The sequence below is a fragment of the Corythoichthys intestinalis genome, chromosome 18 (genome assembly GCF_030265065.1).
Source record: "Corythoichthys intestinalis isolate RoL2023-P3 chromosome 18, ASM3026506v1, whole genome shotgun sequence".
Taxonomy (NCBI): domain Eukaryota; kingdom Metazoa; phylum Chordata; class Actinopteri; order Syngnathiformes; family Syngnathidae; genus Corythoichthys; species Corythoichthys intestinalis.
In genome coordinates, this window is record NC_080412.1 from 47,735,467 (window position 1) to 47,796,414 (window position 60,948).

A 60,948-nucleotide genomic window follows, 5' to 3' on the forward strand; every position below is an offset into this window, starting at 1 on the left:
CAACTAGACACACACACACACACACACACAAAATGAGCGGCGTATTTACGCGGATGCAAATAGCTCCCTGGAGGCAGGAGACCTCACGCAAAGCCGCTCCTCGCGCTTATTGATACACAAGCTTCCCGTAATTGGCTATTGATTATGACGCGCTCGTCATGGCAAATGCCTTTCCGAAACGCGATGGATTTCTGACAGAGTCCCTCGTCGATCTCGAGTCGGTGTTTGTCACGATGAAGCGGTGACGGGCCGTGCCCGGTGGCTTCGAGGCGGCGCCGGCCACTCGGCTCCGTCTGGCATTTCCAGTTATGACCTAAAGATCTTGCTCTAGCGTCGGACAATTGATCACCTGACCTGCGTTCACTTTCGAGATTTAAAATGGACCTCTTCTTGTGACCTTTAAAAATTGTCGTGTCGTTCGGTTCGTTTTCTACAGTTTGGCCTATCGTCCGCACACAAAAAAAACAGCTTCACGTCAGAAACGACAATTGTTTTAAGAACATCTGACCATATGCGGATTTTAAAACTTTTACAAAAATGAATGAAATGAACAAAAAATATATATTTTTTATAATGGGTCAAAATTGTTTTTCGAACAGATCATGTGACTAGCACGTTAGACGGTCATTTGCTTTGCATATAATAAAAAAAAAATATATATATATATATATATATATACAGTATATATATATTAGAGGAGGGCAATTTTATTTTTCAAATGAATTTTTTTCTTTGATTGAAAATATTTGATTGAAGCACCTTTTTTGGGGATTGAATGATTTAGACACCAATGTCGTACCCATAATATGAAAAATTACTAGTAAGCAAATTTTTAAATATGAAATATTTTTTTGCAGTCAAAAACTTTTTCATTGATTGTAATTCTTCTTTTCTTTGATTGAAGTGATTTTTCTTTTTGAAAATATATTTTTTTATAAAGCAACTTCTTTTTTGATTGAATAAAATATACAAAAATGTCCTAGTCAAAATGTGGCCCAAACACAAATCAACATTACTGCAATCAAAAAAGAAAAGAAAAAAATCAATCAATCAAAGCAAAATAGCTTTCACATGCTTTTTTTTTTTTTTTTGGAGTTTCAAATACATTTTTTTTTTTTAGATTGAAGCGACTTTTTTTTTTTTTTTTTTTTTTTGGTTGGAAATATATATTTTGATTGAAGCAACTTTTTTTGATTGAATACTTAAGACAGAAATCTACCTCCATATGCCTCCGCCCAGGGGATACAATTTTTGCCAGGGGTAACTACATTGGCACGACACCGGCGGGCGCACCTTATTCAATGGATGACGATCTTGGCGAAAAGAATTGCCTAAGCAGCCTGATTTAGAATTCCCTTCAAGAATGATGAGAAACAAAAAACGCTCATTGTCAACTTATTACTCTAAATATTCTTGTAAGTTAATTTCACAGCTGACACTGCGTTTCGGGGTCATCAACACGTTGTGCCCCTCCTGCCCCATAAGTCAAACTCCGCCTATGCATCCGACCAAAGTGAAAATGTTGAATGCTTCTGAATGTGTGCGTCACACACAGGGTTTTGCCTTTAGAAATGTGCTAACTGCGGGGGGAGAAAAAGGTTAACATCTCCTGCCTGTGTGTTTTTCTGCAAATGAACGGAGAACACTAATTATCTTCTACTTAACCCTGAAAAGACAGAAGTCCTTATAATAGGCCCAAAAAGTGTGAGAGACTCTAACTGCCCAGTCAGTCAGTCTGGACAATGTAAATGTAGCCTCCAGCACCACAGTTAAAAACCTAGGAGTTCTATTTGACCCAGACTTATCATTTAAAGCTCATATTAAACAAACCTGCAGAACGTCCTTTTTTCACCTGCGCAACATAGCCCAAATTAGAAACGATGCAGAAAAATTCACACGTTCATTACATCTGGATTGGATTACTGTAACTCCCTACTTGCAGCTTGTCCTAAAAGTTCTCTGATAGGTCTTCAGCTAGTCCAGAACGCAGCAGCAAGACTTTTAACAGGAACTAATAGAAGAGAGCACATCACCTCTGTGCTCCAGGCCCTTCACTGGCTTCCAGTCGAGTTTAGTATTAAATTTTAAATCCTACTTCTTACATTTAAGACCATTAACAGGTTGGGGCCATCTTATCTCACCAATGTTCTGGTTCCATACCACCCCAACAGAACACTCCGTTCTCAGAATGCAGGTCTACTGGTAGTTCCCAGGGTTTCCAAAAGTACAGTCGGAGCTACAGCCTTTAGCCACCAAGCTCCTGTTTTATGGAATCAGCTTCCAGCTAGTATTAAAGAAGCCGAGACAGTCTGTACACTTAAGATTAGACTAAAAACGTTCCTATTTGACACAGCTTATGGTCAGGCTAGTTGAAATCTGACTAGACTCACAGTTCAGTCTAAGCTGCACTAGAAGCTATAATGCTGGGGGAAGTACAGCCACTGAGTCCTATCTCCTTTTTCTTACTCTACCTACCTCTTGTCTTACTTTATTTCTATTTTCTAATTTTAATATCTAGTTGACTAGTCACCGGGTGTCCCCTCTCTAGGGAGGGGCTATTTTTCAGCTGCAGCCTTCCTGACTATCCAGACCACTGGCTGGATGGACGTCCTCGTTGCCACCCCCGTCTCATCTGGCTAGATGGACCTCTTCTTGTTCCCTTACTCTATTGCAACTTTACAGACTGTAACTTGGCCTGCTAATTCCCATTAGCAGTCCTGGTGCATCCAGTCTATCCGTCCTGGGAGTGGATCTCTCCTGACTGTGGTACTCCCCAAGGTTTCTCATTTCTCCCAAAGAGTTTTGGAGTTTTTCCTTGCCGACAAAGGATGCGGGATGCCCAGGACTTGACCTTTATTCATTTCATCTCTATTTATTTCATCTGCTGTATCACATTGCCTCTGCAAAGCCCTTTGAGATAACCTTGTTGTGATATCGGGCTGAACAAATAAAAGTGAATTGAATTGAATAGAATGTCAGCTTTTACAAAGATTCTGCGGAGTGCCGCAGGGCTCAGTGTTCACCCTTTTATCATTGTGCACCCACACTGAACTATAAGGCAATGCAACTCAGCCAAATCTCTGCTTTGATCTGGCACTGTTCATCAAGAATAGATGTTCCTAACCTACATTCCTCCTCCCACACAAACTCTCTCATGCTTGCTGGGGTCTGGCTCGCAGACTGTAAACACAGCAGGCGCAGCGCCCCCCCCCCCCCCCCCCCAAAAAAAAAAAAAAAAAAACCACCGACGACCAATAACTTGGACAGGGAGGGAAGGGACCGATTGGAAGACTGGACGTCTGCGGCCAACGAATGAATGCATATTGAATCTCCTGTTTCTTTTGGTCATCGTCTTCCTCCTTCCAACAGGTGGCTGCGAGCAGGCGCGTGTGTACACGAACGACAGGCGCACTTTGAGGGGGTGACGAGGGGACTGCGTCTCTCTCTCTCGCTCCGTCTCTTTCTCTCTCAGTCTCTGCGTCTCTCCCGCACTCCCTAACCAAAGTCCTCGGCGAGAGAGTCGTGATCGAGCGCGGCGGTCCGGTGGCGCTTGCGGACGTGCGAATCGCAAGTGTCGGGGGCATGATGATGATGATGAGGAAGAGGAGACGGAGGTGCGCGTCCTCTTACGGATATAATTGACAAAAAAAAAAATTCCAGAGTGTTCCGGCTGAACGAAGTTCCCATGTGCAACATCAACGAGGTGGGTGCTTTTCCCTCCCCACTACTCAGCTTTCTTCATGTGCTAGTGATCTGCTTTAATGGACTCTTACGATGACACGTGCCATCAAAAATGCGCATAAACAGTAGCGCACGCACACACAACTTTCACAAATCAAGCTGGACATTTTCTTTTTATATGTTGCTTTTTTTCACTGCCACTGCAGCAGCTGCGTGTGTGTGTGTGTGTGTGTGTGTGTGTGTGTGTGTGTGTGTGTGTGTGTGTGTGTGTGTGTGTCTTGGCATAAGCTCACAATGAGCCCAGAAAAGTGTCATGATTATAAGTCGCCCTCTTACACCAGAGGGACGGATGCAGGATCAAACAATGCGGAGACTGCAGTCATATGTCGCTTGATCACACTCAATGGGCTGTTAAAATGATTACGCAAGGTGGTCTCGTGTGTTCAACGGTACACGTGGCATTTACATTGGCCGTTATCGAATGAATCCAGATCTGATCCGGATCAAATGTGTCGCGATAAGAAGGTAAGATTCACGCCTCGTGAACTCACTGGCTGCCATTGACTGATGACATTTATTCCATTGCTGCCAACCCTTTCAGTTCAAATATATTGGATTTCCATCATTGGCAGCCCTCCAAGTTCAAATGGATTATACTTATTAATGCAGTTATTGTCAGTTTCTGGAACTGAAACGTTCTAACCAGTCTATTGGAGGCATCGAACATTTAGCCCTTGACATTTGTAAATCCTCAAAAGAATAGAAAATGTTTCCAGGCGACAACCCCTAGCAAAAAGTATGCTATCACCAGTCTCGGACAAGCACTCACTCAGACATTTTATCATGTATGACAAACTTAGAATAAAAAGCTTTAAATAAACTCTTTAGCATTCAGATATGAATAAAAAACATGGTGGTGGTCAGTAAGTGTTACTTTTATACAGAAAGTGCAGGGAAATATATATGGAATCACTCCATTCTCAGGAAAAAAATATGGAATCATGAGAAACAAACAAAGAAATAACAATCAAAACACAACTCTAGTATTTAGTAGCACCACCTCTGGCTTTTATGACAGATTGCAGTCTCTGAGGAATGGACTTGATGAGTATTCTTCATCAATTTGGTGCCAACTCTCTTTGCTCGCAGTTGCCAGATCATCCTTGCAGGTCGGAGCCTCGCTGTGGACCTTTTTTTTTTCCACCGCAGGTTTTCAATAGGGTTGAGATCTGGGCTATTTGCAGGTCACGACATCAACTGGATGAATCTTTCTCCAAGGAATGCTTTAGCAGTTTTAGCTCTGTGGCATGATGCATTGTCATCTTGGAAAATGACATTTTCAATTGAAAGGATAAGAAAGCTGTCTAAAATTTCAATGTAAACTTTTGCATTTATTGAAGATTGAACCACGGTGCCTTTGCCTGACATGCAGCCCCATATCATCAAGGGAAGTTTGAGGTTTTCTTCAGGCAACCATCTTTGTAAATCTCACTGGAACAGCAACAAACAAAGGTTCCAGCATCATCACCTTGTCCAATGCAGATTCTTGACAAGGTGATGAAGCTGGAACTTTTGAATTACAGCAGCAATTTTCATGAGGTTACTTTTAATACAATTAATTTGGCCCACTTAAAATGAAAAAGACCAAAATCTCCTTGTTCTTCAGATGTGTACTGTGTTATAGGTGAGTGTCCTGCTTAAACCATCGGAAGAGTCCTGCTTTAGCCTGGTTAATGTCCAGTTGTGGCATGAGTGAGTTAATAAACGAACAACCACAATGGGAGTACATTATATCAAAATCTCAGATTAAAACTGTTCACTCAAGAGTCCTATTCTCCGTGTCCGAGCAGCTGTACTGCAAAAACACACCTCCTAAAAACTAGTTAAATTCCCTTCTTCTTAGCGTAATTAAATAACAATAAATAACAGTAGCGCTTCAGTAAATCAGCACGGGAGTCAAACTCATTTTTCTCCACCAATGGGAGCGTTGCGTTGCCATATCGAACGCACAAATTGGAGCGTGGCACTGACACATCACTGCGGTGCTGACAGACAGTAGTCATAGACTGCAAAAAATGTCACTTCTAAAACGAATTTAAAAAATGTGTCTTCTTCCTAAAACAAGACATCCATTCAGGATGGATATCTTACTGTAAAAATTCTTACCAAGACAAAAAAATGCTTGTTCCATTGGCAAAATCTTCTTGTTATAAGCAAATCTTATCTCATTCAAGTACATTTCTACTCATTTTGGAAGTAGCATTTTTTTCCAGATATGCTACGTTTCTGTTGAATTTTATTTTGTGCGCCGCATAGATTTTCTTGTGCGTCATTAAGTATGTGCAGGCAATGCGCAATTGCGCGCAGCTTAGATGGAACATTTTTCAGACCTAGAACACGTTGTCCTTCCTGAAAACGGACCCGTCACATGGAGGCGCAAAACTCAAACCCGAGAAGAATCGTGACGGCGGCAGCAAGAAAATATTTTGTCGCTGAGGGAAGCTGATTAGTAAACAATTAGTGATGAGACAAAACAGAAAGAAGAAAAATAGACACGAGCCAGGATCAAACAAACAAATCTAATAGAACAGGGTCCAAAAGTCACATAGAGAAAGTCAAATCTTTGCGTGGAAACAACAACAAAAACATTTGTTAAATTTTTGGTTAGGTTTTGTTCCTGGATGTGAGATGTACAGTAGTATCTCGCTCATCGGTTTACATTGGGAAAAAAAGATCCTAACTTTTATGCCGCCTTTTAAGGCACTGTCTTGTTTTCTCCACTGTGTTGGTCACTTGACTTTATGGCTCACTTTATGAGACATTTCCTTGTGAGGGAGGGCACTTTGCCATCGGGGAGGGAGGGTCAAAGAAAAAAGAAAAGCGCTGGAAGCATCAGCGTTTTTTTTGCAGCAGTCGCCAGGCAACCGCAGCCGCTGTCAATCAATTAGCGCGCTTAACGGGGTTTTACGTCTGGACCGCGTCGGGCCCGCCTGTCGATCCAGAAGCCGCCAGCTAAAGCTAATTTCATTACCGGTGCCGCTAATTGCTATTAGCTTAGCGCGGCCATCGTTAACATTTACAGACAGAAAGAAAGAGCAATGGATTTCTTATTTTTGGTATTTTACTTCTTCTGCTCACCTTTCATTGTTCAAGATTTCAAGTACCAAAAACCTTTGTCCGATGCTTAGATTTAGTTGCAGAAACCTTTGTCTGTGCAGTTTGTCCACTCGCTCATTGGAATTGCCAGGTCAAAAAGCAGTGAAATGGCCAACAGTGAGTGGATAAGTGGCTGTTGTTTTAAGCGTGATTGCTCTAAGGCAGGGGACAGAGCTTGTTTTCCATGCCTTTACCGCACCTGAATCAAATGATCAGCTCATCAGCAAGAGCCTGATAAGGATCCTGATGGTTTGATTCAGGTGTGTTGGAGGGAGACATGGAAAACAAGCTCTCGAGGACCGCTAAGGTAAGAGCTAGTTGCATTTTCTATCTAAATACCCGGTAACTTCAGGAGCACTGGATATTTGTAGTTCTGGAAATAACCTGGGTCCTCGGAACCAAATATATATTTAAAGGTCAAATAACGGCTCTCCGCAGCATCGATCGGCAGCGGTCGGCGGGCGTTAGCAGAGGTCGACGCCGGGGCGGGGCCATGTCCCAGTTGTACTACCGGCGCTCGGACAGCTCGTCGTACCGCGACCGCATCCCGCTGAGGATCGTGCGGGCCGAGTCGGAGCTGTCCACGCTGGAGAAGGCTTACCTGGGCGCCGTGGAGAAGGGCGACTACGCCAGCGTCAAGCAGGCCTTGCAGGTGGGAGGGACTCCGACCGCCGATTCCCTCGAGCCTCTCCGTCCAGCGCCCTTTGGATTTCCCGGCAGGAGGCGGAGATCTACTTCAAGATCAACATCAACTGCATCGACCCGCTGGGCCGCACGGCGTTGCTCATCGCCATCGAGAACGAGAACCTGGAGATCATCGAGCTGCTGCTGAGCTTCGGCGTCTACGTGGGCGACGCCCTGCTGCACGCCATCTGCAAAGAGGTGGTGGGCGCCGTCGAGCTTTTGCTCAACCACAAGAAGCCGAGCGGCGGCGTGCAGGTGAGCGCCTTGCTTTGATGGGACCGACGATTGGCCGGCAAAATCAAATCCGACCGCTAAAATGACTGATTGTACAGATCACGCGTACTCAGCCTTTTAATCCCGCCGCCGGTACATTTCGACTCAAAATTTTCTTTTTGAAGCATTGCGGAGAGGAATGAAAAGACCAAAAAAAAGGTTGAATAGGAACACAGAGACAAAAGAGCGTGACACGCTTTCAGGCGTTTGCCGTGTGATCTCCCGGCCAAAATGTTTCCTCTGGACGTGAGACACGCGTGTGCGCCGGCCGCCGCTAAAATAGTTCAATGAGACTCTGGCACACCTCAATGACGGAAGCAGACGTCTGTCTCTTTGCTTTATTAGAATGAGTCAGAGCCCTTTCAATGCAATACGTAAAAAGCAACAGAGTTCAATTCTTGCTACAAGTGGCTAGTAACGTGTTACATTTACTTTTGGAGAAAAATGTAGGTAGTCATTTTTACTTGAGTAGATTTGTGAAGAACAAAGACCACACCTTTGGCCTGCACTATAGTCGTTACATTTGTATTTTACATATTAGATTTGACTTGATTCTCTCCAGCACAGCAGTTTCACCAATGAGACGTCGCAACAACAATAATCACGACTCCATGATGCCAATCAGACGTAACGATACGGTCGCGTGACCTTGCCATCGCAAGTACTACGATTACGCCGGCATGTTTAATCATGAAAGTGCCGTAAAAACGGAACTATTTGACATAGAGTCAGTTCAACTATTTCTCCCGGTTTGTATTTGCCATGAAAAGATCACGGAGATATTTTAATTTCATGGTAGGAAATATATTTCTCCACTAGAAGGCACTCTTGCTCTTTGGACAATTTATGTTTCATTTTGCTAGTTGGAAGTTTTTTGTGTATTTTTTGGCCTAGTATAGTCATGTAATAGGTGATAGTACAGTATAATGACAACAGTTCAAATAAATGGAAAAAAAAATGTCCTTCGTTTTAAAAAATCTGACATTATAAGCAGTTACTCACAATGTTACCCATGACTTGAGTACTCTTTTCACTGAATACTTTTTGACTTGTACTTCAGTACATTTTTTAGATGACTACGCTACTTACCTGAGACCAATTTTTGGCTACTCTACCCACCTCTGGTTGTTGCTCTACGAAAAGTTTTCATCAATGATGAAAACAACCAAATACAACAAATACTGGAATAAATAAAGGTTAATCTATAAAGAAGCATTTCCGCAACAACAAAAAAACTCACTCTCTGAAGTCAAATCAAATTTGAAAAAATAATATGAAAACATTATCTTTGGGGTAGAAAAAAAAAAACTAAAATTACATCAAAAAATTCCCCCCAAAAAGTAGAAACCCACTTAATACAGGGTTTATAAAAAAAAAAAAAAAAAAAGGGAAAACTCTAAAGCTAAAAAGTGCAGCGATGAGTTTTTGAGGAAGATACCAATCAACGCTTTCCGCTGATTCTGCAGATCCAAAACAATTTGATAAAAAAAAAAAAAAAACGTGTTTGTTTGTTTGTTGAGTTCGGATTTAATAGCGCTGCACTTTTCCTGCTGAGCGGTCAGTTGGTTTCGGAGTCATTTTTCCATTAGAAAAGTGCCGCCAGCGGTCATAAATCCAGAGCGAGGGAAACATTGCCACACTGAATTGGGTCAGAAGGGGGGAGAAAAAATGGGGGAAAAAGTTATTTTCTTTCAACAATGTGATGTTTGCGCTTTACGAGTATTTTTCAAAATTCATTTACTAGTCACTACTTGGAAAAAGGGAGTATTTTGTAATATATGATCATTTTGCTCATAAATGTGTCAATTCTTATATATATATACTGTATACATATAGTGCTGGCCAAAAGTATTGGCACCCCTGCAATTCTGTCAGATAATGCTCAATTTCTCCCAGAAAATGAGTGCAATTACCAATGCTTTGGTAGTAATTTTACACAAAACTCAAAAAGTGGGCCAGACAAAAGTATTGGCACCCTCAGCCTAATACTTGCTAGGACAACCTTTAGACAAAATAATTGGGAACAACCACTTCCGGTATCCGTCAATGAGATTTTTACAATGCTCTGCTGGAAATTTAGACCATTCTTCTGTGGCCAACTGCTCCAGGTCTGAGATTTGAAGGGTCCCATTTTCAGATCTCTCCACAGATGTTCTATGGGATTCAGGTCTGGCCAATTTAGAAGTCTCCAGTGCTTTCTCTCAAACCATTTTCTAGTGCTTTTGGGTCATTGTCCTGCTGGAAGACCTCTGAGGCAGACCCAGCTTTCTCACACTGGGCCCTACATTATGCTGCAAAATTTGTTGGTAGTCTTCAGACTTCATAATGCCATGCACACGATTAAGCAGTCCAGTGCCAGAGGAAGCAAAGCAACCCCAAAATAACAGGGCACCTCTACCGTGTTTGACCATGTTCTTTTCTTTGAAGGCCTCGTTTTTTTCCCGTAAACTCTATGTTGATGCCTTTTATCAAAAACCTCATGTTTTGTCTCGTCTGACCAGAGAGCATTCTTCCAACGTGTTTTTGGCTGTCTCAGGTAAGTTTTGGCCAACTCAAGCCAGGCTTTTTTATGTCTCTGGGTCAGAAGTGGGGTCTTCCTGGGAAAGTTCTTTTTCATTCAGACGCCGACGGATAGTACAGGTTGACACTGTCGTACCCTCGGACTGCGGGACAGTGAACTTGTTTGGATGTTAGTCAAGGTTCTTTATCCACTATCCACACAATCTTTCATTGAAATCTCTCATCAATTGTTCCTTTCCATCCACATCTCGGGAGGTTAGTCACCGTGCCACTTATTGATGACACTGCACACGGTAGACACAGGAACATCCGGGTCTTTAGAGATGGACTTGTAGTGTTGAGATTGCCCAGGCTTCCTCACAATTTTGCTTCTCAAGTCCTCAGACACTTCTTTGGTCTTCTTTCTTTTCTCCATGCTCAATGTGATACACACAAGGACAAAGGTTGAGTCAACGTTAATCCATTTTAACGGGCTGTACGTGTGATTTAGTGATTGCCACCACCTGTTATGTGCCACAGGTAAGTAACAGGTGCGGTTAATTACACAAATTAGAGAAGCATTACATGATTTTTCAAAGGGTGCCAATAGCTTTTTCCGGCCCATTTTTGGGGTCTTGTGTAAAATGATAATGATTTCATTTCCCCCCCCCCATTCTCTTTTGTGTTTTTTCATTGCAAGCAAAATAAATGAAGATATTACTACCAAAGAATTTGTAATTGCAATCATGGGAGAAATTCAGCATTATCTGACAGAATTGCAGGGGTGCTAATACTTTTGGCCAGCACTGTATAAACTCTTCATTTTATTTCTATATCCTTCATTTCATATATATTAGAATTTTCTTTTTTAATTGGTAGGGGGAAAACACATTTTTATTTCCTCAACAACCAAAAAAGGGAAATATGATCATTTAACATGTAATATATTTAGCAACAACACTTAGCCACTTCCACCAATAATAAGACATTTCTGTATTTTTCATCAGAGAAGGTAAATAGGTGTCTAAAATATAATACGAAATAGGATTGCGCATTTTAAAAAAGTGCATTTGGCTTGTACTAATGTCTTTTTGTCTGATGTCAAATCGGTGTCGGCGTGGACTTATTGGCGCCTTTCAAAGTTCCACAAAAGCTCGGCTCGGCGGTCCTTGCGCAGACTCACCGTGTCAACCCGCGCTCTTATCTGCCGCATACATTAAGCTTATCTACTCTCTCTTTACGCTCCATCTGATAAAAAGCCTCAGCTTCGTGCCGTATTAAGTGCTTCTGCGTCGAGAGAGTGCTCCTGGCGGACGTCTGGGGAAAGACCGCTTTATTGACCGTGCCGCTGAGGTGCCAAAAGTGCAAAAAAGTCACTCCGTAACTTTTCGCGCCTAAAAGCACTTATCATTCCATCATGACAGACATTAAAGTCGCTGGTGGGCCTCAGGGTTCGTTGAATTTTTTTCCCCTAAAAACGTCCTCAAACAATTTTAAAATGTTGATGCACGCCACTGTCAAGCTTCACTTTTCACCTCTGAAATATTTGGAATTTTTAAAGTGTTCTGCCACAAGTGTCGTCTCACTCGGGCACGGACATGGGTGGAGTGATGCTTCACAGGCATGAAAACCCGGGAAAAAAATATTACGATGCCGCGCTTAATTGTTTGAGTGTGGATTCAAGCAAAATGGCACCGGGTACTCCAATATTTGCACCAATAAAATCAAATCCAATAAAAACGGTGGCAAGAAGGACCACACATGTAACAAATGAGCTCCGATCTCTCTATACTAAAAACGTTGCATTGACAAAGACAGAAATGAAGATTTTGCAACTGGATTTTTCACATGAGGACTGAAAGTTATTGTGGACGTGCACTTTCTGTATTTTGTCATTAGCATTCATGCATTATTCATGGAGAAAAAGAAAAGTGCTGTTTAGGAATGAAAATTCTCTGTGATGCCACCGTGCAATTTGGAAGGGAACTTTTTGCAAGATTAAAGCCCAATTGCTGATAGCGACGCCGCTTTCCTGTCCCCGGAAGGTTCCGCCCATCCTGCTGGACAAGCAGTTCTCGGACTTCACGCCGGACATCACGCCCGTCATCCTGGCGGCGCACACCAACAACTACGAGATCATCAAGCTTCTGGTGCAGAAAGGCGTGTCCATGCCGCAGCCGCACGAGGTAGGCCCAAGTCGAGTCGAGACGGCGCTTTGGCTCGCCTATCTCGATGAATGGGTGGACACCGCTTGAAGTGATTTCCTTCAAATCAGATCAAACGGATGAAAACGCTGCTGACTTAGTAAAGTTCAACACAAGCTAAGGAAAGGAATAATCACGACAGTATAGTCATAAACATATCTGCTAGGTTTCAGAGTTTCTCACTCTGCCAAATCAAGCCATAATCTAGGCAGAACTTTTGGTCATTCCCCCCCCCCATCTTGAAAAGAAGATTTCGGACGAATCATTCCAGCTCATTCCGCTACACCGGTACTGTATTCCAGTACATATTTCCAGAGCCTCCAGCACTTCGGAAGTCCGGCGTTCCGACACGCAATTATTCGTACGGGGATTTGCATTTTTGTACGTAGGTACGCTGCAACTGCGTGGAGTGTGTGTCGAGCTCGGACGTGGACAGCCTGCGACACTCGCGCTCGCGCCTCAACATCTACAAGGCGCTGTCCAGTCCCTCGCTCATCGCCCTCTCCAGCGAGGACCCCTTCCTCACCGCCTTCAGGCTCAGCTGGGAGCTGCAAGAACTCAGCAAGGTACCATCGTGGCGGTCTTCGTAAGAAAGCCCATAAACTAGATTGCGCGTGTCCCAAGTTCCAAGCACAGTGGCTGACTTTTTCTGGGTCTATTCACGATACGTGTTTGGCATGCCTACTAAATGTGTAAATCAAGTGACCTCTCTAGCAAGATGCTACGCAGCGGTCCCAGGTTTTAACGTAGGCTCCTGGGTTTCAGGTAGAAAACGAGTTCAAGTCCGAGTACGAGGAGTTGTCTCAGCAGTGTAAAGAGTTTGCCAAAGACCTTCTGGACCAGACCAGAAGCTCCAGAGAGCTCGAGATGATCCTCAACTACAGAGACGATGTCAACCTACTGGAGGAGGAAGGCAACGGAGACCTGGCCAGACTCAAGTTGGCCATCAAATACCACCAAAAAGAGGTACGAACCGTCGGCTCCTCCCGCCTCGCATCAACTGCTAACCGTCACGGCTCAGAAGAAAAGTCGTTGGTCGTGTGATAAAAACTGGTTTAAATGAGAATTTCTCCCAGAAAACGTCAGAGCCTCGAGGATAAAAGTGTGCGGCGGGCGCAATACTTTGGACTCGCGCCTAGATTTTCTCTGAGGAAAGTGAACTCGGACACCGCGAGAAAAAAAAAAAAAAAAAAGGCTCCTTTCTCAGTTGTGATGCTCGCCGCTTCGCGTCTATGCTGAGAGCTCTCATAAACACGCTCTACGGTTTATGCAACACTCAAGCCTGACTATAATAGAAATGCCAAAGTGACTCACGAGGAGAGGGTTGATGACCTTCTGGGAAGCACTCAAATGTCGGACAAGCACGATGAATTGATTACTCGTGATATAAAATATCACCAGGATGTTGATCTCGGCCGCCTGAACGGGCTGTCGTACAAAACGAAACCAAAACGGGAAGCGGCCGGCGTGTTGCTCTAAAAATACTTCAAATTGTGAATAATAGTATGTTTCGTGTGCCTTCTGGACAAAAAGTCGTGTCAAACAGGACGAGAAACGGAAAGTCAATAGAAAATGGGACAGTCGAAATTAGACGACGACCGAGACTCGCCCGAAATGAGGAATCGTTGTGGTCGAGATCAAGACTTTTGGGACAGAGACTGAATCTTTTGCTAATCGACCAGACTGAGACTTGAAATTTGACCCCATCACGGACTCGTCTGTACGGCAGGACAAATTTTGTTCATCTGAGACTGAGTCCGCAATGACTACGTGTCGAACAACTGGAACGGAAGTGAAAGTATTGCTCCTTAAAAGACGAAAAAGGTCCCATACTCATGCCGCTCACATCTGCACTTGATCAAGAGCAAGTGAAAGTAATCCCACCGAGGTGGTGAGGCGGCCGGGAGATAATCTGCGGTTTTAATGCCGATCTGATCTTTGTGTTCTGACGCTTCCGTCACAGCCGGCGAGCGCGCCTCCACGTAGACGGAGAAGCGGGTTCGGCTTATCTTTTTCTTCTTCCGTTCTGCTGCTAATTTTTACCGCAGCCTATTTAGGCAGCGTAGCCTGGGGGACACATCACTTCATTAACTTTCAAGTACTGTTTGAGCTATATTTATAGAACAGAAAGAAAAGCGGTACTTGAATGTATCCGGTTCAACAACAAAGCCTGGGGAACCATTTGAACCACTGTGGTTTTTGTCAACGATAATGAAAATATTTTGTCGACGAACAATTTTTTTCACCACCATAATGAACTAAAAACGTGTCTTGGGAGACGAAAACAACGAGAGGAAATTAGAATATTGTGTATTCTAATTTCCTGAGACAGTCCTGTATATATACACAGGACTGTCTCAAAAAATTAGAATATTGTGTATTCTAATTTCCTGAGACAGTCCAGTATATATATACATATATATATATATATACTGTATTTGGCGGAAAAGACTCAAGGGGCCTTGAGTTCCGCTCTGAGACCCCCAATTTAGCCCACTTTCAAAATTGTCCGATATGCATGTGTGATACATCATTGGAAAGCTTCAAATCTCCATTTTTGGGGGGGAAGAAAAATTTTGAACAGGAGGGCATTGTTTTTTGTTTTTAAAACAGCAAAATCCTATCTGGAGGTGAGAGCACGCGAGAACAGAATTACAGACGCCGTGACTTTAACGAGATTATCACGTACTTACCTCGTTTCGATCCAAAAACTCCATGTAACGGGTATCACTGAGTGTGAAGACACAGCTGTGAATGGCCACAGCTGGATTTATTGGGGATTTTACGGGTGAAACATGGTCATATAACAAGGGTCGCGATGCAGAAATCGCAGACATCAAGGAGTGGTCGAGATTTTCAAATATTTACCCTTTTAAACAATATTTTTTTCAATTTTTCTTTGTTTGGATTGATTATTTTTCTAACATAACGGAGAATATGCGACTAACAAAAAAATACAACTAAGGGATAGTTATGAGGTAAATATCCGTGACTTTTTTTACAGACGCCATTTTTTTCCATTGTGATATAATTTGTTGAAAAATATGTGAGTGAATAATTTTTTTATTTTTTTTTAACGAAATATGAGACATCAATTAATGATTCTGAGCTAAAAACGACATTTTGAATAATAAATATAATTACTTACCTTCGTTTTATGGCTGGGTTGAAACAAAAGCGGTTGCCCGACGTCTGTAAACGGGGGTTTTCAGGGTAAAACAGGCAAATTAAAAATAGTTTGGGGGCTTCATGCGCCATGAATCTGCTATAGCAGCATATAGACATATTGTTCTATCAAACACAACAGTTGTTTTAGCTTAAAATACAGCAGTTTCTTTTAAAGAGGAGTGCAAGAGCAGAAACTGCTTTTTCAGTCTTGTCTGTTTTCCGCCATATACTATATTTCAAACAGAGTGCTATCAGCGGATACTGCACAGCCAGGTATCGGTATAGGTATCGGGGCCAAATTATGGTATCAGTGCAACACTATCAATCAATCAATCAATCAATCAAATTTATTTATATAGCCCTTTACAAAAACCCGAAAGGCCCTCAAAGTGCTTTACAACAAAACATGGCTCAAGATAAATAAAAGGCAGGAAAATATTATACAATGACATTTAAAAAATAAAGTAAAACAAAGAGCGCATCACAATAAAAGTCCAGCAAGTAAAACAAGATGATAAACAACTCAAGTATTTGTTGACGAAAACTAGACTAAAACCGCTTGAGTATTTATCGCCGTAACTGAATGAAAACTGCTTGAGTATTTGTCGACGAAGACTAAGCCATTTTGAAATGGCTAAAATGTGACGAATAAGTATTTATATCGTAAAGATGAAAAGGGCTGCCAAAAACAACCCTGGTTTTAACCTCCTAAACTCACACACTTAGACCCTCAAAATAGCAACAGGACTTCATGTATGATGTCAATGTTCCATAAAGTGAATTAACTCATGTAACATCACCTCAACTCCTCGGAATGTCATACCATCCCATCGTGATGGGAGTCTCCTCTGGCATGCCGGTGGGCGTTTGTCAAGCCTTTTCAGTGGCGCTTCTGACACACGTCGGCTTTGCTTTTCACTTTTCTTCTCGACTTTTGTGTTCCTTTGACATTTTTTACGTCTCCTAATGTGAGTCACTTCAGTCGCGATCGTGCGCCCGCACACACACGGACGAACGAGGAGCCCCAGTTGCCATGGTAACCGGGCTGCAGAGTTGGCACCCGACGATGCGGGTCGACGCATCTCGTGGCTCGACTTCACATTGTGTGTTTTCGTGTGCATTTATCTGAACTCTCTAATGTGCCTCGATCAGGAACAGACCTCTGCCGAGGCCAAAACAATCATAACGCGCCCCCTTTGAGTGTAGAGTTCCACTCCAGTCCTGTAGGGGGCAGTAAATAGGAGGGGGGAAAAAACTTGTCTGTATGCTGTGACAGCCAGATCTTTTTTGTCAGTTTGTGGCGCAGCCAAACTGCCAGCAGCTGCTGGCGTCGCGTTGGTACGACGAGTTCCCGGGTTGGAGGCGACGCCACTGGGCCGGCAAGTTCCTGACGTGCGTCTTCATCGGGCTGCTGTACCCGGCGTTCGCCGTGTGCTACCTCACGGCCCCCAAGAGTCGCTACGGCCTGTTCATTCGCAAGCCCTTCATCAAGTTCATCTGCCACACGGCGTCCTACCTGACCTTCCTGTTCTTGCTCCTGCTCGCCTCGCAGCACATCGTCACCACCGAGCAAGACCGTCAGGGCCCGGCGCCCACCACTGTGGAGTGGATGATCCTGCCCTGGGTGCTGGGTGAGGAACAGTTCCCTAAACTCCAGTGCGCCACATCTTGACCGTGTGGTGTCGTTAACCTGTTTTGTAACCTCTTAACGTGTTCTCAGTACCAGTGTGGGATTTCTTATTTTTACAACATGGACTTTATGAACTCAAACACAGTGTTGTACACAAACCGCAATCATGAGCAGAAATCCCATAGACCCGGGTCAAAATCAAAGGCTCCTGGGTGTCCCAAGACCGGGAATGAAACAAGGCCACGACTATCTCAGAGACCAAGATTGAAAACCCCACAATATAACCCCGTGGCCACATTATATCATAATCATTTCATAAACGGGTCACAACCTCACGCGTGTGTTTGTAGGCTTCATCTGGGCCGAGATCAAACAAATGTGGGACGGAGGTTTCCAGGACTACGTTCACGACTGGTGGAACCTCATGGACTTTGTCATGAACTCTCTTTACCTGGCCACCATCTCCCTCAAGATCGTAGCCTATACCAAGGTACCCGCCTGCCGATTGCTACCGTGGAAATTCTTGACTATGGCCGACTTCTTCTTGCAGTACAGCGGCAATAAACCCAGGAACCAGTGGGAGATGTGGCACCCGACGCTGGTCGCCGAGGCCGTTTTCGCCATCGCCAACATTTTCAGCTCCCTGCGTCTCATCTCGCTCTTCACGGCCAACTCCCACCTGGGACCCCTGCAGATCTCCCTGGGGCGGATGCTGCTGGATATCCTCAAGTTTCTCTTCATCTACTGCCTGGTAAACCCGCCCGCCGGCGGAGTAGTAGACGATAACGAGGCCTTCAAATCTGTCTCCGGCGCAGGTCCTGCTGGCCTTTGCCAACGGCTTGAACCAGCTGTACTTCTACTACGAAACCAAAGCCTCGGACGAGAAGGGCAGATGTAAGGGCATCAGATGCGTGGAGCAGAATAACGCCTTCTCCACGTGAGTTTGAATAATCTCCCCGCCCAACACGGCGCTCTAGAAATTCAGGATGACGATTTCAAACAGGCTGTTCGAGACCCTGCAGTCTCTATTCTGGTCCATCTTCGGCCTGATCAGCTTGTACGTGACCAACGTGGACGCCGACCACCAGTTCACCGAGTTTGTGGGCGCCACCATGTTTGGCACGTACAACATCATCTCCCTGGTAGTGCTGCTCAACATGCTCATTGCCATGATGAACAACTCCTACCAGCACATCGCGGTCAGCGGCGGGCGGAAGGGCTACAAAGTCATCTGCGTTATGAGTTGAAATAATACTGAAAACCAAATGCAGGACCACGCCGACATCGAGTGGAAGTTCGCCAGGACCAAGCTTTGGATGAGCTACTTTGAGGAGGGGGCCACCCTGCCGCCGCCCTTCAACATCGTCCCCAGTCCCAAGTCCTTCTGGTACCTGGTTTGCTGGGTCAAAATGCGAGCGTGCCGTGGAAACGGCGCCACCCGGCACGACACCATCGGCACGCTGGGGGTAGGGAATGATTTGGCTGAAAAACCTATTCTCCTGAACAGAGGTGGGTGGTGTTACATGTACTTCGGTAACTTTTGGAGATAATCAGATTTTTAAGACGCCATACTTGAGTAGATTGACGAGAAAGAAAAGCTACTCTTAATACACTACTGTGGGTGAAACTCAGTCGTTAAATCTTCATACTACATATTAAATTCGACCTTAATTTTGCCAGACAGTGCCTCTACCACTTTCACCAATGAGACGTCGCCAAAATAATCACATGACTTCATGAAATCAATACATTCACATGAGCACAAACAAGCCTACGATTACGCCGGCCTGTCAACGTTACTCAATTTCGCACTTTTTATTTTACACCGAAAGACAACGGAGAAATGAAGGTACGATCGTTTTTTTGTTCTCCACTAGAGGGCACTCATGCTCCTTGGACAGGTAAATTCAATGATTTTTGTGGCCTAATACAGCCATGTAATAGGTTACAGTACAGTATGATAATAACAGTTGCTGAGAAAAAATATATATACCGTTGTTTCCCACAAAATCAGACAATGAAAGCAGTTACTCACAATGTTAGTCACGACTTGATTATTCTTCCTTCCAAACATTTTTTTTTTTTTTAACTTGTACTTGATTCCCGTTTTTGGGATGTCTACTCTTACTTTAGTAATATTAGTTTGAAGTAACGCTACTCTTACTCATTTTTGGCTACTCCACCCACCTCTGCTCCTGAACTTCTAAACTTGCCACAGTCGTATAAAGTGAGTTCATCTCTCTCCTTTGCAGAGGCGGGCTGCAGAGAACCTGAGAATAAACCATCAGTACCAGGTAGGCCCCACCCCTTGCCTGTATATCTATATTTGCGCCTTTCCATCTGCTGCTGGAAGACATCAGTGATGAGTCACATCACCAATCAGTGGGGTCTATTTGTGCGCCTCCACGGGGAGCTTGGGGGGATGGTCTTTTTCTTCTTTTCTTCCTCCGCTCGCCATTTCTCTGCCGCCTAACGGGCCGTGACGTTTCCACGGAGACGAGCGGCACCGAGTTGAAAAGGTGCAGATGACCTCTTTGATGGATGGATGCGTATGCGCAGGAGGTGCTGAGGAACCTGGTGAAGCGCTATGTGGCCGCTATGATCCGAGACGCCAAGACGGAGGAGGGCCTGACCGAAGATAACTTTAAGGTGAGCTCCTCCACGTCTACTGTGAATAGGGTTGCCAACAGTCCCAGATTGGGCAGAGGGAAGTTCTGACTGTCAGAACTTCAGAACTTCCGGGTTGTCCCGCCCAATCCAGGACTGTCGGTCGCCCTAACTGAACGGGCACTTGGCACAGAATCACATTTGAAAACACTGATCGAGGGTCGTCCGACAGGAGCTGAAACAGGACATCTCCAGCTTCCGTTACGAGGTGATGGGCATGATGAAGACGGGCCGACCGGTACCGCAAGTGGGCCGAGACGGCGGGCCCATCGCCGCCGGCCCCCTCGCCGCCAGCCCCGGCAGCTTGTCAGAGTCAGTCCCGGCTCACCCCGACGTCTCTCTGGAGATAGCGGCCCGCGCGCCAGTCAAAAGCGAGCGTTTCAAAGCGGCCGCCTCCCTCCTCCGACGGGTGGCCTCCGCCGCCCGGAACCCAGGAGCCCTTAACGGGCTCCCTAACGGCGCCGCCCCCTCGCCGAGCGACACTCGGAGCTCCGTCGACGATTGCGGCGACTTCGCTCTCTTCCGCAAACGGCATCAACGCGGGGCCTGCCGCCGCCGGGGGGGAGACGTCCGTCGGGCCGGGCCAGCGGAACTCAGCCGGAAAATGTACTCTCTATCGGAGGAGGCGGAAGAGGAAGAACGGTGCGGAACCGTTCCGGACGTCGGCGGAGCTAGCTCGACGCGCCGGGAAGACGAGAGCGTAGCCTGAACTTTGAGCGGTCCGCGTCCAACGTAAGCCACGAGGACGCCTCTGCGCTCGTCCGCGGGTTTCTTCCTTTGGCAAAAATCTGCTGTTGTCAGTTGTCTTCTTTCTGATTGGAACTGGACCGCTATTGCGCACCTGTTTTTTTCACCCCAACCTTTATTGAACCTGGCCACATATTACACATGGAAAACCCTGGCACCTGGCTTACAAAAATGTCTCAAAACATTTCGGTCAGCAGGTCAATTTGGTTCCTTCTTCCATCGTTTTAAAAAAAAAAAGTTCTAAAAAAGTGAGATTGGATATTTTCCGCAGCCTGAGGTGGGTAGTGATGCGTTACATTTACTTGAGTTCCTTTTTGAAGAATATGTTCTCTCCCAGTATCAATAGACCGTGGAAAACCAGCGATATAATTGTTTTCATTTCAATTAGTAGGACATATTTTCGTCCACTAGAGGGCACTCAAGCTCTGTTTAGGTTTTCTAGACTGAATTGGGTGATTTTTAAGTGGGGGGTTTGTTGCCGAATATGGTCGTGTTATAGGCTATAGTGACACTATATATAGATGACATTGTGCTGAGTAAAAAATTGTTTAAAAAAAATCAGCTTGAAAGCAGTTACTCACAATGTTACTCTTGAGTATTCTTTTCACCCAATACTTTTTGACTCGTACGTGAGTACAATTTTTGCACAACTACTCTTGACTTGAGTCAAATTATTTTGAAGTAACGCTACTCATACAGTTTGGCTACTCTACCCACCTCTGCCCGCGACACACTGGCGCGCTGACCAATCCAACAGCGTCCAGCTCTGCCCTTTTTAGCTAGGCAGGGCAAAGAGCGGCAAAACCAAAAGTCCGTCCGCTCTTCTCCGCTCCGAGACTCAGGGAGGCGCTGAAGTCTTTTCAATGGGACGTGTGTGGCCTGTTGATCCGTGCGGCGCGTGAGGACTTTCTGCCTTACTTCAGAGATTTTGTGCACTTTACTGCTTTCTCCCTTACTGTTGTCGTGGTTTCTATGCAACCAAAACATCCAAGGCGGCGCTTTCAATGCTGACCGCGGGAGGCGCTATTTCCCGAGCCGGAAGCGAAAGAGAATCATTTGTTCATTGGGACTCCTCACTTGTTTCATGTTTTCAACTAGTGAAAAGTCATTCAATAAACGTGGAAAATAAACTAAGTGAGGAAAATAAATAAGTCAAAAAGAAAGTCGTTTTTGGTATTTTTTTGCAGTTGAGCATTTCTGAGAAAGATGGAAAGTTATTACATTATTTTACAGGGAAAGTGAATTATTACTATTGAAAAAAGTGGACAATTACAAATCTACTATTTTGTAGGAAAAGCGTACATTTGAGGGGAGGTCAATTTATAAGAAACAAAATGAGGAAGAATTGACTTTTTTATGATAAGCATCTGTGGTCCATAAAAAATACTCGTGCGTATTGGGGCGTGGGGGGAGTCACATGTTCTTAAAAAACATATTGATGAAGAAGGAAAAAATGCAATGTAATTTCAGGGGAACTTCATTACTTTCTCTAAAATATGCAACTTTCTTCCACCAAAATTCAATGATCCCTACTGTGACTGTACCAACAAACTTTGACCGCTAGAGGGAGACACCGCAGCGCGATGGCTGAGCAAAGGCAAGTCAAAAGCTGCAACTCATTGATTTCATTGACTTGACCTTCGAATCTCTAACCATGATTTGACTTCCACATACAGTAAATCCTCGTTTTGATCGGATCGGATGTGCTACAAAATTTCCTTCCTCTCTTTTATTATGCTTGGAGGAGTTTTCTGGTTGTAGAGCAATAAAGAAGTGATGAATTCCTCTCATAAAGGATTCTCTTCAAGCCATAAAAGTCAAACATAAAGCCATAAAAGTTCAAGTAATGAGCAGATCTCCCCAAAAGCAAAAACTAATAAAGGAACTAAAGCAACACACGTTTAGTTTTTCTTACTCCCTCCTAATTCACACATTTTTGCGCATCAATTTATATTTATTGATGGGGTTACCTTAACTACTAAATTTCTCCTTTGTTAAATGTTTACATTTTACTATTTAGATACACAAGTACATCATTTTACATAAGTGGATATTTTGAGGGGGAAACTGAAATAATAGTCATCAATAGTTTTAGGGAAAAAAAACTCTTGGGGGAAAAATGTGTTGTCCTTTTTTCCTAACCAATTTTAAAGGATTTTTTGACAATGAATTTTTGAAAAAAAAAATTAAATTGCAGTTTAAAAAAATTTTAAAAAGGTGATACCAGTTTGAGGAAAATTTTCTGAAGAAATGTGAAATTTTGAGGGGGAAAAAACAGCATTTAGAACATTTTGTGTGGACTTTTTTTTTTTTTTTTTTTTTTTTTAGAAAAAATGACAGATGAATGACATCTATGCGCACACAATGATTTTAAAATCAAGTCTGAATTCAACAAAAAAATGCCGACGGGGCACTGCCCCACCTGCCCCGCGTGGTAACGTCACGACTAGTCACCTATGAGATGTGGAGGAAATAACAGCCAATAACATATCTGGAAACAATGTTTTTTCTGGCGCCACGGCGTTCCGGGTGCTCCGGGATGTGATGGAGGTGTCGACCGCGAAGGGAGGGGCGACGACCCAACGTGGACGAGCTGAGTCACTAATCTCGGGTGGGGTGGAATGGGGGAGAGGGGCAAGGCCTCGTATGAGCGTCTTATAAAAGAGGCGGCCGGCCCACTGGCGCGCACACATTGAGTTGCAAGATCGCGCGCGCGTCATGACGACTCCCGGGACGCACGGGGCGATGGCGGCCGCCTTCCTGTTGGCGGCGCTATGCTGGCGAGCCGCCGTCGACGCGTCGGCCTACGATAAGATCGTTAGCCACAGCCGCATCAGGGCCCGTAACGAAGGGTAAGAACAATAGTTTGCTACCTTTTAATAATTTATTGTTGAAAACACATTTTCCTCGGGGCGATCCCATCAATATTTGAGTAAATCTATTTTAGAGTTTATCCTAAATTTTGCCCGCTTACTAATTAAAAAAATGATAACTTTGGTGGGAAAATTGATTTTCAGAATGAAAAGTGATGCAATTATATACAATTTTCTAAAAATGACATGGTAAACATTAAAATATTCATCACACCAAATAAAAAACTGCATGTTTTAATTTAGCTTCATGGATGGGAAAAATAGTTAATTTTTTTTAAAAACCAAATATAGCACTCAATTTTTCATTTGGACGTGACAAAAAAGTTTCTGAAGTTAAAGTTGATGATCAAAAAGTTTGTTTTTTATTGAAGAGATGGATTTTCAAGTGGCCTCGTAATTGTGAAATGGGAAATCAAATGCAAAGTGGCCAAAACAACTGTTTCAAATGTGTTTTAATGTAAAAAAAAAAAATTGTAAACTAACTCATTGATAAAAAAAGAGGGATTTCTTTTTCCATGTTAAAATTTTATCTGATGAATTTAAATCGGCAAAATGGTATTCAAAAGTGTGTGCATGTTCCTGACATAAAATTAAAAGTGAATGCACAACTGCGCGCTTCCTTTGTTAACATCATTTGTCAGCATTCCTGGTCGTCCCGTCTTTCAACAGCTTTTCTTTCCTTCCCGTCTCTCCTTTAATCCTATTCATTCAGGCCCAACGTGTGCGCCCTGCAACAGGTTCTGGGAACCAAGAAGAAATACTTCAGCACATGTCGCAACTGGTACAAAGGCGCCATCTGTGGCAAGAAGGCGTAAGTGTCACATCATCCTCTTTTGGCTTTTTATCAGATCCAAATGGTAGGTGACTCTTTATGAGCGTGGCCACCTGGGACTTCTTATTTTTGCACATTTCATTGTCATCAACCAACTTTCCTGTTGATAAGTCCAAGCCGTTTTGAGGGCTGCTGAAGTGAAACTCAAGTGAAATTTGCCTGTCATGGCGACGGGACAGCTCTCCCGAGTCTTTCTTTTTATGAGCGGACTCACAACAGACATAGCCACCGGGTAAAAGGGTTTGAATTTTCCGTTGAGAGCCAAGCAACCAATTTTTACTGGTTCAGCCCAAAAGCCAAACGTAAATTTGAGGTGCTTCTAAAATAAATGAAGGCAATAAAATCCCTACGGCGAACGGTCATTAAAAGAGGAGCGGAAAATGAACTTTATCGGTTGTTCTTTCAAAAAAACGTCCGAGGTTTGCACGGAAACAAATTACGACCGAGAAAAATGCCTCGGAGAGAAACACGTGTGTTTGTTTGCAGACAAACTAACAAGATGACAAAAACGCTCAAGAAACAGAGACTTGAGTGTTAGCTTGGCGCGTAAACGCAGGAAGGAAAAGGCCGTTGCTGCTTGATGAGGCCGCAGGGGAGCTCGTTGATGACTTGACTTTAAAAAAAAAAAAAACTTAACTGATTCCAGACACTGTGCATGTGTACAATATGTTGACTTGTAATGCCGTCAAAATATTAGAAACAGCTTTCACTATGATGCGGCTGCATCAATCCAAAATGGCTGACTCCTGTTGCTTTTAATGACTCAAATGATGACAGAAATGTCCACTCAATTTCATCTTTGTGAGTGGCTTTGCGCTCTGATTTGGTTGTTTTTTAATCCAACCATTTATCATGAAATTCCTACTGGAGTCGGCAGCTAAATTCTGGTCCTAATTAGGAGCGAGCACGGTCATGACAGACATATTCAAAGCATTTTTAGCAGATTAGTGGAACTGATTTTATTTCACAGCCGGTCACTTTTCGATCATTGATGCTGTGGAATTTGTTCCTGGGTTTTTTTTTTTGGACAAGGGTCCTTGAGACTTTTTCAAGCCTCTTGTTTACTGTTTTCTTATTTGGTGTGCATTTGTCAAACCGGCTTCATGGGCGTGATTCATGGCAAATTTTCACAATAATCATGCGAATGGAAAGACCATTTTGCACATCAATATCACCACGTGTGTTTCATCGACGCACATGTGGAGCGCATCTGTTATCCCGTCAGAGGGTGATGACATCATGGCTTCCTGATGTCCAGCTGTTAGTGCAGCTATTTGCACATTTTACATGGTGTGAATCCCACACAAACAACACCTGAATGACTATTATCCGTGATCTCAGCATGTAGATGATTGCTCATTGCTGTATTTTGTGAGCGCACCTCAGCTTATCGGGAGGCTGCTGGCATCGCCTTTGTGTTGAAATGCTGGGAGACAACTCCACATCATTATTATTATTATTATTAGAAGAGCTAAGAGTCAAAAACATCATTCTATCCTCCCCCCTTGCAGCATGGTGGTTTACGAGTGCTGTCCCGGTTACATGAGCCTAGAAGGCATGAAAGGATGTCCTGCAGGTCAGTGCCAAAGAATTTCACCCCAAATTTGACCACTCCTTCACATTGTGGACATGTTTTCTCCCCTCGATGACAAAAGTGGCTCCAATCGACCACGTGTACGGCACGCTGGGTCTAGTGAAGGCGCTGGACACGCAGCGATACGCCGACCTCTCCAAACTGAGGGAAGAGATTGAGGGCAAAGGATCCTTCACCGTCTTCGCGCCCAGCGACGAGGCCTGGAACCAGCTGGACTCTGTGAGTAAACATCCGTCTCTCCCAAGGGAATTGAGCGATTATATTTAGCAGTGTTGGCCAAATAAAGCTTCTTGAAGCAATGAAGCTTTGCAGCCAGTTGAGTCAAAGCTTCATTTGGTCTTGGAGCACAAGAGGTGAACACAGTGGAGAATTCTATGAAGAGCTGAAACCAATACTCAAGCAACTCGAGTTTAAAAACTGATCCGAGTAATTTTATTCACTTCGAGGAATCGTTTCATTTTGCCAGCTCTAAGCATCACGTTTTTTTCCCGGACTACTTTTAATGCGGGACAACGTGCTGACATCACGAGAGGAAGAAGCAATTTTACAAAAATACCTTACTGCAGCCAACAGCCGCTACAAAGTACGCCCGCATGATGCTACGGTGGTAGCAGGTAGCGGCTGTTGCGTCTCATAGATATCATTTATATAGAACTAGATGCGACATGACTACTGGTGCACGATAATTATTGGTCCGATAATAAGAATTATGACGTCATCCCGATAATTCCAATAACATTTATAATAGGACCGATAATATGTACTGTTCTGGCTTTACAGTTTACACACTAGTAAGGGAAATCAGTTGACCATTTGGGGGGCACTGCTCCCACCTGCTGGTCAGAATAATTCACTGCATCTATTTTTTGTTACAGTAGTTTGGTTCAATCACTTACACATTGCAGTGTCTAGCGGTAGCATTGAGTCGTGAATGCTTTGTGTTACGTTTCCGCCTCGGAAATATATGTATGCATTTTATGTTTACTATAACATATGGATCTGCAATATATGTTTACTTCTGTGGTGAAGGGTCATATGTACAAAACTTCATAAGTTGTGTTATAGAAGCCAGCCAATGCTTTAGTAGCTCAAGCTAGTGTGGTATGCTATACATATAATAGTTGTGTATTTTGCAGTTTGTTGTATATTGAGTATTGAATATGTGTATTTTTCTGTTGTACTTTCACAATATTAAGACGAGTGTCTTCCCATAAATGCAAGAAAAGACCAAGCCTTGTGGTTTGTGGAAGTGCATTTATTTTTAGCTGGCTGTCGGGCAGTGCAGAAGTGAAACGCACTATTTTGTTCATGTCATTATGAAAAATCTGATGAGATCAAAGGCAAATCTATGTTGAATCCACCACTATTATTTTTTAACCCACCAGGTGTTCAAAAACTCAGGTTATACATTTAAAAAACTATATATTTATTATCAGTTATCGATATCAGTATCGGCTTTGAGGAGCAGGAAGTTATCGATATCGGTTTCAAAAAATGGATATCGTGCACCCCTAGAAATGACAGACTCGGCGGCATTAGTAAACAGCCGCCATCTTAAAGCAGTAGACTTCTCAGTGCTAATAAAGAAGATTAGCATTACTGTCCCTTGCTCACGTAACGTTAGCCCTGCGGAGGGCTAGGTTTCTATTATGACTACTGTCAATGCGTGGCTAACGTGTCTTACATACAGGCTTTATTTAACCTGTAAAAACAGTGCTGTAGAGTCATGAGGGCGTAAGATAAAAACATCATAAAGCTAACTGTCAATTTTAGCTCAGTAATCATTGCTGGATAAAACATCAAGTAGCACTGTTGCCTAAAGTGCTTCAATACCGGCATGCATCATACATTTATTTTGAACACTGCAAAAACTCCAAATCCTATCAGGACTTACAATTTAGACTACAGTGGTACCTCTACATACGATCGCTTCGACACACGAACTTTTCGACATCCGATGTAAAATTTGACTAGCCATTTGTTTCTACATCCGACGACATGCTCGAAATACGACGACAATGGCAGCACCGCAAACGAATGCACGGCGGATTTTCTTGTGTGACAAATCAACACATGTTTCAGAAAAGGTTGGTACAGGTGGTGAAACAAGGAAAAAGTTGAAGCTTACCTTCTAAATGAAGATGCAAATGACAGAAAAATATGAGCGTAGGGTGGGCATCCGTGAAATGGCTCAACAATACATCTCCACTTTCCTCCTCCGACCATCGTTCGCCAGTCTTTATAAGTTAAGCTGACAATTCTTATTGTGGTAACATCTCCAGAGAAATCGCCAGCTTCGCCACGTTTTCATCATTTCTTTCACAACTTATTCAACACAAAACGCCTGCTGTCTGCCACAATTGACGATGTTCTCAAGAAAGCATTGAAAGCGAAAGTAAACTTTCACCCGCTCCCCTCCCTCTTTGTCACGTCAGCGCCGCGGTGCCTTCAGGTACAGAAAAAAACGTCCGCCTTATTAGAACCCGTTTCGTTACACTATTACAGGAATTATTATTATTATTATTATATTATTAATCCGATTTTTAGTTATTATTTTTTTGTTTTGCTATATGTAATTGCCATTTGTAATAGTACCAGCAGTATTTTTTAAGGATTTAGTGCAGGTTTTTGGGCTGTGGAACGAATTAATGGAATTATAATGTATTCCTATGGGAAAATCCTGCTCGACATACGACCATTTCGACTTACAAACAAGCTCCTGGAACGGATTAACTTCGTATGTAGAGGTACCACTGTAATTTAAAACTTAACTAGAATTTGAAGATAGCTTGACACAAATGGAAATTCAATTGAAACGCGTGGGAAAAACACCTAACTTTTAAGTCATGTGTTTAAGCGTGATGACATTTTTAGGTAAGAAATAAGATTTTTTTTTTTTTTTAATAAGCTCTAGAAGGTTTTTGAGTGATGTTTTTTTCTAGTCACATCTGCGATGAACCTGTTTGCTGTTTTCAACAATGTACATTGAAAATAAAGACATTGATCCCCTGAAAATGGCTCAATATTAGGTGAAATGTCTTCTTTTCTCATGTATATTTATAATTGCTCTTCACTTAAAAAAAAATATGTTTTATCTGATTACTCAATTAACCAATAGAATTTTCAGTCGAATACTCAATTACTAAAATATTTGATAGCTGCAGCCCTAATTCTATGTTTAAGAAAATGATTTGTGTGGCAAAAGTGTCATTTGCCATTCGTTTAAATTTAGAAATAATAGCTTTTCCACAATGTTTCGGCTTCAAATTGTACAAGCTGTAAGTTGCGAAAATGGAATGTTTACAAAATATAAAGTGCCATTTTGGGGCAGGAGGGGAGGGGGATGAGGACCTAGCTATACGTTTGCCTAGTCACCCAGGGCCGGCCCTGCAAAAACCAGAGCAGGAGCTATGGGGTCGCCACAAAGTTCACCCAAACTACCATTAAGTGTCCCAATAGAACCCATAACCCTTATAAGGTCCCCCCTGAAGTGCAGCCAGAGTCCATAATACCGCCAAGCGCACCCGAGCCCTCGAGAAGAAGCAAACTAATGTTTTTGTCACAGAGCGTCCGCTCGGCACTGGTGAGCAACGTGAACAAGGAGCTGTACAATGCTTTACGCTTGCACATGGTCAACTCGCGGCTGCTGACCAAAGACATGAAGGACGGCTTGCGCGTCAAGTCCATGTACGACGACATGGGCCTGCACATCAACCACTACTCTAACGGGGTGAGTCGGCCTTTCGAGCTGCAACATTTTCAGCCCGGAAAAAAAGGTAGTAACCTTTTTGTCGCCGACGCAAAGGTGGTGACGGTGAACTGCGCCAGGATCATCCACGCCAACCAGGTCGCCACCAACGGCGTGGTGCACGTCATCGACCGTGTCATCGGCGCCGTCACTAACACCATCAAAGGCGTCCTGGACGTGGAAGACGAGCTGTCTTCTTTGAGTGTAATGGCTCTAGTCTTCCCAGTCCAATGCGCAACCTCGAATCGAGAGTCAACGGGTTCTGCACTCACTTACAGGCGGCCGCGTTGACCTCCGGCGTGATGGACAAGCTGGACCGGCCGGGACACTACACACTGTTTGCCCCCACAAACGCCGCCTTTGAACGCTTGGGGCCAGGCTACCTAGAGCGCCTCATGGGGGACAAGGACATTAGTGCAGGTATGACATCACAGGAAATCCGTGTGGGCCAATCAGTCACTGAATGGCCGCTGACTTAGTGGACACAACACCCAGCCAAAGGTGATCGAGTTTCATGGTTTTCAGCGTCATACTGGGATAAGCCCCACGCACGTATAACAACAAGGCAGATTTACAACTTCCGCGGTGGCGGACGCCCAACAAATTAGTCACAGTCGTCGGTCAGCCAAGAAGCCGGAGCAGAGCACGTTAGATTTCGACGTGACTCACGCCCTCTGTGGACCTTTGGGTCACATTTGGTCCAAAAAAAGTCAACTTGGAAGGGGATGCCAACAGCTCTGTCATGACAGAACTTTAATGTCTGCTTACAACAATTACTGATCATAGGTATACATCATGCTCCAGCACCCCCCCTTATAGAAACAGCGTTTTCTTCATTGAATGACAAACAGAGGGAGGCATCTTGTACAACAAAATACCCGAGCCCTGGTCATGTGCGGTATCAGGCAGGATTAAAGTGTACCAAATGCATGCTTTGGGGAGCTACCCAGTGTTGGCTTGGATGACGCATTGCCATTTAAGTCACTGGGTAGCTGAGCAGGGTGCTTTGGGGCAGCACTTGTTGGTGGTGGTACAGGAAAAGCAGTGTTTACTGATGCTAAAGTAGTTACGTTAGCTGCGTCTCTGATGTACAAAGCATCTTTGCCACTACCGTTGGTACAGGACTACACCTTTTAACAGCTCTGAAAAATGGCACAGCATTACATTTCTCTTTGTGAGCTGCAGTAAGCAGAAGTGGAAAATAAGTAAGATAGCTTTGTAAAAACTGTTGTGATTTAACAAAACATAGCAGTGCAGAACTACAGTCTGGGGTACAGTCTGTCAAACCCCGGTCATTTGTCTTCAGTCTTTCACATGAAGTGGACATGGACTTTTTTCTGTGCTTGTTTTGACTGAGAAAACACAGCTGCTTTTTCTAAGTCTTCCCGCTCCGTGGCCGTGCTGAAACCTGACACCAGGTTGTCCGGTGACGTCAAGGCTTATTTACATACTAACAGTGATTGTACGTCTACTGGGGGCTGTGCACGCTTTACTGCTCACACACGCGCCGACCATGTGAATACACACACAGTGGAGGGAAAGCAAGATGAGTGAGAACTGATTCTATATGTAGCCCTCTAACTTAATTCAATGGTTAGCGTAAAGATGTAACTTACCATTACACTCAAGCAACCTTTATGCAGAAGGGGTGAATTAGTGATTGCTACAAAAAAAAAAAAAACAACAACAACAACAACAGCGTACCACACGTAACACGTCACCTTTGCTCATTAATATTCATGACGTTAGCAATTGTTGCTAGGCGGGTCAACCTCCCTTTTGTCCCCAATAGCAAATGAATGGAAATCGTGTACGAACGAGATGTTTACTGAGCTAAACTTACCAATTCTGTCTGAAAATGATGTCCCTGGTGCCAAATTCACTGGTAAAGATGTGGAAGAACATATAAATGTTCAGTTGAAGAGATAGCTTGAGTGTTGAGGGCTGAAAAAGACGGGAAAATGAGCAGACCTGATTCAGGGGTAGTATTTTTTTCGACACTTTTTTTTTGTGTGCATTGCCTCACGCCACTGGCGATGACATTCTCCTGTTTCAACAAGCTATCCTTTACCACCATATGCCCTGTCTTTCTTATATATTATATCCCTGGTTGTCTTAGTACATATCTGACCGTTCTTGGGGGTCAATTTATACTGTGTTGCTATTTTGGTCTAGCAATCCCAAATGCTACTGAGTGACAGCCAACGAAGACTTAGTTTTTTCATTAATAACAAATCTTAACTGTATTCATTTATTTACACTTCCCCCATACTAAGGTTGTTTCTTTACAACAGAAAAGGTAAAGCTGTTCAATCTAGAGCCTACCCGTAGGCATGAACAGGCTTACTACTAAACGACCAAGGCCAAACATGGCTAGTTTATTTAAATATCCGTATTTTAGAATAACAGGCCTTCATGACAGTTGAGATATATAAATGAAATGTAAATTTTTTACAGGTCATTCACTGTCAGACAGTAGCAGCATGACAAAACGCCACGCTGAACAATAAGTAAAAATATAAAAATGGCTTACCTCTTCTGGGCAGGCTATGGATCAAAAGTGTCATCCGTAGGACCATGGCCTCCAACAAAATGTTTACTACATATGAAGGTGAATGGCTTCACTTTGCTGGCATTCAACTGGTCTTTTGGATGTCTTCACAAGTTGATCTATTGTTCAATTTTTTTCCTCCTTTGGGTTTTTGGCTTTGGGAAACTTATGGGGGGGGGGGAATCCTTCATATGTGGACGGTCGTAATGTCTAGAGTTGTTTCTACAAGTTCCATAGCAGCAGTGTTTACTCTGCATGTTCTTTTTTGAAAGATTGCCGACAGAAAAAAAAGCAGTACTAGCATGGGTTGTACGCGAGCGCGCTTCTATGTTGACCCCCTTCCGGTTTATGATGGTGATGTCACGCAGCCTCGCGGTCTAAAAATAGCATTCGTGCAGTAAGCTATTGGAACGTTCGGGAACTTCATGTAAATATATGATGTTGCCTTGGATGCAGAGAGGCCAGATTAGATACTGTTTGTAGGAGTAACATTCCCTGCATAAATGTCAAATAACAAGTAGTCACAAAGAATTACTAAAACACCTTTCTTAAAGAACTACTCATTCACAATATTTTCAATGAAGAAAAAAATATACATACAGTATATCAAATCTCTCCTAGCACACTGGATTTTGACCGTTCTAAATGTGGTACCACTCGTTGACGTGCTTGTTGGAGCTCAGTTGTAAAGCCACAGGAAATCATTTTGAGTACTCACAGTTCAGAAGTATTAAAAATCCTGAATGACAAATATTTTCCAACTCCTTTGGAGCCTTTAGCTTTCCCAACTCGCGTGGTTCCTTCAGGAAGTAGGCCTTTCGCTTGAACACCGTACTTGCTGCAAACGGCCGGCCGGCACCAATATCCGAAGCACACGAACAATAAATACAGAAATTAAACTCGAGTCTTTTCTAATGTCGAACCACTCACATTTTGAGGCTTTTGTACTCACTCAGAAACTTGGTAGAATCCCTCTTCCTCTCACACGCACGCCAGCTTTGCCTCTCGTCGGGAGAACAACACTCACGGCTATTAGCAGGCCAATTTATATTATAACGCAGCATACACTCACAAAACTTCACAACGGTTTTACTTACTTGTAAAAAGCTGTACGAGGGTCTTAACTTAGAGTCAATGGCAGCGATTTAGTTGTCTTGTAGGGCCAACTAAATCGATTGAGGCTCCTTCTGACCAAATCCTCGAACGCCCTTTTATCTCCTTCCCGCTCTCGCGCTACGTCTCCTTCAGTTTAGTTTTTCCATGTGAATTTCAACCGTACAAAATTGCTTATCCGATCTGGTTGGCTAGCAGGGAATTGTAGACCTCTACTTCCCCAATAAAAACATTCAACACGTAAACGATGTGTTCAAAGTCCCGAAAAAAATAGGAAACTAGATAAGCAAACGTTTATACAGCATTCCAAAGTCAATAAAAATGTGAATCACAAACAAGTGCGCATATACGTCTTCGTGTCCCCTTTACTTTACCTTCAGCTGATTTTTTTCCCACTACTGCAGATTCATCTGTCCATTTGTAATTGTAATATGGTGAGGGTGTAGCCCTGAATTCGCCCCCACTATGGTTCACATAATTCACAAGAAAGGACTGGTGTAGTAAAAAATAACAATTTATTGAACAAAATAAAATTAAACAAGCGGCATTAAAGTAATGGCTTCCTCAAAAGTCGTCCTGGACCCCCAATAATAGCCCATTCTAGGGTTCAACTTGTCTTTCACAATGTAGGCACAGATCACTTTACATCAATTAAAACACCTCACTTCAATAAAGTAATTCACTGCACTCCAATAAAACGATTCACGGCACAGCAAACTCAAAACAATGATGTAACCGAAATGATCCGCCACGGAGCCCCCTTTCTTTGTAGGCTCTATTGGACACAGACGGTAGGGGCGACTATCGTTTTACCAATACCGTAATTCCCGCTGTCGTACCTATTATAAAACAATATATATAACCCACAAACGACTTTATAAACTGCTAATGTGGCTTGGAGGTGTGTAATGGAAAAGCAGGAGGAAAAAACGGCACATACACTCGAGAAAACAGCTCTGAAATACACCACAACAATTCATTATAACACAAAATAAAACATTCTTTTCAAACTTCCTCCAAATTATTGTCAATCATGAAGTGTCAGGTGTGTGTAATTGTAGTGAGTAGCTGATACCTTGCGCTGTCTATTTTTGGTCGTCGTGCTTTTGATTGTTTTCACAACAGATCGCCGTCACCAACGTGGGGCTCTGTATCATAAAGGTAGTTCAACATGAATCACACATAACTGATAATTTGTCCCACCTGCCGACCCGTTTAAATATGTGCTTACCATTGATTAAAGTTGTAATCACACACGCGATGAGTCATCGGCATCCGCAGCTCTCAAAATTCACGCACTGCCGTTACTGCCGAGATCACCGTCTTTAATGTCCCCGCACGGCCGTGCGCACAACTTCTTCAAAGCACGCGTCCATTTAAACTAGTGGCATGCTCTTTTATGCACTTCCCTTTCTCACCACTCCCACACGCTTCCACGGGGGTACTAAATTCAGCCTAAATGGGCTTGTAGCGCCTCCTGTTGGCCGGAGTCAACATTCAGCCTGCATGCCGGTTCACGTGCTACACCCCATTACATAATGTATTAATTTTGTGACTATATTAAAAAAATGTGCTTTCTCAACTGCTAATATTTTGGTATGAGGGGGCAAGACATTCATTTGAGGGAGCATTGCCCCTGCGTGATTAGTACAGTATTAGTAGTTTCCAATAATTGAAAAGTACTGTTGAAACAAGACTGCTGAAAATCTGAAGCTGAATCAGAATCTCGGGGTATTCAATGAAATGAGTTGAAATGTCAAATGGAAATTGCGAGTTCCTTATTCTGTCGTCTCGCAGCCCTGGTGAACTACCACCTGCTGAAGAGCGTCCAATGCTCCGAGGCCATCATGGCCGGTTCAGTGTACGAGACCGAGGAGGGCGGCGCCATCGAAGTCGGGTGCGACGGCGACAGTCTGACGGTCAACGGCGTCAAGATGGTGCTCAAGAAGGACATCGTCACTACCAACGGCGTCATTCACCTCATCGACCAGGTTCTGGTGCCTGACTCGGGTGAGAACGCACGTGTTGCCGGACCAAAATATCAGGATCGTATCCGTGATATCCGTGATATCCGTGTCCGTGCGTGTTCCAGCCAAAGACGTGATGGAACTGTTGGGCTCCGGCCAGAGCACCTTCAACGACATGGTGTCAGAACTGGGTTTAGCCGCCGCCTTAGGCCCAAAGACAGAGTACACGCTCCTCGCCCCCCTCAACTCCGCCTTCACCAGTGAGTCCCGACTTCAGCCCATCTAGTTAGAAAGAAAATGTTTCAACAGTAAAAGAGAACATCCTTCTGCCATCTTTTGCCTTAAGGCCCTGAAACTTGTTTCTTTTAGCCACGTGAAGTTTTGCTGGGCATGTTTACTATGTGGATCCTCACAAAAATGTTTTGCCTTAAAATAAGTTAGCCTTTTTGGTTGACAGCTGCCATCGAAATGTCTATTTGGCTATTTCCATGCGTCCTCGTGGTAAAGAATTTCTCCCTCCCATAATTACCAAATCTTGTATACGAGACAGATGGTGAATTCTGCACAACGTCACGTGCGTGTGAAGCAAGACCGCAAAATTTTAATCAGTTAACCACAAGAGGCTGGAGCTTGATCGAGCCGCAATATTAATGCTGGACCTCCCTCCCAGCCCAGCGCCCACAAGCCAAAATTGTGATAAAACCAAGATCTTCCACATCTGCCATCTGCTTGTCTGTCTTGTGGACTGTGCTTTTCAGGCGAGGTCATGACGACCGACCAGACGCTGCTGAGGTACCTCCTGGAAAATCACATCTTGAAGCTGAAGGTCACTCTGAACGAGCTCTACAACGGCCAACTGCTGGAGACGCTTGCCGGGAAACTTCTGCGAGTCTTCATCTACCGCACGGTGAGCTCCCGCCAATTCAGCATTGTTCAAGAATATACGAATAAATAATTTGAGAAAACCCTGGCGGAGGACTGCTTTCGCTCCCTTTGATTGAAAAATAGCATCTGGGTTTGTTTTGCTGCTGATTGCCATCGATGCCTCTCCCACGGTTTAGGCGGTGTGCATCGAGAACGCCTGCATGGTTCGAGGAAGCAAGCAAGGAAGTAACGGCGCTCTCCACCTCGTCAGGACTATCATCAGACCCTCGGAAAAGACCGCTTATGACATCCTCAAAGCTGACGGACGCTTCACGTGAGACTCTTCTGATTGAGGTTTTGCTAGAAGCGGTGGTAACATACACATTTCCATTCCAATTCCACTAAAATGAAGCATCAATTTAAGACACCGAGTATCAAACAACAATCCTGTTTCTCTTCCATTCTGACAACGATTCCGACCAGGATTTTTGTTTTTGGGTGATTTTGCAGTCGTTGTGGTTGCAATTCATTCCTGTCAATGGAAATGTTTGTTTTGGCAGACGTGTTTATGTTCATCATGATGAAAGAAGCGTGCCGTTTATTTCTGACGCAGAATTTTCCTTTCCCTGATGGAGACGGCGGAACTGCTCGACCTTCTGAAGCAAGACGGCTCGTTCACCGTCTTTGCGCCGACGGACGAAGCCTTCGCCGACCTGGACGCGGATGACATGAAGCTGCTGAAAAGTCCGTCAGTCGGTCGCATCGGAACACTGATTTTATGGCAACAAAGTCCCCTAGGTCCTGCCCTGAAATGGCTTTTTTTCTCACAGGCGACCTGAACGCACTGAGGACCATCTTGCTGTACCACGTCAGCCGTGACATCTTTATCAATGGCGGCTTGGAAGGAGGCGTGACCAACCTACTGAGGACGCTGCAGGGCAGGAACCTGCAAGTTTTGTCCGTAAGTCGCCTGCTTTGCTTCATGACAAAGTCTGTTCCGAAATGAATTGAAATCACTGCTGACCACCAGTTATTGTCTGAATGCATCAAGTTAAATAAAACCGAATGACACTCTTGAAAAGGATGACGTTTAGGCTAGGCTCAGCGCTCTCTATATTTCTCCTTTTTTTGTCCCAAACGAAGGGCCTCAGGCCATGATTTCCAAGCTCAGATTTGATCTGTGGAGGCGGTCCAGAAATTGTAAGGAACTGGCTGCCGTCCTTTCCATTAAATGTACAACTCTCAACCCACCAGGCTGTGTGGGGGAACGTGATCCCCGAGCGACTCAGTCAGGCCTCCCGATTGCGGGAAGTTCCGTTATTAGGCAGATCGGGCTGTTTTCGCCATTAACCCTCAAAGTTGAAAGTGATCATGAGGAAGTAACTTTCCTTGTTAACCAAATATGGTAACACGGGAGGAGAATTTAATAACATTCCATTATATGGCAACCTCGCGGTTTACCTGCGTGTTTATTCAGGTGAACAACTCCATTCACGTCAATTCCGTGGACGTACCGGACAGCGACCTGATGGCCACCAACGGCGTAATCCATGTGGTGAACAACCTTCTCTATCCGGCTGGTTAGCACTTTTTTTTAAAGAAAAAAGACAAGAACCCTGCATTGGTTCATAGCTGACAATGCCTGATGTTTCCTTGTAGATCTTCCCGTAGGCCGTCAAGACCTGCTGCTCCTCCTCAGCAAGATCATCAAGTACATCAAGATCAAGGTAGGGCATCCAGTAGAGAAGAACTGATGTTTGCAAACCATAGGTTGGAAGAACAATGAGTTTTTCAGCGTTCCAAACTGAATTGAATCAATGACAAAGTATTCCCCACCAGATGGAATAAACCTTGAAAGAGGTCAATTACTGTTGGTTCACGGTTTCCGTCCTCTGATTTTTTGCAGTTTGTGTCTGGGTTCTCTTATGCCGAGATACCGCTCACCTTTGTCAGTAAGTGTCTCTCTTTTTGTTAAATCTGAGACTTACGCGCTAAATATGCTGATGCTAAAGATGTTTGGTTTTGTTGGTAGGGAGGACCATCACAACAACAACATACACTGAGAAAAGTAAGGCCAAATTTTCACTGTATATCAATGGAAATTAGTGAATTAGTGCTAAATGGGTGTTTGGGTTGATCTCTTTGCTTGGGTGGATCTGTCTGTCCTGAAGTTCTTTTGGGAAAGTGCAGAAAAAGGCCTGGTGTTTTTCTTCCTCATCAAATTTTGGCATGAAGAAAAATTGGAATGAATGGGCAAACTTCACACTCCAGAGTTGAGGTTCTAAAGGACAGCTCCAATTTTTCCATTCATGGCCTGGGCTAGTCTCTAATATGTGAACACCCAAAAGTGACATTCAGGTGTTAGCAATTTTCCATAACGGCATCTCCCGGGATCAGTTTTGTGATCTTAAAAGATTCACAGCGGAATATCCGGATGTTTTCAATGATCTGGAATCCTCCCAAGCTTCCAGGCTCTGATTACATTCACGCTTCCTGTCATCAGCCACTCTTAAAGTCCCCCGGGACCTGTCGGCGTATCCAATCTTGGCATTTAGTAATGAGCTCGTTAGGCTGTCAGTATTGCAGTGAACTTGCATACCTCTGGGTATTGAGTAACATAGAAGAGATAAAGCAGGAGTTAGTTACTAGAGACAGGAGATGCCAGGCAGTACAAACTGTGTTGTTCATCATTTTCTTGCCCTAACTCCAACACGAAACCCAAATCTGCTTTATAACTCTGCCCGAAACCTTGATTGGGTCCAAGAACCTGAACATTTGAGTTGTTTTCGGAGGTTCTGAAAGGACAAAAAGAGTCAGGAGAGTTAAAGCTGATTTATGCTTCTGCGTTGCGGTGACAGCGGACCCAATTTACAACCTGTTGTCAGGATTTTTGCAATTTTGTGACGAGAATGTCAGAACATTGATTCCGGTCCAGCACAACAACACCGCCGTTTTCAAACATTCGCAAACGTCTTCTGTGTCGCCTACGCTTCAACATTTGCATTAACATTTGTTGTTCCACATTGATTAGCTGCAGCTGCAAATATACGGCGGAAAACACTCAGGTGACTTGAAGTTCCGCTCCGAGACCCTCAATTTGGCCAGATTTCAAAGTTGTCCTATATGCATGTGTGATACATCATTGGGAAGTTTAAAATCTCAAGAAAACATTTGAACAGGACGGCATTTAAAAAAAAATAATAATAATTTAAAGAGCAAAGCTCTATCTGGAGGTGAGAGCACGCGGGAGCACAATTACAGACGCCATGACTTTAACGAGATATTATTGCGTACTGACCTTGTTTCGATCCAAAAACTCCGTGTAGCATGTATCACTGAGTGTCAAGACACAGTTGTGAATGGCCACAGCTGAATTTTTGGGGGATTTTATGAGTGAAACATGGTAATATAACAAGGGTCGCGATGCAGAAATCGCAGACATCAAGGAGTGGTCGAAATTTTCTTTTATCATATATTCACCCTATTAAACGTTTTTTTTTTTTTCAATTTTTCTTTGTTTGGATCGATTATTTATCATCTAACATATCGGAGAAAATGCAACAGAAACAAAAAACATACAATAATACGATAGTTATGAGATAACTATCCGTGACTTTTTTACAGACGCCATTTTTTTCATTGTGACGTAATTTGATTAAAAGTTCACAATATGCAAGTAAATAATTTTTTAAAGTCGTTTTTTTTTTAAACGAAATATTAGACATCAATTAATGATTCTAAGCTAAAAATGACAGACATTTTGAATAATTAATAAATTTAATTACCCTTGTTTTATGGCTGGGTTGAAACAAAAGCGGTTGCGCGACGTCTGTAAACGGGAGTTTTCAGGGTAAAACGGGCAAATTAAAAAAATAGTTCGGGGGCATAATGCGCCATGAATCTGCTATGGCAGCATATAGACATATTGTTCTATCAAACACAACAGTTGTTTTGGCTTAAAATACAGCAGTTTCTTTTAAAGAGGAGCGCAAGAGCAGAAACTACTTTTTCAGTCTTGTCTGTGTTTTCCGCCATACACGTTGCCATTGTTGTCTATGACCGGAGGAAAAATAAAGGAAGTACAAAGCCAAAGCTGTACCCCTCTAGTGGCTTGGCAGTGAATTACAGAGCGACGAGTTCCCTTTACGCAGAACTTCGAATGCTCAATGAGGACATAGGGTCTACGCCGTCGCTCCGCTGTCAACGCAACGAAGAAGCATAATTCAGCCCTTAGTTGACATTAACAAAGCACCTCACGACGATCGTAAATGTTTCTAGACGAGTACCATTTCCTCCCCACAGTCCCCGAACAGACCCAAGTGATCCGGATTATCGGAGAACAACCGTCGATCACCGAGGTGGTCGAGGGCGAGCCCGCCATCACCAAGGTAACGCGGGTAATCGAAACGGAACCCACGGTCACCCGGGTGGTAGTGGACGGGGAGTCCACCATCACCGAGGTAACTCGGGTCATCGAAACGGAGCCCACCGTCACGCGGGTTGTGGTGCGGGGCGAGAGGGTCGTTGAGGGAGAGCCCTCCGTTACCAAGGTAACCCGGGTCGTCGGGGAGCCCGGCGTAACCAAAGTCACCAGAGTTATCGAGGGTAAGATGTCCACCTCGGATCATTTTTAACAAACGCTGAAAGATAATCAACGGCTATTGAAATTTCAGGTGGACAAATGGCGTCAGAAGGGATGACCATCTCAGGTCAGTTCCCTATCCTCCATAAATGATCTTTTTTTGTGTCTTCATCATTCCAGCTAGCATCGTTGCTACTCAGACATCATTCTCATGGTGCGCTCCCAAGAATAGACAGTGTGTGGAAATTCTTCAAAAAAAGCATGCGTTCACTTCCACATGTTCAAAGCTTCTGAGACGGATTGGTCCGTGGTCTCGATGAAGAATAAAAACCCTAACATCTGTAAAAATGTGTACTCTACAATAGTGCTGCTACTATTAATCGATTAACTCGAGTATTCAATTAGAAAAAAATATTTGAATTAAATTTTGTTGCTTCGAGTATTCGTTTAATTAAAGTGGCGTTGTACTGGTTTATTATGAAAGTGTTTGCATTTAGTTTTATTGATGATGGTGTATACACTGCCCTCTAGTCTGCCTCTTTTCACATGGCTGAATCCAACTGCTCTGTGTTAAGACCAACGTAAGCTAAGTTTTTGTTTTAAGCTTATGTTTTTTAATGCATTCTTTAATTTAGTTTATAGGTATATTTAGCCTTTTTTTGTGGGAATATGTGTTTGAACCATTTGTTAAGAGCATTGTAAAGAAAAAAAAACTTTAGCATTTTATAGCATTTAAGCTAGCGGACTTTTCCTATGTAAGTTAGCCAATTATTCTTTTGTTGTACATTGATTCTCATTTTTTAAATTTTTTATATATATATATTTTTTTTTTTTTTTTAATTTCATGTTCCTTATCCGATTACTCGATTATTCGAACTAACTAGTCCATCGATTAATCGACAACTAAAATATTCGATAGCTGCAGCCTTACTCTACAAGATTGTCTTTGACTTGAGTCTCCTTAACGCATGAATCATTTGATCCTCGTTGTTTCTGTAAAAACATAAAGTGACTCTAATGAATATGACAAAAGGCTACGAAGATAATATGGAATGTTGGTATCTGGTTATTTTCTATAGTTTCAAATAAAAATCTCAATTTCTAGAATTCACTGTAATGTTTACAAAAAGATGCATTTTCTTCAAAATGATCTCTGGGTCTATCAAAAACTGCAGCCGTCTAAACAATGCCGATGTTTCCGAAAACAGGGATGTTATCTTTATCGACTAGACTTCAAATTGTTGTTTATGAGAATGGCTTTTATTGGTTCTTCCTTCAAGGCAGTCAGCTCATAAAATTGTCTGGCGAGAGAAAAAAACAATAAATCAGATGTTCAGCTGAAGTCGTAAATACACTCCGACAGACCCGCGGGTCGACTCGCGTAACGTTCGGAAAGACACTTGTTGTTTTTTATTTTGTTGCTAGAAACGCCGGGCTGCGACACCATGATGTTAGGATGTCTGTCCACGCAGATGTAAAAACATAGATGCCTCATTGAGTTGATCTGGACGGGCGTTTACTGTGGTGCGTTTGCGTACGCCACATCAGATACCGCAGATCTCTCCTTGTGAACTATTGAAATTCAGTGGACTGACACGAACTAAATGACTCTCATTCAATCGTGGATTTGCATACTAAAAAGTGCCGTATATCACTCGGCACCAAACGGAGAAGAGAAAGTCACACTCCAAAAGAGGCGGTTCTAGCGCCAAGATTAGTTTCTAGCACTGGGAAAAACTGTAAGCATAGTTCTTGTCATGGGAGATGATTCTATGCTGAGAGACTTCACAGAAACGTGTAGTCTCAAAAGAAAGTATTGGTCCTTAGAGAAGGCTCTTGTCCTCAGTGAAGGTTTTAGTCCTAATCATGAGAAAAGATCCTTGTTCTGAGAGGAAGTTTTGCTTCTACGTTGAGATTAGTTCAAGTGCTGAGAGAAGACCAAGGAATTTTTTTGTAAATACAAAATTAGATTTTCCCCAAATAAGTTTGTAGTCCTGAGTAACAGAAGCTTCTAGTCTTTGCCAATTTTCTCATCAAGAGCTGATGTTCTATTCCCAAGGAAAGTCTCTAGTACGAGTGAAAGCTCTATGATTGTCTCTCATGCAAAGAGTCTAGTCCGGAGAGAAGGTTCAATGAGGCGTCCGTGTCTAAATGTCTATGTCTGGTGTTATCTTGTATGGCAGTGAAGGAAGTGGTCATGCCTATCTGTCTATTTGTCCATCCATCCATCCGTCTGTCTATTTATTATTTGGTGCTAGGGTCTTTCTTTCTATCTGTTGACGTGAATTAATGGATTGACTCTCAACACCTCCCAAGGTGGAGCGCTGTTCCCCGCGGAGTTCCAGCCGCATATCATTGAGGGTAGGGGCTCCGCTCACATCTCCAAAAAAGCAACAGGAGTCTTGATTGTGTGGATATGATACGAAAGAAAACAAGTCTACTGCTGCTTTTGCTGCTTTTTCCTTGCCGCCGTTAACTTACTGCTCGGTCCACGCAGGGCCCGACTTTTCTCGGATCACCACAATCCATGGTGACCCCAGCCTGGTACAAATGGAATCTGAGAGGATTACCAAACTCATCCAAGGTTTGTTTGTTTCTTGGTTTCTGAAAAAAAAATAAAATCGTTGATGGTAGTTTTGCATGTCATTCAAAAATGCAAGTCAATTCAACAGGAAGTAACCCTGAAGTGCATCAAAATGAAGAGAAATTGACGCCATATACCAACCAGCACAGTAAAGCTACCATCGCAATTTCTCCAGATTTTGCATTTTTTAGTTAGTATTGTTTCCGCTGATCATTTGAGTTAGGGCGTGGTGACCTTTTGTCCACATGTTTGCATACGTTTGCAAACATGCCACAGCCATAACCATTGTGTGCATGTTGCAGAGGGCGGGAAGTTTGCCGCCGCCAGGAAGAGTCCAGGTAAAACAAAAACTCAGCATCTGACCTGGGATTTGTTGTTGAATTGTCTGTTGGTTTTGGTCCTCAGACGGAATGAGAAGAAGGAGGACACGCTTGGTCAAGCGTCACCGCAAGGCCACGCCCCAGTGAAGAACACCAGAGCCGCGAGTCGAGCGCCGACGAATCGGATTGCGGATCGACCGACACGAAAAAGAGCTCATCTCGGGTCTATTTTTGTATTTTAATAAGAAAGGGAAATAAAAGATTGCTGTGCGTGAATACTACCACGTGCGCACATCGATGTTTGCTGTGATCAAAAAAGTGACATGAAACATGACGTATTTGGGCGGTGCTCGTATTCACCGCAAAGGATGCCTGGATTTTTTTTTTTGCTGCAATACGTTCTGTAAATTATCACAAAGTCAATAAAATACATTTGATACATTTGGCGATGTCTTTGATGTTGTTTTTCAGGGTATGTTAAGTTATCGCCAACATTTTTCAGGGTGAAAATTCACAGAGTGGGTTTTGTTGACGACTTGATTGACCGTAATTGACTGTTCTGGAAACACGCCTGTTTCACTTTGCTTGGAGTGAAATTGTCGTGAATGTTTTTACGTTTACGTAAAAGGGTTTTAATTCAGGGCAGAGTGAGTGGAGGGAAAATGGGGGGTATATTTGTTCCAAATGATCTGTGGTTCTTATTAGCCCCCAGGGCCGTCTCCAGTTAGCGCATGAACACCTGGCCTGGTGTCGACATCCGATGTCATTCCACAGCTTGAAGAAAAGACAAATGTTAGCTTACGAGGCGTGCAGGACGAGGCTTGAACCGGGGCTTTTGTCTCAGTGGGCACGACGGAGTCGCTTTGGAATGATTCGCCATTAATAATCAGCGTGTCGAAATAGACCAGCTCCATCGTCTTTGTTGTCCATTTCGAAATAAACCAATGGGTCAAAATTGTCCATGAGAAACACTTTTAAGAGCTCAATCCGCTTTGACGTGTAGAAGAACATCATTTCTAGAGTCTTTTATCATGAAAGGGAACAATGTGTTCAAGGGTCAAGCTAATCTTTGAACTCTTACAAAAAGCACATAACTTCATTTAGTATTTGATGTTTATGGAAAACAGGTTGGATCGGGGAGTTCAAATCATCTTTGATGTTTAAGAAAAAGCATACGTTCAGGAATTTTTTTCTGTTGTTTCAAGTTTAATAAAACAAAAAAACCCACATCTGTAATTGGTCTTTGATGTTTTACAGCCAATCCATCACCGAAACACCTCGTTAAGACTCACAACTGAAGCGTCATTTCTTGTTTCCGCGTCGGGTCTGGACCCTTCTCTCCGTCCCCGGGTCCGAGCCAAAAGCTTCCTCGCTGTCACTTCTTTCCAATAGCCCGGCCTCGCTCGCTCCGTCCGTCCGACTGGCTAAATTAGCGGCACATGAAGCTAGAGAGGCCACATCTGCTTCTCCTGGACTGGGACTCGTCAAGACGACCATTACGCAGTACCACCAGAAATGTGCCGCTTCGACTCCGAGGCTCGCGAGTCATCTACAAAGTCGTGTTTAAACCTGTTTTATCGGAGGAAAGAAAAGTCGACACGGTTTAAGGTCAAAGCGGTCATTACGTGGTAGTAATGTCAATTGCTTGCGACTAGGTTTTTAAATGTAAAGGAACCATTTCTATCATTTCCTTGAGTTCCTTCAAAAAGAGCTACGTTAAACCCTAATCGTATAGTACTTGAATGCGAGTGTGGAGTCCAGTGTACTTTTACGAAAAGTGACCAAAATGTCCTTGGAAGCGGGAGAAAGTGCAAAAGGCCAAGACGTTTGTCCGTGTTCCTTGGGGAAGTCGACAAAATTTCTCCTCTGCGAGCCAGAGTGACATCATCTTTCCAGATTCTTCCATCCAAAAAAGACAAGAAGAAGATGAAATGTCTTTGAGGTTGAATGTGAAATTGCAAGTATTCTTCAAACCATAATTTTGATCCCAAGTCAGTCATGAGACTAATGCAAGTTTATCAAATATTTGTATTCTTGATGGTAGCTTTGAATGTAATGCAAAAGCAATCATCTATTACTTTTTGTTCAATGGCATTTCTTGTACGCGCCGACAAGCAAAAACCATTTGACTCATTGACACCGTTCATACACCAAAACGAACGGAACCCAATAAAAACATGGGTTTTGAAGGGGAATTTTTCCCCCTAAACGCTACAGGTCCTATAGTTTTTGTCCGAATCACGTCATTTTACACATCAAAAATTGGAGAATATTGAAGGCTATGATTTTTCTTGCGGCAAAAGCCACAAGCGGAGTTTGACTTTTGGGGCAGGGCGGGGCACACATGTTGAGGACCCCGAAACGCAGTGTCAGCAATAAAATTAACTTAGAAGAATATTTATGATAATAAGTTTTTGCTTCCCATCATTCTTGATGGGTATTCTACGCTATAGGTGTTGAAAAGCAAGAACAGACTGAGGAACAGTTTCTTTGCTAAAGCCATCTCCACCCTGAACAGCCATATGTAACACCACATCACCCAATGTCCAATATTCCTTTACATGCAATATACTATGAGCAATACTTACTAAGTGCAATATTCAATGCCTCACTATCAACTTCTGCAACTTAACTTCTATTCAGTGCATATTCCATGTGCAATACTTATTTACACGCAATATTAATCTGCAATATTCAGTGCCTTTACTGTCAACTGCTGCTACTTCACTTTAATTATGTGCACTGCCTGAACATAGAACTACCTCATACATATTTTATATTTATTTAGATTTTATTCTTTTATGCTTGCAAGCCACTTTCAAGATTTTTACTTGTGCAATATTCAATGCCTCACTCTCAACTGCTGCTACTTCACTTCAATTATTTGCACTGCCTGAACATAGGACTACCTCATACATGTTTTATATTTATTTAGATTTTTACTTTTATTCTTGCAAGCCACTTTCGAGATTATTAACTTGTCCTGCACTGTGAAAGGAGATGCACCAAAATTTCATTGTAAGACTGTATAATGACAATAAAGGGCTATTCTATTCTATTCTATTCTATTCTATTCTATTCTATTCTATTCTATTCTATTCTATTCTATTCTATTCTATTCTATTCTATTCTATTCTATTCTAAATCAGGCTGCTTAGGACAGCTATTCTTTTCGCCAAGATCATCATCCATTGAATATGGTACACCCGCCGGGGTCGTGCCAATGTAGTTACCTCTGTCAAAAAATTGTGTCCCCTGGGCGGAGCCACTGCGCTGCACTGATTTGTTTGAATTCTGTGTTTTTGTGATGTAGTAATCTACGAGGTTTTGTAACATGGCCCATCCATTAAAAAAATGAAAAAATAAAAGAAAACATTTTTTTTCTGTCGTATAATGTAACATATGCACTAAACGTAAAAGAAGGCAATGTTTTACTGTTTTACTCGTAGGATGACCTTTAACTGTTATTACTGTAATTCAAGTCCTGTATGGAATTTCTCCAGTTTAATAAACGTCAATGTCCAAAATATATAATTATGGTTCTGTTCTGGCTTCACTTAATTAAGTCGACATAAATCATAACTCGGGTGTGTGTGTGTGTATGTGCGCTCCCGCGGCCAGGGGATATCATTTTTGACAGGGGTAACTACAATGGCAAGACACCGGTGGTGGCTCTGTTGTACAATTAGCGTCTTTAGTGGGGCATATTGAAACTCTACTCACCATTTTAGCGGTGCTCTCCGCCGTTCCATGGTCCACATTTTCAATTCTTGGTTCTATGAAAGCTCAGGTTTGAAAAAAATGATGTATATCCATCTTGCCTCTTGGGTCATCGGGTGGTTTTGGGAAAGCAAAGCGAATGACCGTCTAAGGTGCTGGTCAGATGATCTGTTCAAAAAATAATTTTGACCCGTTATAAAAGTATCTTTTTTTTTGTTCGTTTCATTCATTTTTGTTGTTTGTTTTATTGCTTTACAACTTTTATAGACAATATTTTACCGGAAAACTCAAAATCATATATAACTTAAAATCATATAGAGTATAGGAAAGTCAATTCCATGCAATGACCATTTTCGGCCACCTTGTGACACCCCCTTAAACTCCGCGTATGGCAAAAACATACGCTTCCTCCAAAATTTGTCCAAAACGTTCCCATTTATTTCCAATGAATATAATTCCTTGTTCCTTTACAATAGCTCTAGTCTCCATTCCATTGATAGGCCGTGATCTGTGAGTAACAGGAAGCAACCCGTGATCAAATGAATACACACTGAAACACCCCCAAATCATCAGCAGGAAGTGACCACTAAATGCCTCAAAATGAACAGGAAGTGAGCCAATACACCAATACGGCAAAGGTACCGTCGCAATTTCTCCAAAAATGTCCATTTCTAGTTCTTAGTGTTGTTTAGTTTTGCTTTTTGTGGTCTTCCTACAGCAGAAGAACCTGACAAAGACCACCGCCAGCAAAGCGGTAGCAGCCGGAACGGCCGCCAAAACCAAAGCCACGTCGACACCATAGTACGCGTACCAGGGCATCTCGTAAGCCCGGGTGCGCAGGTGCGGCGCCCCTTTGTGTCGCATCACGTACTCCACCCAGAAGACGGCCCGCTCCATGGGGGTCAGGGGCTGATCGCGGTGTAGTTCCGACAGCCTCCGCATATTGCGTCGGTAGCCGTCTTGGCTCAAAAGCTCCTTGAGGCTGGCCTCAAAGCCTTGGCTGAGATCCACCAGTTCCAGAATCTTGGCGGCTCCTCTGTGTTCTAAGCGCAGCAGGTTGTCAAATTGGTCAAAGAAGAGCGGGATGCCCAGGACGGGGACGCCGTAGAAGATGGCTTCCTGGAGTCCGTTGGTACCCCCGTGGGCCACAAAGACTTTGGTCTGCGGGTGACCCAGGAGATCCTTTTGGGGCATCCAGTCCAACATCAGGGTGTTGTTGCCCAGCGTGGACGGCCGAGGACCTTTGTGGCGCCAAACCACCTATAATGGGAAAAACAAAGCGGTCATATAGTGTTGTCGGCAGGCTATATATTTGCCATCTAGGCATTGTTGTTTATGTCAACGGTGACAAAAATTTGGCATAATTTCCATCATATGCTTGCAGGCGAGTGTCAAGCCTTGAGTTAGGATTTTACCCTAGTGTTTCCTGTCCAAGTGATTACTCATTGATTTCACCTGTTGTGGCCTGCTCCTTGCGTCTTGACCAATCCGCTCCCTCTTGTAGCAGCCACCTGTGTCTCATTGCCTCTTTACCCCTTGTCTGTGTATTTAAGCTCCCAGTTTCTGTTAACTCCTTGTTGCGTCATTGTCGCTTTCATGTTCATCCCAAGGTCTGGTCTTGTTTATGTCAATTCTGTCGTCCACAGCCCTCGTGTTCCTGCATCCTCTGTTCATGTAAGTTTGGGTGCTTTTTATTTGTACTTGGTGTTTTTGTAGTTATCATTCAATCATTTTTGGAATTCACCGCCACCCTGCCTCGCCTCCCTGTCTTTGTTTTCCTGCATTTGGATTCTCCATGCCGCCTCCAACTGACAGGGTGACATTTTCTAATTGTACGTGTTGTACGCCAGGATGCAGTGTATGGGTTGTGTCACTCATGTAACATGCGCTGCCCTCCGGTGTCCTTCAAAATAGGCTGCCCACCAGGCTTCCTTTGAAACACATGGTAAGGTTTGTTTTCTTATCTTATCAATGTTGCTCTCGGCTTCAAATGTCTGTGTTGAGTGATCATCTCACACTAAATGCAACTCTTAGTGTTAACATGGCATCCGTGTTAGCATAGCATTGGCGTTAGCATTAGCAGAAACGTTTTCGTGGCGAGCATCTTCTTAAACGCTCGGACAACTTTTTTTTACATGCAGTTGGTGGCGTCATTGAAAAGCGCCAGTCACCACTACATACCTGTTAAGTTGTAGAAATTGCAAATAGGGAGATTTCTGTTTGCCAACCCTGATGACAATCGCTAAGACAAAATGCAACCATTTTTTTTCAAGTTCATTTTGGTCACAACACTTGTGTAAAAATTAACTACACTGTTAAAGAGAGACGGCCAGGCTATTCGTTGTTGGTCACTTTCCGAATCGGGCCGAATGGTATCGTTACAAAACGGTGACAAACAAAAACGTAAAAAAAAAAAAAAAATTGACATTTTTGGAAAATCGGGAGATTTGGCTTTCTAATCGTGAGGCGTGAGCATTGGGGTCAAAATCGGGAGTCTCCCGACCAAATCGTGAAACTTAACAGGTCAGCCACTAGAGATTCGCCGTTATGAACGTTCACTTTTCACACGATCGTTCCCTCACCTTCTGCGGCAACCTGGCAAAGACGGCGGCGATTTCCTCAGCGTCGCTTTCGGGCATGGCGTTGACCAGACTGCCGAGACTCATTACGATCACGCCGTGCTCACCGGCGCTCTGAACAAAGTCCTCCAGCTGCGCGGGCAGCGGCCCGGCGGACCGGCACTGGAAGCCGCCTATGTAGACCACGTTAGGCATGGTGGGACGAGGGAAATCGAAGACGAAATCTGTGCGGAAGAGCAAAATGTCCGCTTGCTGGATTAGAGAGTTGATGTCGCATCCGCCGCGGATGTGCTTCTCGCAAAGGGCGTTATAGATGGGCTCGATCAGGAATTTCTGCTGCAAGAGGCCCGCCGCGTAGTAGAAGACGTTCTGCACCCTCTGGAAGAAATCCATCTTGTCCGTCAGGCCCGATCCCGGCACGGGAATGTAGGATAGAGGCGAGGGGGCTACGGCAAAGTGTCCTTCTCCGCCTTGGATCCAACGAACATTGAGCACCAGCGGAAGTTCCAGGTACTTGGCCAGAATCACGCCGGGAGCGATGGCCGGGTCGGTCAGGACCAGGTCGAAGCGGGAGTCTCTAAAGCTCCGGACCGTCTCTCGGTCATCCAGGAGCTCGGAAAGGGCGGCGCCCCACACCGAGTGAGCTCTCAGGATCATTTGGGCAAACTCTAGGTGCATGGTTCGGCCGTGTCGGAGGGCCTGAAAGAGAAGAAAAAGAGGCGTGACGGCAATCCCGTTCGGTTACAAATCCGAGCTGAACTGACCTTAATGAATTCCTCTAGAAATTGGAAAAATTCCTCCCACCCTCCCTCTACGTCGATGGTGACGGTGGTGTAGAGCGGCGAACTTTGAGGCACGTAGATGCTGTTGGAGGCTCTGACGACCGTCATACGGTGTCCTCTCTGGTGGAGTTCCTCCATAAGAACCTTCATGTTGATCCAGTGGCTGCCGTCCACCGGGAACACCAGGATGTTGCCTCCGTCACACCGACACGGACATCGCCACAGCACCAAAAGCACCGCCAGCAAAAACGGTCCTAAAACACAACACGGCCAAATTTTCAATATTTGTAAAGGTGGTCAAAACAATAATCGTTTCAATAATCCTAGTCGTTCATGTTAAGGATTTTAAAACGGAACTCAATTCAATGGTAGTTCATTAACCAGTGACCAAAAATACCAAAAACAAAATACGTAGCTGTATCAAATGACAAAGAGAAAATCATCAAATGGCATATGAAGCTTTTAATGTTCTCATTGGAAATGAATACAAAATGAATTGGCATTTTCACTCTTCAACAGATGAAATGAAACTACAACTACAATTTCCTGCCAACAATTGAGCTGTTCATGTCTCAGCAAGTCCTCCCTAAAGAATGTATCAAGAGAAATGTTGTATTTTAGTCTACATACTGTGCAAGTTGGGGTACATTTTAGCAGATGAAAATGTACAACAGTTGCAAAACAAATTTCAACAACTGCTTCAATCAAACCTATAAAGATTGGAGTGCATTTGCATGAAAAACGGCACCTCAAATCTGATATACAGTATATATTTCGATCAAAAAGATGGAACGTACCCATGGTGCGGATTGACAGCAGCTACGGCACAGCGTCTTTATCTGAAGGTTGGACTTCAAACTGGAGTCACAGGTGAAGGTTTGTTGTTAGGTCACCTGTCGAGATAACAACAGCGGTCACGTGACTGCCAGAGTTACTCCATGTCAAAAGTAAAAGTAACAATAACCACCATGGGCGGGCCATAAGGGGGCCGTACCTGCCCCAAAGCACAGATTAGAAATGCAGATGGCATGAAAACTAAATTGTAAAGTATTAATTGTGACTAGAGATGCGATCGATCGGGTCCGATCACGTCATTTTCAAAGTATCGGAATCGGCAAAAAAATATCGGACATGCCTTTTAAAAAAAAATTTTTTTTTTTAAATTAAATCGTTTTCTAATTGTATTTAACGTTACAGACATAATATGTTTCACTCTTCCAGAGTCTTTAGTTTAGGCTTCAGGTAGGGTTATCAAATTTATCCTAATAACAGCGGTAATTTTAATTTTTTTTTTTAATGTATCACGTTAAAATATTTAACGCAATTAATGCATTCGCTGCATGACCCACTCACGCATTGTCGCGCTCAATCTGTAATGGTGCCGTTTTACCTATATAGCGAGATAAAAGGCAGCGTAAAATGAGTAGAGTGAATTTTGGCAGCCTTTTTTGAATTGGCTAAAGCCTTACAATCCCTCTCCCTACGATTAGAAATATCATGGGAAGCAATGTGGGGAAGCAAGGTAGCAATTGATCTTTTTCTTAACACCTCATGTTATTTCCCAACGCAGAGAAGATATATCAATTGGTAGCACTACGCACAGTCATGGTTCCACTTCCCATCATGCATTTGGGCATGACTACAGTATCATTTACTGAAAGCTCAACAAATATGGCAATATTTAGTCACAATATACAAAGTCACAAGTCTTTCTATCCGTGGATCCCTCTCACAGAAAGAATGTTAATAATGTAAATGCCATCTTGAGGATTTATTGACATAATAAACAAATACAGTACTTATGTACTGTATGTTGAATGTATATATTCGTCCGATTTTTATTCATTTTTTTCTTAATGCATTGCCAAAATGTATATGATCGGGAAAAATTATCGGGAATGATTGGAATTGAATTGGGAGCAAAAAAAAGCAATCGGATCGGGAAATATCGGGATCGGCAGATATTTATCGGATCGGGAGCAAAAAAACATGATCGGAACAACCCTAGTTGTGACCCCCCATGCATTTCAAATACCTAAAAGCTAGCTGCCCACAGACGCTGGAAGTCACTCACAGCAGAAGGTGCTAAGGATCCTTTTTAGTCTTTCCCTTCCAAAAACAGTCGTTTGGGTCCATATAGGTCATGCTTGCGTGTTTTCTCAATACAAGGCACCTACAGTGTGTGTTGGAGTTTTTCTATTGGAATATATTGTATCATAATGCAATTCTCCGCAGCTGGACGGCGCAACGACACACAAACACATTTGAAAACTAAAATGTCCAATAAGCCTCAGTTTAATGCCACTTTTTCAAAAATAGCTCCTTATTCAACATGACCCGGTAGCAAGCAAGGTGTCAGGTGGTGACCATGTTCTTAAAAAAAAAAAAAAAAAAAAAACTTTTTCAACATGTATATTTATTCAAAAAAGTGTAATACGCTACTGTCTCAATGTGTTTTATTTATTCATTTATTTTTACCCCACCACCACAAAAAAATCTACCAAAACACGTTTTTTTCCCCAAAACCAGGGGGTGCTGCAGCACCCTCAGCACTCCACTTCCCACGCCACCGTAACCGCCTGGTGACAACAGTGGTCTTGCCTGCGATTTAGGAAACGGTTCCCTCTTTGTGATTTCCAGGTGTTTCCTGTCCGCTGCTTTATCAGGGAACTCAGAGTGCATTTAGCTGATCATTGTTTGACACAAATAGCATTAAATCTCAGCAGGTCTACTGCAATAGCCTGAATAAATAAAGATGGTGTTTTTTCAGCTTGGGTAAGGATAGTCTGATGACTTCATGGAACCCAGCAACAGATGAAGGAATGGGATGCTCACTTCCAACAGTTTTCCGGAATAAACTACTATTCCACCAAAAAAAAAAATTTAAAAAAAAATGGAACAATGGAAGAAAACCATTTGATAAGTCAACTTTGATCCTCGAAATATTGCGTGATCCCTTACAATTTTCTAACCAAACTAGTCATTTTCCTACTCAATTTCAGTCCGTCAGGCTATTTTGTACATCCTGTCGTAACAGGGGTGTCAGATCTTGATTTTTCTGTAAGGTAGCATAAAAGAAATTCTGCAAAAATGAATATTTTCCTTCTTGTTCAATTGCTAAACTTGCTTTCTGAACTTTTGCAGATAAAGGTAAAAAAAAAAAAACATGCCACAGAGTGTCACGAGAACATTTGAAAATTTCGAGTTGCCGCCGTCCCACTCGTGGCTTCCCGCGAGCACTTAAAATAGCCTTAAGGCAGGGCTGGCCGGCCGAGCGATAGAACCGTCGCTGGACATCACAACAACGGGAACCTCTGGAGGCCCCTCGGCGATGACTCATTTGGAAACAACAGATGACGTAGCATTGAAACGGGCTTGTCCAAAAAGCATGAGGGATGTTCGGACGAACCTCGGCGGGAGTGCATCAATCGAGCATTCCTAACCATCTTGTTTCCATTGTCGGCGAGCAGGTTCACGCTCGCCAAATAACTGCGAGGATGTATTTGAGATGCGGATGATGTCACCGTGTTAACATGACAGCTGATTCAACAGAACCAGTGTGTGCCAAGCGCTTGACGTTCAGGCCTGTACTTTTAAAGCCCCCCCCCCCCCTTTTTTTTTTAAGGCTTTCTTGTCTTGATAGAAAGAAATAATTAAACTTAGTTATCATCTGACAAGACGATATGCATCAAAAGATTTTTGCTCTAAATTCAGATTCAGCACCTAAAAAGCACGATTGAACATGAATGCGATGTTCAATTATGAATGGCTGAAAAACTGTTTTCATTCTTCTTTATTCATCAAATTTACAGATGTGTCAGTGTCATTGGACATCTAGTGGTTGACAATGGAATGACATTGAAATTAAATGGGCGAAAGAAAAAAATGATCAACAAAATCGAGAAAACTTTTGAAGATAGTTGCCATCAACGGTAACATCTAGTCACTGACGTATAAGAAAAATGAGCAAAGTTATATTTGTCCAAAAAGAGAAGTAGTCATTAAAGACTTTTTTTTTTTTTTTTACTTTAACTCACGGGACATTGCGCTTCTGGTGAGTGTGTTTTAGCCATCTGAGGGTGGTAAAACACCCCACATTCTAATTCCTACTTGGCAGCACACGACTCCCAAAAAGAATGGAACCTTTGAGAATTGAACCCCCCTCCCACATGCGCTTACATACTGCTGGGAACATTCACTAAAAAAAAAAAAAAATTGCTAAGTCACTTGGAGTGTTCACGTGTGAGTCTGGTTGTGTAACAGCCACCGTTCTGACATTGTCTATGCGATCACAAAATTGGAAGGAAAAACATACACTTTGTCTGTGTGTGTTAATGGCGAACACACTATGAAAGAAATGAATGCGTATTTATATTTTGGGTCTGACAGACACACGGAAACAAGTAAGTCACGCCGCATGTGTGTAAACGTGTGTTGACTTTGACAGCCTGGTCTATTTGGCCTCACCGCAAACAGTCCAAAGTGCCGTGCTCTTGTTTATGACACGCACACACATGCACTTTATGACTTTTATGACACCCGAGGTTGATTGGCCGTGAGAAGCAGGCATGGACAGCATCTTCATTGGACCCAGTAGGTGGTCTGGAGTCCAGACAAGCGTTCCTCGAGCCGAGGGGGGAAAAAGAGTCACGTGGCTTGGCAAAACACCCACTGACCTCCATCAAGGCCCGTAGGTGGCGTTAGGTGGAGCGGCATGCACCCCTGTTGAGAATTTTTTGGTGTGTCCTGTCTTGATAGATACATTCACCAAATTTCATGTTGGTGGGTGAAATTGGGCTTGTTTTTTTCTAACTTCCCTATAGATGGAACAGACTTACAGTGGTATGAAAAAGTATCCGAACCTTTTGGAATTTCTCACATTTCTGCATAAAATCACCATCAAATGTGATCTGATCTTTGTCAAAATCACACAGATGAAAATACAGTGTCTGCTTGAACTAAAACCACCAAAACATTCATAGGTTTTCATTTTTTAATGAGGACAGCGTGTGAACAATTAGTAAGTGAACCTTCTACCTAAGGAGACTTAAAGAGCAATTAAAACCAATTTTTAGCAATCATTTTAAGTCAGGTGTGTGCCCAATCACTGATGAGTGGTTTAAAGCCGCCCTGCCCACTATAAAACACACAATTGGTAAGAAATGTCTTGATGAGAAGCACTGTCTGATGTGCATCATGCCTTGGTCAAAAGAGCTGTCTGAAGACCTGCGATCAAAGATTGTTGATTTGTATAAAGCTGGGAAAGGATACAAAACCATCTCTAAAAGTCTGGATGTTCATCAATTGACAGTCAGCGAAGTTGTCTACAAATGGAGAGAGTTTGGCACTGTTGCTTCTCTCCCAAGGAGTGGCCGTCCACCAAAAACGATGCCAGCGCAGAATACTAAGTAAGAGAGGTAAAAAAGAACCCTAAAGTCTGCTAAAGACTTACAGAAATCACTGGCACAGTCCAATATCTCTGTGCACACATCAACTATTTGGCCAAGAATGGTGTACACTGCTGTCTAAAAAAAACCCATTGTTGCTCGTTTAATGTTTGCAAAAAGGCACTTGGACACTCCGCATAAGTTATTTTGTGGACTGATGAAACCAAAGTCGAATTTTTTAGGGGTAACTCACAACGTCATGTGTGGAGGAAAAATGAAACAGCTCGCCAACATCAACACCTCATCCCCACCATGAAGCATGGTGGAGGGAGCAGCATAATTTGGGGCTGTTTTGCTGCCTCAGGGCCTGGACAACTCGCAATCATTCATGGAAGAATGAATTCAAAAAGATTTTTTGCAGGATAACCTGAGGCTGTCTGTCAGACAGTTGAAGCTAAAAAGAGGATGGAAGCTGTAACATGTCAATGATCCAAAACGCAGAAGTAAATCAAATTCAGAATTTCAGAAGGACAAAATACATGTTCTGAAGTGGCCGAGTCAAAGTCCAGACTTGAACCCCATTGAGATGCTGTGGCATGACATAAAGACAGCAATTCATGACGACATCCCAGGAATCTGACTGAACTACATCAGTTTTGGAGAGAAGATTAGTCATGATTGATCTGCAGCGACAGGAAGCGTCTGGTTGAAGTTATTGAGGCCAAAGGGGTGGGGGTACAAAATATTAAATGTGAAGGTTCACTTACTTATTTTTCCCCTTCTGACATTGTTTGCATGCTATCCTCATTAAAATATGAAAACCTATAAATGTTTGGTTGATTTTAGTTCAAGCAGACACGTTTTTTTCATCTGTATGGTTTTGACAAAGATGAGATCACATTAAATGGTCATTTTACACCGAAATGTGAGGAATGCCAAAAGGTTCAGATCATTTTTAATACCACTTTAAAATGTCAACTTCAAACCAAAGCAGCCGACTTCCTGTCAATTCCCAGCACGGGTCCTTTTTGTACACTCTCTCACCATCAAATCTCATCCGGATGGGTGTAAAATGAATCTGAACAACATCGACAAGATCCACTCGATCTGAGGATTGCGGCTTGGAAAATCGTTCACGGGCCTCACAAAACTAACAAAGACACACGCAGACACTGTCCAAATGTGAGCAGACATTGCCCCAAAACAGATACGTTTCACTTCCTGCTACCTGAGCCTGATTGTCGCCCACTGGAAATGACTGGGCTGTGTCTTAACGGCATCATAGTCCACCTTACGAGACTGTCTGGACGCCTCCCGGCCGCTGGTGAAGTTTCCGCCCCAGCCCGGCCCGGCCTGAGAAGCGTCCGTCTCCCGCTCGTTCGTAGTAGGCCCGACGGTACGGAAGCCAAAACGTGCCTCAAAGGCTTCTCCTTCATGGAGGCACCATTTAACTGCTCGGCCTGCTCCAAACTTGAAAGACAAAATTCAAAAGGATTTCCAGATGTCTTCGTCCTATGCTTTTTATCAAGATAATCAAAGAATCATTCCAGCACATATTTTTTCGTCCGGCTATCATGTTGTTACCACAACTGGCAGTGAAGTATGGGTGTTATTACCGAGCGAGCCAGCATTTGTAAGGAGACATTTTAGTGGCAGCGCTTTATATGTTGCGATGAACTTGATAAAACTATTAGGGAAAATTCAACCCATGCATCCAGTTTAACTTGGCAACATGAAATTTGGGAAGGATGTTTTAGGAAGAGTAGACTCCCAAAAAGAGAGAATGCATCCGAAAACAGACACACACCAAGTCAATCATTTGGGTACCCAGCGTGGCTGACAAAATTGATGAACCCCGGAATCCCTTGGAATCTTGATCACGTGTCGACCGACCAAAAGATCTCGAATACACATGCTCGAAAACAAACGTGACGTACGTACGTCAGCCATGCACTTTTGTAACATATACATTGTCTACAAGCAATTTCAATGTCATGGATAATACGAAGAAGGATTCCTGCGGTCGGCCGGTCGGTCTGCCCGCGTGGCCAAATGTCTGCAAATGTAATAATTCATCATACACGCCACATAATGGTGATGTCATGCCCCAGATGTAATCCGTACGAACACGTACGCTCGATCGTCCGAGTCGCTCTCCTCCCCTTCTTCCTTGCGGTTTTTCTGACACGGCCTCCGCCTGTCAGGCTTCGGCTGAGCGGCCGTTCCGAATAAACCCCCCCGCCCCGGTTCTTGGCCCGCCATAAAAGGGTGGATTGACAGCTCCCCGCGTTCCCGGGGGGAGGGGGAGTGTGGCTTTTATTTCCCCTGATCAAACATGGCAGCTCATACCCACACTTCTTTTTTTAAATTGAAAACACCCATACATTGGTTGGCCACATTCCAATTAGCCTGATCAATTATTCAATGATCATGTCGTATTTGTTACATGCGTTATCCCCTCAAATGTGCTTCACTAAAATACGTTTATCATTTACATTTCATATCATTGTAATGTCCACGGCGGAAATACTCAGGTGACTTCAAGTTACGCTGTGAGAGTCCAAATTTGGCCAAATTTCAAAATTGTCCGATATGCATGTGTGATACATCATTGGAAAGCTTCAAATCTCAATTTTCTGGGGGAGGAAAAATTTCTAACAGGAGGGGATTTTTTAAAAAAAAGTTTTTTAAACAGCAAAACCCTAATTGGAGGTGAGAGCAATTAAAGACGCCATAATTTCAACGAGATATTATCGTGTACTTACCTCTTATCGATCCAAAAACTCCATGTAGCATGTATCACCTAGTGTCAAGACACAGCTGTGAATGGCCCAGCTGGATTTTGGGGGGATTTTACGGGTGAAACATGGTCATATAACAATGGTCGCTATGCAGAAATCGCAGACATCGAGGAGTGGTTGAGATTTTCATTTTCATATATTTACCCTTTTAAACCTTTTTTTTCTATTTTTCTTTGTTTGTAACAATTATTTAGCATCTAACATATTGGAGAAAATGCGACAGTAACAAAAAAAATACAATTAAGCGATAGTTATGATGTAGATAGCTGTGACTTTTTTTTACAGACGCTAATTTTTTCATTGTGACGGCACTTGTTTAAAAGTTTAAAATATGCGAGTGAATAATTTTTTAATGTCGTTTTTTTTTTTTTTTCAACTAAATATTAGACATCAATGATTCTAAGCTAAAAATGACAGACATTTAAAATAATACATACGATTACTTACTTTCTTTTCATGGCTAGTTTGAAACAAAAGCATTTGCGCAACGTCTGTAAACGGGGTGTCCAGGGTAAAACGGACAAATTAAAAATAGTTCGGGGGCTTAATGCGCCATGAAAATGCTATGGCAGCATAATGACATATTGTTCTATCAAACACAACAGTTCTTTTGGCTTAAAATACAGCAGTTTGTTTTAAAGAGGGGTGCAAGAGCAGCAACCCCTTTTTCAGGCGTGTCTGTGTTTTACGCCCCATGTAAATAATAAACTTTTTGCCAAAGTAATTTAGAGATAAATTATGAAAACATTAGTCACTTTTAAATTGTTTGCAAATTTACTCATCACAAAAACATTTTTAATTCAAGTGATTAGAAATCATACAATCCAAAATTTCACAAGAGAAATGACTGATGTCAATCATTGTAAAGGCAGGGCAGGCATGTCTCGCTAAAAATGTGAACATATTTTACATTTTGATTCTCTGAATGACGTGACAGGTTTCAAACCAAACGTGACCTCCGGCACAAAAGTTTGCTAAAGAGGACATACAGTACGTCTTATGCTGTGGTCGCTAGAGCAACGTGATGACAGATTCATTTTTCATCTGCGCTAGGCTGTTTGGAGAAGCGCAATCCTGTATGTCGGCCTTTATTTTTCTTGGCGCGGCAACCGGAATCCAAGCTGTTTGAATATAATGTACCAAGATTTTATTTTTTTTTTTCACTTTTATGGGGTCCTCTGAACAATTTACAGTAACATCGAAGGGAACATTTTAAGGGGGGGGGGGCAAACATTTAAAGCTTTGCGCTTCAGTGACTTTCAAATGATTTCAATGTAAAAACATGACAGCCTTGGTTTTGTATTTCTGCCTTTCGTTGATTTACTCGGGCTCCCAAACAAAGACAAAGCACGCGGTAGGTGATGTCATAATACGGAGTTAAATTTTGCACGGCAGGCCAAAATTCAGTTGTTGCTATAGCCCCAAACGCAGACTGAACATTTTTGGTCCGCATTGTTCCAAACCAATTTAAAAATAGGAAGCCGCCACATGTTTCTGGGCAAAGTCGGCCATCTTGTCCATTGAGGTCACATAAAAGCGTTTACCATTTGTTGACTTTGCAAAAAGTCTTTCCCCATTAGCTTTGCCCGCTTGCACGTCATCTGCTTTGGGGTTCGCGCCTCACTCGGGAGCACAATAAATACGAGCTTAGCTTCTGTCCAGTTGGACAAAACCACTTTCCGTGGGTGGCAGCGGCTCATTTGCGGCCAAAATGCGGCATGACAAAAAGTGTCAGGGATGTAGAATTGATCGTATACTTCAGAGTTAATTGAACTACAGTGGTGTGAAAAAGTATCTGAACCTTTTGGAATTTTCCACATTTCTGCATGTAATCGCTATCAAATATGATCTGATCTTTTTCAAAATCACACAGATGAAAAAAACAATCTGCTTGAACTAAAAACCACCCAAACATTTATAGGTTTCCATATTTTAATGAGGA

At 43.1% G+C, this 60,948-nt stretch overlaps 3 protein-coding genes and 2 long non-coding RNA genes across 7 annotated transcripts; 3 read left to right on the top strand and 2 right to left on the bottom strand.

Annotated features, from left to right (window-relative positions):
* Positions 1-3,247: 3,247 nt before the first annotated feature.
* On the top strand, positions 3,248-21,872 carry LOC130906355 (short transient receptor potential channel 4-like). Its single transcript, XM_057820611.1, has 15 exons — positions 3,248-3,703; positions 7,276-7,489; positions 7,558-7,776; positions 12,339-12,479; positions 12,887-13,063; positions 13,263-13,463; positions 16,960-17,296; positions 17,646-17,785; positions 17,846-18,046; positions 18,111-18,232; positions 18,299-18,494; positions 18,567-18,761; positions 19,548-19,589; positions 19,855-19,944; positions 20,135-21,872. The coding sequence occupies exons 2-15, from the start codon at positions 7,331-7,333 to the stop codon at positions 20,669-20,671; spliced, it is 2,757 nt and encodes a 918-aa protein (XP_057676594.1). The 5' UTR covers positions 3,248-3,703; positions 7,276-7,330; the 3' UTR covers positions 20,672-21,872.
* A 1,213-nt stretch (positions 21,873-23,085) lies between these two features.
* On the bottom strand, positions 23,086-34,949 carry LOC130906357 (uncharacterized). Of its 2 annotated transcripts, XR_009061311.1 has the most exons (5): positions 34,652-34,949; positions 33,405-34,568; positions 33,260-33,336; positions 31,600-33,145; positions 23,086-24,322 (listed from the first exon to the last, which is right to left on the bottom strand). It is a non-coding gene; the product is annotated as an uncharacterized LOC130906357 (long non-coding RNA). The 2 variants fall into 2 exon arrangements; XR_009061310.1 differs by having other exon boundaries at positions 33,405-34,949.
* LOC130906356 (periostin-like) lies at positions 23,400-44,169 on the top strand. 2 transcript variants are annotated; one of them, XM_057820612.1, is made up of 23 exons: positions 23,400-23,561; positions 24,295-24,393; positions 25,926-25,990; positions 26,070-26,227; positions 29,574-29,738; positions 29,814-29,960; positions 30,035-30,176; positions 35,218-35,430; positions 35,513-35,647; positions 36,146-36,294; positions 36,449-36,585; positions 36,865-36,995; positions 37,082-37,212; positions 37,729-37,831; positions 37,911-37,978; positions 38,158-38,203; positions 38,284-38,319; positions 40,554-40,856; positions 40,925-40,960; positions 43,150-43,194; positions 43,331-43,417; positions 43,720-43,755; positions 43,823-44,169. In XM_057820612.1, the coding sequence occupies exons 1-23, from the start codon at positions 23,428-23,430 to the stop codon at positions 43,882-43,884; spliced, it is 2,628 nt and encodes an 875-aa protein (XP_057676595.1). In that variant the 5' UTR covers positions 23,400-23,427; the 3' UTR covers positions 43,885-44,169. The 2 variants fall into 2 exon arrangements, with proteins under 2 accessions (XP_057676595.1, XP_057676596.1); XM_057820613.1 differs by lacking the exon at positions 43,150-43,194.
* On the top strand, positions 30,193-32,481 carry LOC130906358 (uncharacterized). Its single transcript, XR_009061312.1, has 2 exons — positions 30,193-31,619; positions 31,657-32,481. It is a non-coding gene; the product is annotated as an uncharacterized LOC130906358 (long non-coding RNA).
* Positions 44,170-47,894: 3,725 nt separating the features above from the next.
* Positions 47,895-57,495, bottom strand: LOC130906531 (UDP-glucuronosyltransferase 1-2-like). Its single transcript, XM_057820967.1, has 5 exons — positions 57,434-57,495; positions 51,616-51,711; positions 50,801-51,072; positions 50,040-50,735; positions 47,895-48,717 (listed from the first exon to the last, which is right to left on the bottom strand). The coding sequence occupies exons 2-5, from the start codon at positions 51,617-51,619 to the stop codon at positions 48,136-48,138; spliced, it is 1,554 nt and encodes a 517-aa protein (XP_057676950.1). The 5' UTR covers positions 51,620-51,711; positions 57,434-57,495; the 3' UTR covers positions 47,895-48,135.
* Between the last annotated feature and the right edge of the window lie 3,453 nt (positions 57,496-60,948).

What these genes read in the sequence shown, in the direction of transcription:
- LOC130906355 (XM_057820611.1), top strand. Translation starts at nt 7,331, where the DNA reads ATGTCCCAGTTGTACTACCGGCGCTCGGACAGCTCGTCGTACCGCGAC. An exon ending in AGCTGCAAGAACTCAGCAAG is followed by an intron (nt 13,064 to 13,262) that starts GTACCATCGTGG and finishes CCTGGGTTTCAG; the next exon opens with GTAGAAAACGAGTTCAAGTC. An exon ending in CAGAATAACGCCTTCTCCAC is followed by an intron (nt 18,233 to 18,298) that starts GTGAGTTTGAAT and finishes GATTTCAAACAG; the next exon opens with GCTGTTCGAGACCCTGCAGT.
- LOC130906356 (XM_057820612.1), top strand. Translation starts at nt 23,428, where the DNA reads ATGACGACTCCCGGGACGCACGGGGCGATGGCGGCCGCCTTCCTGTTG. An exon ending in AAAGCTGACGGACGCTTCAC is followed by an intron (nt 36,586 to 36,864) that starts GTGAGACTCTTC and finishes TTTCTGACGCAG; the next exon opens with AATTTTCCTTTCCCTGATGG. An exon ending in GATACCGCTCACCTTTGTCA is followed by an intron (nt 38,204 to 38,283) that starts GTAAGTGTCTCT and finishes TTTTGTTGGTAG; the next exon opens with GGAGGACCATCACAACAACA.
- LOC130906531 (XM_057820967.1), bottom strand. An exon ending in TTCTAGAGGAATTCATTAAG is followed by an intron (nt 50,736 to 50,800) that starts GTCAGTTCAGCT and finishes CTTCTCTTTCAG; the next exon opens with GCCCTCCGACACGGCCGAAC. An exon ending in TTGCCAGGTTGCCGCAGAAG is followed by an intron (nt 48,718 to 50,039) that starts GTGAGGGAACGA and finishes TTCCCATTATAG; the next exon opens with GTGGTTTGGCGCCACAAAGG.